We start from the raw sequence: 72,089 nt of genomic DNA on the forward strand, positions 1-72,089 counted from the left end.
ATAAAATTTTTAAAAATGTAAAAAAAAAGAATAAAGGCATGGATAAAACCATATGTTGTAATAAAATAAGTAAAATTATTCCAAGAGTATATATCAGTTCTATTTTTCTTCCTTATGGAGAAAGCACTGTTAATGAAGTCCAATAGTACTATTCAGTTTCAGGAGTGTAGAAAGTATAAAATTCATGCAGAACCTAACACAATATTATCTAATCAATAGATATTTAGAATATTATTCCTACAAGCAGTGTATGAGAATTCAGTTTTTTCTTTTTCTTTTTTTTTTTTAGATTTTATTTATTTATTTGAGAGAGAGAGAACACACAAGCAGGGCAGTGGGGCAGAGCGAGAAGGTGACTCCCCACTGAGCAGGGAGCCCGATGCAGAGCTTGATCCCAAGATCCTGAGATCATGACCTGAGCTGAATGAAGAGGCTTAATCAATTGAGCCACCCAGGTGCCCCAAGAGTTTCAGTTTTTTTCTTAACACTTGATATGGTCAGTCTCTAAGTTAAGCCATTCTTATAGATATCTAGTAGTAGCTCATGGTTTTAATTTGCATTTCCCTAATGACTAATGATATTGGCTATCTTTTCACACGCATTTTTACCATCTTTATATTTTCTTTGATGAAGTGTCTGAAGATTTCACCCATTTTACTTTTGGGTGCTGCTTATTATTGAATCTTGGGAGTTCTTTATATATTCAATATATAGGTTATTTATATGATATGAAAATATCTTCTTCTAGTCTGTGGGTTATCTATTTACATTCTTAATGTCTTTTGAAGAACAGAATTTTAAATTTTAATGAAATGCAATTTATTATTTTTTAAACTGTACAGATTATTGTTTTGGTCATGTATCTAAGAAATATTTGCCTATCTTGTTAGCGATAATATAAAATGGTACAATTACTTTGGAAAACTAATTTGGCAATGTCTTTAAAATTTAAACACATCTACCATATGCTCTAGCCATTCCAATTCTAGGTGTTTACCTAAGAGAAATGAAAGTATACGTCTGCACAAAGACTTACACATAAATATTCATAACAACTTTATTTGTAATAATCAAAACTGGAAATAACCCAAATATCCATCAACAGTTGAATAAATAAATTGTGGCATATCCATGCAATGGAGTATTACCCACCAATAAAAAGTAACAAGTTATTTTAATACAACTTTGATATCCAACTGGATGGGGGGAGAATAATTACAAGAGGCATGAGGAAATTTTGGGGGATGACTGAATATGTTCATTATCTTGATTGTGGTGATGTTTTCATGGGTGTATTTTGGGTCAAAATTGTACATGTGCAGTTTATTGTTTGTTGATTAAACCCCAACAAGGTTGTAAATATTATTTCTACACTCCAACATCACAAATATACCAACTCAAATGAAAAAAAATTCCTGCTTGTTCTTGTGATTTGATCAGATAATTTGCTCCAAATCAAGGTATCATCAGTTTCATGAATTTGTTCAGTAGTTTTTCACTCAGAATGTGAGAACTCTGAGAACTGATAATGAAGCCCAGAGAATGTGGTAACAAGTTGCAAAATGTGTCCCCTTTTGCCTTGAACTTTCACACACTAAGTTGGAATCACTGCATTCAACAGAAAATACCTCTCCCTAGTTTCTAAATAAAATTCCAGGAAATGATATTAAATATATTTTTTTTGGTCTCTTTGTAAAGATCTGTTTTTCATGGATTTGGAAAATAGATTTTTTTTTACAATGTTTTGTTTTCTAATAAAATTTTCCCAGAAGCAGATGTCTTAACAAAATTATATATTGGAAACACTGAAAAATGACTTCACATTTGCAATTTTTAAAACATGTTTTAATATTTCACAAGTCTTTCGAGTCCTTTGGTTTCTTGTATGTAGTTTTTTTAAAAGAAACTTCATCTCAATTTTCTTCATCTTAAACATTTGTTGTAACCTTAGCACTTCTAATGCCATTTTTAAAAAGATTTTTCACACTTTTGCCTTTTGTTGTGGGACATTTAATTTAAAAACATTCAATTAGCAAAGTAAAGTTCACACGATGGGCTTAAAGTTATGTTATCTTTAACTAAAAAATAATCATTTCTTTGATTGAAACTTTTTAATACTTCAGGATAAAGTAAACAATTCTCTCTCTGGTCCTGAGGGATTGTGATCAGAAGTAAAAGAAAGAAAAATCAGTCCCTCAGTCTTCTAACAGTTCTATATACCAAGGAAGTATTGGGATGGAGGCAGGATGAGCACACATTCCTGTTTGCCTGGGATGGTCTTGGTTTATAGTTGTTGGGGGGGGGGTTTGTTGTTGTTGTTATTGTTGTTGGCATAATTATCTGTAGCTGTCTCTTTAATTTCAAGATTATCCTTGTTTGAATGATGGAGTGGATTGGATCTCCTTCACTGGGTTGGGGTGCCTACCCCACAGTGTTCATAAGGGCTGCTTGCTGAAAACTCACAGCTGGTCTTTCCCAGGACCAGAGAGAAATGACCTCAGCTGAATCAGGTTTAACATCATGGGGAGGTTATGCTCCACTTTCCTAGACTCCACCCCCAAGCAGCCAGAGTCTGAAAACTGACTAATGAAGCCAGGTTACTCCCTTGCTCAAGGTAGGACCAACTCTATGATTCCAACTCTGCATTGAATCAGACTAAAACTAGTCTCTAGCTGAGACCACATCCCTGTTTGTGTTTGTTTGTTTTCTACTTTCTACTGCTTCCCTTATTCCCTTTCTCCTGAGATTTCTTGACTGTAAAGATGGAACTCGGGAGTTAGATAACTTGGTGGCTGGATGGCAATGAGAGCCCAGTCACTGGTGGAAGGCAGAGTTGGTAGTCTGTGGCTTGCTTTGGCTTTGTGATTGCTTTAAGAGCTTATCAAATAAATGGAAACTTAAACATAATAATCTATTTGATAACTTTAATTATACTTTTATCAGTATCTCCTAAAATGAAAAGGAAATTATAGTTAAATGTCATTTTATTTCTGAGTATATTCTCTCAATATCCTATTATCAATATTCTGAAATGATTTTAATTATATCAAATTTGAAAAAAACTTAGTTTTCTAAGATCCCTGAAGGTAATGACTATATGACCAGATTTTCATAAACTCTGTCTACCTGATAAAGAAAATAATTTAATATATTTTTAATTTGATTAAAAAAGTATTGCAGCTGAATGCCAAACATATAATCCCTATATGTGTTTCTACAGAGTGGTTCTAGATGATCATTTTATGGGAAAATCAAAAAATACATTGTTTGATTAAAACCACCCCGTTTGGGCTAGAAATTCTGGACAGAAAAAATAATGAGATTGATACATTAATGCCAAGAAATAGAAAAAGAGAACCAGCATATATGCCATTATTGTGAGCCTTTCCACTTAAAAATTCGATGTTCTCTGAGAACATCTTCAGACTGCGCTATAGTCGTGATTTTCCATCTATGATCTTTGAGTACTACAGCTTCCTCACTGGATTATCAGTTGCAAACACAGGACAAGAAGCGGGGCCCTAGGCTTTCCACTCTGTATTGAATGAGAGCAGATTCATTTTTATTTACCCAAAACACTGAACTTCTAAATAGGATTACATTTGAGGAAAGAAATAATTACACTTGAAAACCATTACCTTAGTTTATAGCTAGTCAAGAGGAAAATGATTATAGACTTTTGTCTCAATTGATTTTATCTGCTAAACTGGGTCTTTTGCTTAGAGTAACAAGTTAACTACCTCATCATTACACCTTTATGTCACTTGCAAGGATCCTCATGTTGCGTCTCCCTTTGCTGTATCTCCTACTACTTTCCATTACAAGTCTTCTGCTCTTTGTCAGGTTAGTGTCCTGACTACCCCCTGCTGCACCTGTGTTTACGGCCAGCCCTGTAATCCTGCCCGCACTGATGTTCTCATCTGGAGCCTTTTCCAGGTCACTCAGGTCACTTTCTTCTTGATGGCCTATTGTATATATTGCCCATGTTACATATAACCACTAATCCACCATTTGCATAATTTCAAGAACCATTAGGACAGAGTTGTTAACACTATTGATGCTATGTGAGGTAAGTCTATGTATATTTCCATTTATTTAGATTTTCTCTAGTGACATTCCATAAATTTATATGCATCTTTCTATGAAGGATTGCCCTTTTTCAGTAGAGTTATTCCTTTTTTTTAATTTAGTAATTCATCACTTACATGTAACACCCAGTGCTCATCACAATGAGTGCTCTCCTTAATACCCATCACCCATCTAGCCCATCCCCCATTCATCTCCCTCCATCACCCCTCAGTTTGTTCTCTATTGTTAAGAATCACTTATGGTATGCCTCCCTCTCTCTCTCTCTCTCTCTTTTTTTCTTCCCATATGTTCATCTGTTTTGTTTCTTTTCTTTTTTTTTTAAGATTTTATTTATTTACTTGACAGAGAGAGACAGCGAGAGAGGGAACACGAACAGGGGCAGAGGGAGAGGGAGAAGCAGGCTCCCTACTGAGCAGGGACCCCGATGCGGGACTCGATCCCAGGACCCTGGGATCATGACCTGAGCCGAAGGCAGACGCTTAACGACTGAGCCACCCAGGCGCCCATCTGTTTTGTTTCTTAAATTCCATGTATGAGTGAAATCATACGGTGTTTGTCTTTCTCCATGACTGACATATTTCACTTAGCATAATACACTCTAGCTCCGTCCACCTTGTTGCAAATGGCAACATTTCATTCTTGCTGATGGCTGAGTAATATTCCGTTGTCTGTGTGTGTGTGTGTGTGTGTGTGTGTGTGTGTGTGTGTGTATACATATCACATCTTCTTTATCTGTTCATCAGTTGATGGACATTTGGGCTCTTTCTATACTTTGGCTATGGTTGATAATGCTGCTATAAACATTGGAGGGCAATCACCCCTTCGAATTGGTGTTTCTGTATACTTTGGGTAAATACATAGTAGCACAATTGGTGGATCATAGGGTAGTTCTATTTTTAACTATTTGAGGAACCTCCATACTATTTTCCAGAGTGGCTGCACCAGTTTGCATTCCCACCAACAGTGTAAGAAGGTTCCCCTTTCTCTGCATCCTAGCCAATTCCTGTTGTTTCCTGTGTTGTTAATTTTAGCCATTCTGACTGGTGTGAGGTGGTAACTCATCATGGTTTTGATTTGTATTTCTCTGATGATGAGTGATGTTGAGCATCTTTTCATGCCTGTTAGCTATCTGGATGTCTTCTTTGGAAAAATCTCTACTCATGTCTTCTGCCCATGTCTTAACTGCATTTTTTTTTAAAGATTTTATTTATTTATTTGACAGAGAGAGACAAAGCGAGAGAAGGAACACAAGAAGGGGGAGTGGAGAGGGAGAAGCAGGCTTCCCGCTGAGCCGGGAGCCCGATGAGGGCTCAATCCCAGGACCCTGGGATCATGACCTGAGCCGAAGGCAGATGCTTAACGACTGAGCCACCCAGGTGCCCCTGCATTATTTGTTTTTGGGGTGTTGAGTTTGATAAGGTCTTTATAATAGATTTTTGGATACTAACCCTTTGTCCCTTTGCAAATATCTTCTCACATTCTGTAGGTTGTCTTTTAGTTTTGTTGATTGTTGCCTTCGCTGTGCAGAAGCTTTTTATCTTCCTAGTGTGTATTTCTTACAGAGTTTCTCTCACATAATTATAACACAACCATCAATCTTAGGAAATTAACGCTAATATATTTCTACCATTTAAATCTTAGACCCCATTCCAGCTTTGCCAAGTGTCTCAATATTGTCCTTTATAACAAAGGTTTTGGTTCAGAATTATGTGCTATACTTTGTTTTTGCGTCTCTTTAGTCTCTATGATACTTTCAAAGATTATAGTTCTATTACTTTGCAAACTGCCCATAAATTCAGGTTTGTCTGATGTTTCCTCATGATTTAATTCAAGTTATGCATCTTTGGGAGGAATATCACAGAAGTGATGCCGTGTTCTACTCATTGCATTCTATTATGTGTCACATGATTTTAATGTTCCCTAACATTATTGGTATATACTTAGATCACTTGATTAAGGATGGTATCTGCCAAGCTTTTTCACTATAAAGTTATTCGTTTTCTCTCTTTAGTAAGCGTATCATGGGGAGATTATTTTTCAGATTTATTTATTTATTTGAGAGAGAGAGAGCACGAGCAGGAGGGGCAGGGGGAGAGAAAATCTCAAGCCGACTCTACCCTGAGTGTAGAGCCCAATGTGGGGCTTGATCTCAGGACCCTGAGATCACAACCCGAGCTGAAACCAAGAGTCAGCCACTTAACGTGTGCCACCTAGGCACTCCTCATGGAGAGATATTTTTAACTTTGTAAACATCCAATTCCTTATGATAGTTTTCATTTGTTACTTTACATATATCAATATGAACTCATGGTTTCCTATTTTATTCAATGGGTCATAAGACATTACTATCATTATTTATTTTGATTCTCGGTTTGTCTCAGATTTGTCCACTGAAGATGCTTCAAACTAGCTTCTGTAAATTCTTGAATATCCCTATCATTCTTTGAGTACTTGTTGTCTGGCATAAAATGATGTTCCAGGTACACCTTCTATGCTCCTTGCCCAAGCCCTGGGCTTAGCCATTTCTCCAAGGAACCCTAGTTCTTGCAAGTGGAGAATGATAGTTAGAAGCCAGATTTAAGTGGAAGGTGTCCTCTTGTTACTGGGCTGTTGTTGCTTGCAGGCCATTCTGGAGGATAGAACTTAGAGTATATGTCCTCTATATTGATGGTTGTGTTATAATTATGTGAGAGAAACTCTTCGTAAGAAATACACACTAGGAAAACAAAAAGCTTATATATATATACCCATGCACATTTTATATCTTATATTCGAATCTGTCAACATATATTGAAAACCACACATTTCTTATCATCTTCACTTCCACCCAAGCCGCAAGATTCATCCTACCTTTCTCTAGTTTAATACTTGTAATTCTTTTCTCTGGCAATACCAATCTGGTCTCCATTATCCTTAATATATTTAATTTGCTCAGTACCCCTGTATGTAACCAGTTTTCCATTACTGCTTGCACCCCATTCCCTATTAACACTGCTTTGCCTGAATTCTTACACTTGCCCTCCTTCCCCCTGTGGACTTTCTCTTTACTGGGCTCAGGCTCTAACTCCTCCCCAGTCCAGGCTACCTCCATAAGAGCACCCACTTTCTCACTGTTTCGTCCACACTACTTATATCTTCTCTACACAGTTGTCCTCTGACCCTCACAGTTGGCTTCCTCTCCGCATGGGATACCTCCCTTACTATGTGGGCTCTGTCACCCCACATCAAACTTTCCCCATGTGTGGTTAGCCTCATCACTCCCACTGGACTCTGACGCCTAATGACAAGCTGTCCCTTTACAAAGATACCCTCCTCATCCTGCTCAGCCTCTAAAACCCTAAGCCAGGTCACCTCTTCACATGGATTATTTCCCTCTCACCTTGTTTAGACTCTGACTCCCCACTCCAAACTTTCCCTTTCTCCCCCTGTTGGGCTTTGATAGCCTACACTGCTCACTCATGACGCGTAGCTGCCTTCCTCACCCGCTTGGTCCTCAGCATTCCACACCAGGCTCTGCCTCCACCTAGATTCCTAGCTTGCCCTGCCTGGCTCCGGAGCATTAGGACTGAATTATTCAGGAAGGAAATAGGAGGAGAGAGCAAAAGGAAGAAGAGAGATCTTTGATCTTTTTGTTTGCTTATAGTCACCCCAAATTTCCTCTTTCTGTTGTTTTTGTTTCTCTGCCCAAGGAGTCACTTCCAATTTACTTTGGTACTTTAATCTCAGTGAAGCTTTTGTCTTCCTAAGCAATGATCTCAACCTTAGCTTCTCTATTATGTATTATTCTTATATGAAAGTCATTGTCAGATGAAACTTGACATCCTGGGTGTTTAATATATACTATTTAATTTTAATTCATACCAATGTAAGAAATTATCGGCTTAGCATAATGTGCTCTGATTTGCATACTCTTATTTAGAAGTAGAACCCTGTAGGAATTGGTAGTATGTATCCTTATTTTATTCATTTTATTTCTTCAGGATGTTTTTATATTACACTGCAGCAATACTTTAAAAGAGAGAAAAATTCAGTCCATCAACCAGTAAATGATTTTAATGAACATGTGACTTTTACCCCCACTGAATTGACTAAAGTCATCTATTATTTGGCATTATCTACTTATATCCTTATAGCAGTGAAATGCTCAAATCACTGTGAGAGCTAAAATAAATATACAATAAAAATGTAAATACAAAGAGGTAATTTTCTCAGGTAGGCAATATTTCTAAAAATGCTTTTTACTATGTTTATTCTTCATATAATTACAGTGGGAAAAATATATACACATAAAATGAAGGTTTATAATATAGTTTTAATGATGTTTAAGGAAGTATTTGGGATTCTGATATAAACATATGTTCTAACCAGTCCAATATTTATTCATGTCCAAAGTAACAAAGACACCACATTCTAGATAGTTTCCCATTGTCGGGCACAGTTACCCTGCAGATAGAGCAGATTTCTAATGTGATAAATCAAGAAAATAAAGGATGTTTGAATAGATATGCTGCTTTAAGTAAGAGTGATATGATTACCTAAATGCATATTATCTTTTTCATGGAAAGACAACCTTTGTTGGTTTCCTCTACTATGAGTGAACAGAATTTCTTTCTCACTAATTTTAATCAAAAATAGTCCAGTGACTGGCTGAGCTCCAATGGCTGAAACAAACCAAAGATTCCAAGTTATTTGAATTGCATCTGATGGCAAAAGTCATAAGATTTGCTCCACAGATGCAGGCAATGCATAGGACTGAGGGGAGAGGAAAGGAGATAGTTTTGAGGTACATTGTTCGTGTCAAGTGCCATGATAACTATTTTATATGTTATTTCATTTACTTCTCAGGCAACCCTGATAGTTACCTTTAATCTCAAATAACAGCAAATTCATAGAGAAATTAAGTTACTTGCTTGATCAGTGTATTTAATAATAGATAACATCTGGGGCAAACAAATAAAGCAATGTAAATGGCAGCTCCTGGAGATTGCATATGGTGGCCCCTCGTAAGCATCAAGCACAACTTAGTCTCTTCCTCAACTTTTCAAGACATCAGTTTCCTTCCTAAACAAGCTTCTTATAATCGTGCAGGAGGTTTGTAGAGCTTTATGAATGATAAGTAAAATCAAAATCAGAAATTATATTTCTAGTTGAGTTTGCATATAAGATTTTCTTCAATCAGGAAATTGGCTAAAAATAAGAAATGATATTATATGGAATAGCAGAAATTCACTCAAAAGTTATTTATTAAATTTTCTAATCTTACATTAACAGAAGAAAATCCCCTTTTCCTTGAACATCTTCAGCTGTAGAACAGTGATGACTTTTCTTTAAAGGTTGCAATAGTGAATGTAAAAATTGTTTGATTTTATAGTCTTTTACAGTCTGATCCTACATTAGTGTTGGTGATGGGCTTTGACAGGTGCCTAATACTGTCTTTTAAAATGTTACTAATGTTAAACTCAGCTGGACTTAAAGGTTGTGCTTCAAATTTCACTTTACTTCTCCCAAATTTTTCTTCTAAAATGACAACTCCTAAAGCTATCTGTAGCTTGGTTTTCTGGGATCAGTTTGTGAAATTAATGTCAGTTAAGAAGACATATCAAGTGCTTGAAAGAGAGGTAGAATTATTAGAGTGGTATTTAATCAAGAGATGGTCATTGTCACCTGTGTGTGATATTTTTATATTCCATCTACTTGTGATTGTGTCCCTATCACTCTTATGTACCAACATGTACTCACACATTATACATAATACATAGCCACACACACACACACACACACACACACACACACACACACACACACACACACACCTGCGTGCTTGGATTCTTGTTTTACAACCCCTAGGTCTTAGCAGTCAAGCAGCCTTGGGCAAATCACTTACACTTCCAGAATTTAGTTTTCCTCACTGAACAACAAGAAAAGGGCATACTTTTTTATTATGTAATTATAAGGATAAAGTGAGTTAATATATGGAGGCAGCTTAACATATAGTCAACAAAAACTTTAGTTATCAACACCGGATTTGTTAACTATCCTGTATGACCTGGCAATGGATTATATCAAATTTATTATGTTATAGTTTATAATTATTTAAATGTTTAATGTGTATTGGTTTTATCTACCTCATTATATTTTATGTCCCTGAAGGCAGTTGAGGTATAAAATTAATTTATGGGAAGAATCATTGAGATACTGAGTTTTGGAGCTAAGAAAGGGTTTTAATCTCTATAGCACTATTTAAAAAATTATTCAAGTCAATTAAATATTTGTTTATGTGAACTAAAAATGCGTGGTTAACAAAAGAATTCCAATTAATTCATATTTTGGTATTATAGGGATATCATTGGAGATATTTTGAAAGACTAAGATTTTGCTTACAGCTGAATCTGAACTTGAGTACAATTTAATAAAATCAGAATTTTCAAAATTTAGGGTAAATGTTTGCTGGGTTATGAACATTTATTTTAAGCATTATAGCTACAAATAAATTGGTTCAGACTTTTCTAAACACCATTATTTACCAGTTTCCAACCTTATTTGACCAAAGACCAAAGATATACTCTTAAGCTAAAAGGAAAGCTCTGTTTCAATTATTAAATTTGTATTATTAAAATTAAATTGTATTATTAAATTGTGTTATTAAAATATTAAGTTTTATGACTACCTTTTTCCTATTTGGGAAGAAATATCACGTGATTCTATAGCACAAAACAGTAAATTTATTTAATTATTTCTTAGATGCAAACTTCAAAATGAGTCCCAGATGATGTATCTTAATAAACAAGAACCCTATTACATAATTAAACAACTTCAAAGAGCACTTGTTGAATTGATTCTCCTTTTGGACTCCCTGTACTTGATGACAGCAATGAAAATATCATTTTAGCTCTTCTTTGAAAATTATCAACCCTCATGACATAAAAAAAGACATTGAAATGCAAGATAAATATGTATATACATATATAAAATCAGTATAGCTCTGTAAATATGCACACACATATAAACATACACAATTGGTTTTGCTATAATCATTTATGGGTAGCAAATATTCTTGGTGATAGGATCAGTGTTACTGATTTTTCCTTTTGCCTTAGGCTTCAGTTTGACTCGGCAGGTCATGATTACTGATTCAGTCTTTATTTAGCCTTTTGATATTTTGTTCACCATGGCTTATTTTGCATGTATTTTGATTTTTTAAAAAAAGTACATTGCATTAAAATATTATTTCTATTGTTTAGGAGATAACTTTCGTTTACTTCATCTCCACCCCTCATAATATAGATCCTTGGTACTGAATTCTGTTATTATTGGTCATCTGTTTACATTGAAGCACTTGATCCTCTTTATTATTGATAACTAACTTCCTGTTTCTCTGCAAGCATCTGAATTTGTGTGCCTGCTTTGTTCATTAAATTTAGGAAAGCTGCCCATTCCACAGCACTAGCAGCTAAATGGTGCTCATGATTAATCTCAGGGTTTCTTTGTTCTAAGTGCTATCAATGGTATCCACCAAGTTTACTGGATAAGCAAAACAAGTTTTCAGAAAATACTAAGTGTATCTTCTTAAGAAGAATTTACCGTGGGCCTTGTATACCCTACATTCCAACAAAAGATGATTATATATTTCCATGAAAATACAAATTTTACAAAGAATTATCTGTGTTACCTTTCCACTTGGACACTCAACTGTTGAAAATCATCCTTTCAGGAGTTTGATGATTTTGTTTCTTGGGGTTCTGAGTGACTAATTTTAATGGCGATTTTAGAAAACATTATTGGATAACTGTTTAATAAGCTGTGAAGTAGTAAAGCCACCAGCATTTCCATAACTTTTTGTTGTATTAGTTACTTGTTCTTTGACATTTTTGTCTTGAAATGACCTTGCTGTTAGATGAATCACCTTTGGAATAAGCAATGTGGCAATAAGGTGGTGTAAAAAATATGGGTAGATGCATTTGGCACCTTCTTATTTATGTTGCAATTGACGCCCTCACTTTCATTCCTTTTTAACGTTGATTATTATCACCTGCCACTACCACAGACTCACTCTACACAGGTGAGCAACATGGTCCAAATGTGTCATTTTTCACAGAAATTAGGAACAGACATGCTTAAATGGGGGATAATGGCAAAAGTATTAGAAATTTTAACTCTAAATGATTCTTTCCATTTAAATTTTATATACAATTTATATATAAATTTTATATACAGAGGAACACTGTTGCCTGTAGGCTTGTGAGAATTCATAAGAAAGGCTTAAAGGGTGCTTAACCTTAGATGCAGTCAAGGAAACCTAACTCCTGTTTAATAAAATGGTTCCAGGCACTGTGGAAAGTCTTAGCAATAAAATGAACTCTGTCTTCCTTTGGGATGTGCTGTATCACTTACCAATCAGCATGCCAAACAGGAGGCTTTCCAAAGATTACAAAATACATTGTTGCATTTTAAACCATTTATGTTAAAAGCTTTACCTCCTTTAACAATAAGAAAGTGGTAATTGTGCCTAGACATTGAATGTTACATTTAGAATATATACCACATATATTAATACTCTTTCTCTCATCACTACTAAGTATAAAAACCCCAGAATTGCCTCTGACAAGGCACCCAGTGGGGTTTTCTCAAATGTAATTTGTAAAAATATTAGACATTGTGGGTCACTTCTTCCTTCAACAAAGGCAATTTTTTATTGCTTCTGATTACTTCATACTATTAGTTTTCCTTTGACTTCCTGGGTTAAACTTGGTTGTTTTGTATGTGAGACTTCCTTAGATAATAGCATTATTCAGAATTTTATCTTCAGACTCTCCTCTCCTGCCCTTTCCTCTCCATCACTCCCCAGATTTCCCTGTCCTGTACCCTCTCTCTTGGCAATCTTACTCTCATGGGCTATATGCTCATGACTACCTAATCCATATCTCTAGCTCCGAATCTGCTCCCTAGATGCATCTCTCTGCAACTACATACAAAAAGTCTTCCCCTGGATGTGTTGCAAATACCCACATTCAATCCCAAAGGGCTCCTCCTCTGAATTCTTCCATTATAGTAAATGACACAATTCCTACGCCCACTTTCCCAAACCAAGAATCTGAAAGCTATGCTGAATTCTGTCCTGAATCATTCCATCAAATTCTGTCCATTGTGCCCCTTCTTAAGCTCTCAAATTGCTCTGCTTTTTGCAGTTACCATACCACCACCTTAATTTTGCTTTTATTGTTTCTCAGATTACTAGAACAGTCACCTAGCTCCAGATTCCCTGCCTTGAGTTTTGTCACTCCCCAAGCGCATGTCCACGCTGCCCAGAATCATGCTTCTGAAGTCTTCATGGAGGCCTTCTTGAACTGGCCTGTTCTCACTTCTCAGTGAGAAGTTTCTATCTACCCAGCATCTCACTATCCCCTCCTATCCATCAAAGTTATCATCAAACCTGTTATTTCCAATCATTTTCACCAGGCCTTTGGCCATGCTATTCCCTGGTTTATAACACATTGTTTATCCCTCTTCCCTGGGATAACCTCCACTTGTTGTGTAGGTTCAGCTTCAGAGTCCTACCTTCAGGGAAGAAACCTTGACTAGTAATCTATAAATGCCTTGGCTGGCCCTCCTCTCTGCACCCACAATACTTTGTGCTTCTCTTTGTTATTTTATTGTATCTACCAGATTCTTTGTCTGCTTTCCCAACAGAAGACTCAAGGGTAGTAGATAGGAGACCTTTGAGGAGCAACTCTGATCACATGTATAACTCCTGCCAGATTGCCAAAGGAAAGGATTTGGACAGAAGAGTCTCAGAAAGCAACTGAAATCGCCCCTAATCATTGTGGGGGCAAAAATGATCAAGTCTGGGGTTGGGAAATGAGACCCATTTGTGTTCACTAGTAGGTACAGCCAACTCACATATTGTGTTACATTGTACAGCACATTTTTTAGCATTTTGTTACTTGGAGATTGTTTTGAAATATTTGTTTTGTTCTCCTCATTCATTTTAAGCTCCCTGTGGTAGAAGACTTTAATCTCTACCAGATATAACATCAGAGGTCAGGCTCCAGAGTTGAAGAGTCAGGTTCCAGTCCCAGAAATTATAACAATCCCATGTGGTTGTATCAATAAAGTGATCATAGGATGGTGATCAGTGAAATATAAATGGACTGTAACTGAGAACTGAAGTTTGGGGTAGAGATTAAAAATGTAAAAATGTTTTAAGGAAAATTTTAAGAAAATGAATAAAAGAAAATGTTAAAGAAAATAAGTTTCAAGTTTTTATATTGGAAAACAATTGAAAAAGACATAATAATGTTAGTGTTGAATGTTAGTGTTAATTCATGATTTAAAAAATAAACTTTTTTTTAAAGATTTTATTTATTTATTTGACAGAGAGACACAGCGAGAAAGGGAACACAAGCAGGAGGAGTGGGAGAGGGAGAAGCAGGCTTCCCGCTGAGCAGGGAGCCCGATGCGGGGCTCGATCCCAGGACCCTGAGATCATGACCTGAGCCAAAGGCAGACTCTTAAAGACTGAGCCACCCAGGCGCCCCATAAAAAATAAACTATTTTTTTCAGTGTTATGACCCTGTGGCTACTTACAGTAGCATCCTGATCATCACTGGTATTCATTGGGAACAATCACATATAGATTCTTTGGCCTATATATTTGATCCCTTTTTTTCATATTTGATCTCTAATACTATTCATCCTTTATAAGAAACAAGTATCTTTGGAGAGTAGCTAATTTCATGTCTTAGCGTAGGAAAAAATCAATCTGGGTTTGAAAATCTTGTTTTTGCTACAAATTTTTCTTTCAGAAAATCTCAAAGAGTACAAAAAGGTAACACAGTCAGCATAAAGCATTCCCAGGTCAATTTGTGATGATCAAATACCCCAAATAAGATAATAATAATAATTATAATTAAATGGAAGGTTGAGGTTATTATATGAATCATAATGTTGCTTCAAAGAGAAAAATTTATAGAGCATGTTGCAGGCTTGTTGTAATATAAAGGAAGGGTAACTATAGTAGGATGTGCTTAATGTAAAATTTATTTTTAGTGAGCAAAAGAGTTTTAACATATAGACCTATTTTGTATCTTTTATTAAGTGTATGCCAACTTACAACATGTAGCTTGAATCTCTAGCTGTGTAAATAGGATTGTGAAAAGTTTTACTTCTCAGGTACTGTATAAAATGGCTGTAGAATTCCTGAGAATGCCCGGTATTTAAAGCTGTTTTGTTTTGTTTTCCTTCATTAACACTTTTGTGAGTTTCTTCAGTGCCCATGGTGAGAACATTAAGCTGTGTGTGTGTGTGTGTGTGTGTGTGTGTGTGTGTGTGTGTGTGATGTTGGTTACTCATCTTCCTCTAGCTGGCTACTTTCCTTATCCTTAGTCCTGCATTTCTGATGGTCCAATATGCAGAGACTCTCTCCTTTGAGGTCCCATTTTTACTACAGGTGCCCTCTTAGGCAGCATTTAAAATGGCTCCAGATCTGTTTATCCTCACCTATGTGGCTCCACATCTGGTTTATGGGAAATAGTTATTCAGCCTTCCTTTAAAAACTTTGGGAGTACAAACTGCCCAATGTAGATACTTCTTTGCTTCTGCTGCTAGAGCTTATAGCCACCAATTGTTCTCTTGTCACTTTTATGACAGGTTTAACAAAAGCTACAACACTCCTTAACTGCAGATGGCATATGGCAGCTTCTGTGAGAACTCCCATTGAAACCCTGGTCTTTTGACTTGCAACGAAGGGGGAGAGCACACTCAACCCCCTTCTTTACCGGTTTAGATAGAACTCAGAGCACAGCTGTTCCTCAGGAGCTCCCTCTCGCACAGCTCACCAATCTGTTTTCTGGCCTCAGTCTGAATAATGTTTCTGTCCTCAGTCAGGACAAGGTCTTTAACTTGTTCTTCGCCATCCTTTTTGAAATATCTGAATGCTAATCTCTCTCCCACATCATTTTCAGATCTGAAATCTATTGTTTTTGGGTCTCAGACACAATTTCATTTTTAATATCCAGTTAGACATGTTTCCCATAATGCTAATGCACTGGGACAATATAAGGAAATAGCAAGAGAATGAGTTTCATAACCCTGACCAAATAAAACTTTGAAAATGTCATTTTAAAGAAAGATACCAGGGTACAGACTCCTTATTAGTCACTCAAGGTTTGCATCATTGTGACCCCATGTGGTGACTTCCAATTGGTTGGTTGATAACACAAATCGAATACCCTTGGCATGTTTGAGATAATACAATTGTGTGTGTATTGGGGGCTGGGGGAAGTCTTGTAACATTGCTATAATCCAGAACGGTATTAAAATATTTATTATTGTGGGGCACCTGGGTGGCTCAGATGGTTAAGCGTCTGCCTTTGGCTCAGGTCATGATCTCCAGGTCCTGGGATTGAGCCCCACGTCAGGCTCCCAGCTCAGTGGGGAGTCTGCTTCTCCCTCTCCCTCTGCTTGTGCTCTCTCTGTCACTCTTTCTCTCAAATGAATAAATAAGGTCTTTAGAAAAATAAAATAAAATACTTATTATTGTAAGTAGCCTAAAAATTATAAGGCTAGAAATAATGAAGAGATAAGCCCACAGACTGATAGTTTTAAAAAGTAATGCATTTTAAATTATTGTATTTATGTATGTTTTGCCTGCTATTTTAAGTGTTTAAGAAAACTAAATTTTTAGGTTTTGTGGGTTTCTTTTTTGTTTCTATTTCTTTTTTCTTTTCTTTATTTTTTTAGGGACATGGTTAGTAGACACTGTCAGCTTTCTAAAGAGATTATACTCTGCCTCAATGGAATAAATAGTAAAGAATTTGCAACCATCTTTAATCTACCACATTAACTATATGAAATTTTTCCCCCAGAGATTCTTTCTAAAAATTTTAAATGTCTTAACAAATTATTTTTCTACATGAAAACTATTTTCTGTAGCAAAGTTTAACAGACTGATTATTAATTACATTGCAAGCAATGGTTAGTATGCCTCTTCACAACATAAAAGTACCATAGACATTAAATAATCTTAGCAACAGTTAAAGTGATTATACCAGAAGAAGAAAGTAAAATACAAAAACATAAAATTATATGAATGAAACATAAGGGAACCACTCTTAGAGCCATCTCACTGTTAGTTAACCTTTTTAAGAACTATGTGTAAGACACTGTAATAAGTGTTTTGTCCAGATTGTCTCACTTATTCTTCATAAAACCCAATGAGGTATGTTCTAGTATTGTTTGGACAGTTGCATAATTGTACAATTGTATATTTATAATTGTGGGGAAATGATAACTTGAATTAAGTAAATTGCCCAAAGTCAAAAGATCAAAAATGGCTGAATTCAATCCAGGATTCTGGGACTAAACCACAAGGCAAAACCTGGATACTCACAGCTCTGTGTTGAACAAGGATTGTCTTGTACACTCTCCCTTATGGTAGTAACAAGATTAAGGAAGTTTCTGCTTTGTGTGTGTGTGTGTGTGTGTGTGTGTGTTTTAATCATTGTTCTCAACCATTTAATTTATTGAAAGGAGATGCTGCTCTGGTTCTTGACTTAGCACCAACCATTCTTTTGTTTACATAGAGTTACAGTTTTATTTGTTGTTTTGCTCTGTACTGGAAACATAAATAAAGTTTTCTACATTATTTTCAATCAAGCGTTGTGGTATAGTTTCTTTGTGTGTTTGGAGTGATACATACATTGTCTTTCTGGGATTCATCTCCTCACCATGGAGTAAAGAGAGCTTTGGGTTCTTTTCAGCATGAGTGATAACGTTAAGAATTAGTATGCTGAGAAGGAGCCACTGGGCACAAAAAGAAGGTTGTAAATGAGATCCCAATACATAGGCACCAGGTGATTCTTTCTCCTGTTCACAGAAGCAATCCTCCACCGCTAAAATCCATCCTCTCAGGGGGCTCAATGAAGGCTAACCAGTCTGATGCATGTGTAGGCACCAGTCCCATTGACTGGCACTTATAAACAGCCAATGCCAAACCATGAGGTTTCCAATGAGATACATCAAACCCTGAAGAAACTTCTGGCTTGAACTTTCTAGCATCTTGAAAGTGGCTGAAATGGCCATAGGTGCTTGAATGGGCCGCCAAGCCATCATACACACCATCGTAGTAGGGAAGATGGAGATCGTATTGCCTGCCATGTACATGAAGAAGAGGCTCATGGGAATCTGCTTGAGGGGACCTAAGGCAATGTCCCAGCAGCGCTTCTCCACCAGGATCAGCTCTGTCTCTTGCATGCTGGTATCAGGCACTTGCTTGTCCAAGTAACTGACAGGGCACAGTGAGTCTCCCTGGCCACTGCCCTGGTCACTTCGGCTTCTGCTGCCTCCTCCAGGCCCGCTCAGCTCAATGGCCCACCTGAAGCACCGGCCTCGGTTGGCCACCAGGCTCCCCTGTGCCGTCATGGCCATGGCTGCCTACCAAAGCTGCGAAGCTCCTTACTCTAAAGCAGGACCTGGACCCAGGTCCACTGACACCCGCTACTTCTTGGTCTTACTCTGCTGTGTGTATGTTTTAATATTGATTTTTCCTATTAATATGTGGGTACTTTCTTCCAGTTCCTTCTTGAGTAAGAGACACACTTTTTTTTTAGTGCTTTCAATTATATCTTGTACTTTTTTAGCTTAATTTTATAAAATTTAGAAATAATTATGTAGAAAAATAATCACCCATTATTTCACTTTCAAGAGTAGGTTGTTATTTATATATTCAACTCTTTATGACCTTTCTTCTACACATTTTCTACATTGTTTACACTGCACTGGCCATTTTGTGGCCTGCTTTGTATTTTTGTTTACCATATCATAAACATGTTCTAATGTTACTGAAAACATTTTAAACATCATATTAAAATTTTTGTACTAAACATTTCAAATATACACAAAAATAGAGTAGTACAGTGAACTCCATGTATCTGTTATGCAGTATCAAAGTAGCTAATAATTCATCCAAAACTATTCCTACCCACCCCGCTCCAACTCCTACATCATTTCATCTAAACATTACTTTCAGTATTTGAATGTTATTCAATCTCATCTTGAACCACATTTTGCTTATATAAAAAATCTAGTTATCATTGAAATCTCATCACAATGTTCCTGACTAGATTAAACACACTCTTCTATGATTATATTAAGAATAAAAAATGTATTTGTGCTCTCATATGAACATCTGTGCCATATGAAAACTTTCTCTAACTTCCATGCTGCTGCTGAATTCTCTAGCATCTACATGACACATTGACATACCAAATCCATCAGGTTAATGAAAAAGCAAGGCTCTGGTATTAATCGCTTTTGACACCATAAAATCACAACTAGTAACTTTGAATACATGTGATAAATTGCAGACACAGTTGAGGGTTCTGAGGCAAGCATTAGAAAGTGAACACACCTTTCATCTTAAAATATTAACAGCTCTGCACGGTAAAATTTTTCTTTTCATTATAGACTCAATTTGTTTTAACACTTCATTGGCCCTCAACTTCGCTCCAAATAGTATTTACCAGCCTGATTTACGTTTCCTGTCCACATAATGAAGATAGTGAAAAATGCCTGCCCTCCATATACTGCCTCAGAGGCCTTGCTAAAATTCTCTCAATAATCTTTTACATCAGCAAAAAAATTTAGGAAAAAAAAGTCTCTGTGACAAGAACTAGGGATTGCTTATGAGGTAAAAGAACATCTTAGAGCCAAATGCAAGGACATCAGGTTATGCGACCATAGGCAAAATTTCATTTAAAACCCATTTCTGAAAGATTTACAGCTCTGCTGATGTGGTTACCATGGGTCCCACTCTAACTTAAAAAAAAAAAAATTGCGATCTTTTAAATTACATTTGCCAATCCATTTGGGCAGAGAACTTAAGAAAAAGGACAAAAGTAAAGTATTTTACTCTTTCTCAATTAATTACTTTTCTTGCAAATATGTGCTCATTCTAGAATTGAGATACATATTAGGAACTCTTTTTGCATTGTTCGCTCACTTTTCATTTAATTCTCATCCTTTCTCTCTCTCTGTAGTCCACTAAGTACGTGGATGTTAAAATTGCACTCCGGTCCCATATATTCACCAGTGTAATTTGGTTCCTATGATTTTTATTAACAAATATTTGCTTCCATTTATTGAATGCTTACCATGTGTCAGGCACTTTACAAACTTTACCTCAAAACTTCACCCCACAACCATGTAAGGTAGATGTTGCTACTCCTTATAACAGATAAGTGAATTGAACATCAGAACGATTAAGAAACCTGCCTGTGGACACTCAGGTGCTTGGGTTGTGGAAGAGCATAGCTTTGTTTGAATACAAAGCCTGTCTATTCTTGAATATTTTCTGAATAGATGATAGAAGGATCTTGCTCTACTAATGCTCATGTCCTTATGCCACTTTGTTGATATAATAAAATACTGTTAATTTCAGTTATATCATTGTCCTCTTTGGAAAATTTATAATTCAACTAAAGTATATTAAGCTGTCTGTATTTACAGATACATAAAAGTTAAATTTAGAAGAATCTTTAAAAACTAGTTTAGCCCAATACAAAAAAAAAGTTTTCTTATTCTTTCAATGTTTTGGTTTTAAATCTAAAATAATCTGTAGCTTTGACCTCTGCCAGAGACATGGAACTTAGGAACTACCATCTGAACTCTTCCCATCCCATCTGCCATGTCTAGAAAACTAATTCTAATTTTATAAAAGCAAAAAGAATTTTAGCATCATGGTAATTAATTATTGCTTTTAAAACACTATTAACAAGTGAGGAAATGACAGATGTTGGCAGGGATGCGGAGAAAGTGGAACCCTCCTACACTGTTGGTGGGAATGCAAGTGGTGCAGCCACTCTGGAAAACAGTATGGAGGTTCCTCAAAAAGTTGGAAATAGAGCTACCATACGATCCAGGAATTGCACTACTGGGTATTTACCCCAAAGATACAAATGTAGGGATCCGAAGGGGTATGTGCACCCCAACGTTTATAGCCAAACTACAGAAAGAGCCTAGATGTCCATCAATAAATAAATGGATAAAGAAGATATGGTATATATATACAATGGAATATTATGCAGCCATCAAAAAACAAAATCTTGCCATTTGTAACAACGTGGATGGAACTAGAGGGTATTATGCTAAGCGAAATAAGTCAATCAGAGAAAGACATGTATCATATGATCTCACTGATATGAGGAATTCTTAATCTCAGGAAACTGAGGGTTGCTGGAGTGGTGGGGGGTGGGAGGTGGGAGGGATGAGGTGGCTGGGTGATAGACATTGGGGAGGGTATGTGCTATGGTGAGCACTGTGAATTTTGTAAGACTGATGAATCACAGACCTGTACCTCTGAAACAAATAATACATTATATGTTAAAAAAAAAAGATAGCAGGAAGGGAAAAATGAAGGGGGGGAAATTGGAGGGGGAGATGAACCATGAGAGACTATGGACTCTGAGAAACAAACTGAGGGTTTTAGAGGGGAGCGGGGGAGGGGGATTGGTTAGCCTGGTGATGGGTATTAAAGAGGGCACGTATTGAATGGAGCACTGGGTGTTATACACAAACAATGAATCATGGAAGACTACATCAAAAACTAATGATGTAATGTATGATGATTAACATAACATAATAAAATTAAATAAAAAAATACTATTTCACTTAACCTTTGCTTCAGGCATTGCTCTGGGTTCATGGTTGTAGCTGAAATACTTCCTTTCTTGGTTCTTTTTAGTGGGGCTCTGTGGGCATCAAAACTCTTCAGTCTCTTTATGTCTGATTATGTCTTGATTTTGTCATGAGAATTTGGATGGGTTGTAGAATTCTGGAGTGACAGCTATTTTCCCTCAACATTTACTGTTGCTTTTGAGAAGTCTGTTGTCAATCTAAGTGCTTTTCTTTAAAGGTAAAATGTCTTCGTTAGGAAATACGACTCCAGAGGTAACTTTTACTGTTTTTTCTTTGATGTTCTGAAATTTCACTATAATGTGTTTAGAGGTAAATTTATTCTATTTATGCTTCTTGGCATTTGATTTTCATGTTCTATCTGAGGAAACAAATTTTTAAAATTCTGAAAAACACTAAATAAATGTCTCTTTTAATACTGCCTTCATTCTTTTTTTGGCAAGGAGCGGCAGAGGGAGAGAGAGAGATTGAACCACAAGCAGACTCCATGCCCAGCACAGAGCCTGACTCGGGAATTCCATCTCATGACCCTGAGATCATGACCTGAGCCGAAACCAAGAATTGGACGCTTAACCAACTGAGCCACCCAGGTACCCCTTAATATGGCCTTCTTATCAACTCATCTTTTTTTTCACTTCTCATTCTGGCCTCTATGTCTCTCTCTTAACTCTGCTTTCAAGTATTAAACAAGCATTTTTATCCCTCTGTATTACTTTCATTGCTACCATTCAGTTTACTAATTATCTATTTATCTCTTTTTGTCCATTGACTTTTTTTATTTCTGTCAAAATATTTTTTTATTCCTGGGATTTCAAATTGGTCCTTTTATTATTATTGTTGTTATTATTATTATTCATAGCCACCTGCTTTTTTCCCTGAAAACTTTTCTTCTTCTTCTTCTTCTTCTTCTTCTTCTTTTTGTAAATATGGATATGGTACATTTTTAAATCTCTGCTAATACATCACGTATGTATAGTTTTTAGACTGCCATGGTGTTTCTAATTTCTCAGGAGTAAATTTCTTATTTATAAAATATGTAAGTGATTTTTCATGACCTTGATTTTCCTCATGTAGTATGGAATTTTAGTTTGTAAGATTGTTCCAGGTCTTTCTTTTTAACCCTTTTTTCTGTACCTGTTTCTCCAGATCTACTGAATTTTCAGGTGTTTCTACTTGGCTACCTTCAGGCGCAGGTGTTAGGTGGGTGGTTTGGTTGTGAATCTTTGTTTCCTCCTCCACCATATCCTTCTCCATCTCTTCTTCTAACAATGGTCTGCTGAGATAGTGATTTTGATTTTGAGTCTGACTATATCTTTCAAAAATCTAAACAAGAGAAAAATATATTTAATATTTTTTAAAGATTTCACCTATTAGATTATATTTCATAAACTGAAACAAAAATTCACGAGCCATCTTGAGCAGAAATTTTACAATGACATATTAGTTAGAATCGTAAGATCACATAAGGTCACAAGAAATTTTTCATTCTATAAAAAAATAAAGTTCAAATTCAGAAAGGACAAGGAACCTACGTGCTGCCACACATTTGGTGAATGGAATATAGAAAACTATAAACCAATTCTCCAGACTTCTCACTTCTCTACCCCACATAATTAATCCTCCTTGTGCAAAATGCTCATTGACTTCTGAGAAGAAAGACTGATGTTACTTTCATTCAAAGAAATAGTTGTCTTAAAATATCTCCAATTATAGATTAGTCTTGGTCCATAAGGCTGATTTGGCCTGTACATACATGTGTTTAGTTCACTTAAGAGTTGATAGTTTACATGATTTCTATTACTAAAAGTGAGAGATAAAAAAAAAAATTCAGACGGGAACACTTGGCAGCTATAGGCAATAGTCTAGCCTGACAGTAATTACACAGGGATGAGTAACTACTGTGTCCATTTCATTGGAACATCGTCGTTCCTTCACTGCTCCCCATCCAGCTGCCTTACTCATTTATACCCCTTGCCTCTCCTCTGAGTTAGGGATCGCTGGTCTCAAAACTCACAGTGCTGTAACGCATCATTGAATTTCCATGTTTCTGCTACAGTGGTGCCTTACAAAGATTTACCATAAACACCTCATTACACATTAGTTTTACCAGATTAACTATTTTCTAGTAAAGCAAAATACTTTTTAGTAGACATTATTTTCTAGCACCCGGCGAGTAGTGACAGGTGAGGGACTTCTGCAAAGTTAGACAGCAGGGAAGATGGCTTGGGCACCTGGGGAACAGATGCCAAAGAATTCAGGAGCCAGACCAAGGGAGAGAACAGAGGGTGCTGATGGTGTGTTTCACTTTCTTTCTAATGGTGCTGGGCACTTGCCCTAAAGGCTTTACACTACTACTAGGCAGCATGAGGTCTCTGTCATTTCCTTGCCCCTTTCCCGTGAGGGCACAATTACTTGTGGGACTGAGGGTCTCTCTAAAATTGAGTTCTAGGGCTAAGAGAAACTACCCTGAGCCAGAAGGTCCTCCTCATTTGCCTTCTGTACCAATAGCGGGGCCTCCTTATTTCACTGGGGGTAAATTGAGGGTTAAGTGTCAGAGGAATTAGAATGCACATCGGGCAGCAGCCAGAAAAATACCCCTCCAGCAGCAGCTGTTGTAAGAACTACCCTGTTTGGTATAGAACTGATCAACAAAAAAACCTCAAAATGATTGTTGTACCTCTGTGTGTGTGTGTAACTTTTATTAAGACCTTACAGTTACTAATCTAGTCTCTCCATTGGCAATCCTGGCCATACATTCAGACTCTAAATGCCATTAGCCAAACTTAATAGTCATTTGGGTTTTCTGCCTCCTGGCTATCTTTAGCTCATTACATTGGAAATCACCAGTCTGAATTACTGTATATTTGTGTATTTGTACACATACATAGAGATAAATTTCCACTGACATCCAGTAATATTCTCAGAGAGTGCACAGATAATATGGAGTACAATGTGGAGGAAGTTTTCTTCGTGGCTGCAAACTATGTATAGACCCCCTTCTGTTTGCTCTTACGGCATCTTATGCTGACATCCATGTGGAGCTCACCAAATGTATGTGTTTCCTAGGGCTGCTTGACCAAATACCATAGATGTGGTGTCTAAACAACAGAAATTTATTTGCTAACAGTTCCGGAGACTGGAAGACCAAGATCAAGGTGTTAGGAGGTTTGGTTTCCGTTCTTCCCTTAGCTTGTCAATGGCCATCTTGCTGTGTCCTCACATAGCCTCTTCTCTGTGTGTCCAGATTTTCTCCTTTTATAATGATACAAATCAGGTTGGACCAGGGCTCACCCTAACAACCTTATTTTAGCTTAATCACTTTTTAAAGACCCAATCTCCAAATACAGTCATAGTCTGAGGTATTAGGGGTTAGGACTTCAATATATGAATTTGGGCTGGGGCACACAATTCAGCCATAACACCAGGCATATTGCATTTGGTCACTTGATCTCTCTCTCACTAAAAATGAACCACTTGAAGGCAGGAGTCATGACATACTTATCTTTGTGTTCCTTATATCCATCATTTTTGATTAAAAAATATTTACAGAACTGAACAAGCTCACAAATATAACTATGATGTTTTGTGGCTTTTTTAAAAAAGATTTTATTTATTCATTTGAGAGAAAGAGAGAGAGCGCACAAGCAAGGGGAGAGACAGAGGGAGAGGGAGAAGCAGACTCCCTGCTGACCTGGGAGCCCGACTTGGGGCTCGATCCCAGGACCTGGAGATCATGACCTGAGCTGAAGGCAGATGCTTAACCATCTGAGCCACCTAGGCACCCCTGTTGTATGGCTTTTAAAGAAGTTTTATCTGGTCCTGACATATTTGGTTGGGAATGAGAGGTGTCCAAGGGACTTAGCTGCAACTAAATTACTCTTTAAAAAAAAAGATTTTATTTATTTATTTGACAGCGAGAGCACGGGCAGGGGGTGGGGGCAGAGGGAGAAACAGATTCCCCACTGAGCAGGGAGCCCAGCGCAGGGCTCAATCCCAGGACCCTGGGATCATGACCTGAGCCGAAGGCAGAGGCTTAACTGACTGAGCCACCCAGGTGCCCCCTAAATTACTCTTATAAAGAAATTCCCAGATCTAGGCCATATATTCAGAGATAGGTGAGGAGTGTAATATCCTATTTAAAATGAGTGGCAGCAGAAAAATAACACAAGGAAAGAAATAATAAGAGAACATGAAAGGATAAATATATATTGGGAGAGGCTGGTTCCCATATCAGATAAAATAAGCCATTGTTTATACCTTCAAAGGACTCATAACTAACTTAGAAACAAATATATTCAAATGCTTAGGAATCCGTAGGAATAAAATATGGACAAAATTGTATCAGTGGGTAGGAGTTAGAAAGCGCTGCAGTATTAACAGAGACCAAATTCCATTGTGGTCTAAAAAAATGGCTGTGGGTTTTGGTGAGCAAAAGTTGTGACTGCATTGAGGACAGTAGGTTAGAGTTGGACTTTTAAGGATAAAGGGGGGAAAGCAGCACAATTTAAATTGTGCTTGGTTCCAGAATTTGGAAATCAGGGATGGTGAAATTATCAGGAGGCAGTTGAAAAAGAAAAACCAGCATAGTTTTCATAGCACAAATCTTGTAATTATTTTATTGACTAACATATTGCCTTTTTAAAAATGTTCTTTCAACTCTGAACAATGAACTGTCATGACCATTTCAATCATAACATAAATTAAGTCTACCCGGCATAAGCTTAATATTTTCAAAGGATAAATAGCTAATTAGTCATAACAAAATGACTTATCCTTCTGTCTAGCTGGCAATGGAGTTAAAGTTCTGAGATTTAGGTCATGAATCGCGAGGTGATGGGTTCCCCCCACCCCAATCATAAGCAGGGAAGAAAAAGAAAATATAGAAAAACCCATAAGATGTTTGGATGTCAGTAATCTACTACTCTCAGCTCATAGGAAAATTCCTGTTCGCTTTAAAACATAACAATTGGCAAGTACTTTATGTCACTTTATCCTATACACATGCCATGGCATTACTTAATTTTTTTCTTATCTATTTAGCTCTAGGTGTTGTTTCCAAATCTTCATGGTCAAATGACAGTTTATATTGTCTTCAACAGAAAAATCAGCCCACACTTTAGGTATATCTCTTGGAAAATACGTGTCTGTCCATTGATGTTGGCTGAGTTCCTTTCTTTCTTTTTTTTTTTCCTGACCTGGCGTGGTTTACACTTCTCTCATGTTTATTTTAGGAGATATATGTCCTAGCATGGAATGCAAATTAGGAGTACAGAGCGTTCTAAACTAGTTTCCGTTTGACATTATTCAATAACAGATTATTATGATTGCTTCAAATAGTGTATGAGGTATTCCTTGGAACTCAGGTTTTACATTCATTTATTATAGTTTTTTCAACCTTTGTTATAGATATAATAATTAAGATTATTTTAAATGTTTTACTAAAGGTGTATTACAAACCAATTAAGAGACAATTAGATTCTAGGAATTTACTGTATGCTTTTATATAAGGAGTTGAAATCCCTTTCTTCTGCATGCTGTTCCTTGGAGTGTTTGAACTCAGAGTCATTCCTTATTCTACCTCCTCTCTGATCCCCCCAACCCTATGCTGAACTCCATGTATTTTAGGGGGGGTCCAAAATGATCTTCCTCAATCATGTGTCAGATAGCTTCTGAGTGGATTTGGCTAGCAGTGGGCACTATCAGGAGATTGGAGATGAGAGAAGGGAGAGTCCAAGGCCCTCTCTTCTTCCCTTCCTTCCTTCCTTCCTTCCTTCCTTCCTTCCTTCCCTCCCTCCCTCCCTCCCTCCTTCCCTCCCTCCCTCCCTCCTTCCCTCCTTCCTTCCTGTCCATCTGTCTTTTTTCAGTATTATTTTTGTGTGTGTATGTATATGTTTTTAATTTTTGTTATTAAAGTATAGTTGACATACAATGTTATCCAAGACATTTCTTCACCCCTTTCTTTGCATCAGACAACATATCCATCTGCACCTGTGCACTCCCTGCTTCCAGCTCCCACATAACAGGCCCTCCTAGCTTCCTCCAGGTGAGCCAAGCTCTTTTGGTTTCCAATAACCCCATCAATTCCTTTGTCCCAGCCTAGGTGTAGTGGCAGCTTCTGCTCTTTCTAATCTCAGGGTTACCACATTTTCCTCTCACTTGGAGTCCCAGGTCTGTCTATTAAACCAATGTCACTCCTATTTTAAATACTTGGAATGATTATCTTTTTCTGGTTGGTTCTTGATTGATTCATTCCATTTCTTCTTTCTTTATCTGATGATTGCTAAAATCACGCTCACAAATCTCTGTTATTATTGTAATCATCATTGACAATGAAATGTGTGTATTGCTATCTGCAGGGCACGGTGATCAGTGCTGTAGATAGTATAAGGGGTAAGACTGGGCCCGAGTAGTGGAAATGGTAAGAAGGAAGGCAGAAATGCTGACATACATATTGGGCTTCTGAGTTCATAGATGACTCAACATATGGACCTTGTTGAATGAAGATACTAGTGAGGAGTATTGGAGCCTCTGATTTGACAAAACTTCGGGATAGAATTTCTTTATTCATCCACAGATAATTATAGGCTCTAACCAAATAGCAGGGTCTTTGCTAGGCGCTAGGATGAGGTACTAGGCAAGACTAGGAACATACAAGATGCAGGGGGACTGCATTCCTTCTAGAGGCTCTAGGAGAGAGTCCATTCTTTGCCTTTTTCAGCTTCTAGAAGCTGCCTGCATTCCTTGGCTTATAACTCCCTTCCATCTTCAAATCCAATTCAATTTTATCACTCCAAGACCTCTGCTTCTCTGACTCTGACTTTCCCTGCCCCTTTCCTCTTTTACTTTTAAGGACCCTTATGATTATAGGGGGCCCATCCGAATAATCCAGAATAATCTCTCCGTTTCAAAAAACCTCAACTTAATCACATCTGCAAAGTCTCTTGCTATGTAAGGTGACATATGCAGAGGTTTCAGGGATTAGGATGTGGCCATCTTCTGGGGACCATTATTCTGCCTACCACCCCCTGAAGCATTGGGATAGTGACAATCAGACTTTGCAAAGGAGATGCTAAAAGCAATAGGTAAACCCAGCTGGGTACCACATGCCTTTCCTTCCCTCCCTTCTCCCCTCCCCTCTACTGCTCCCCCACCCCCTTCAGCAGTTCTGCTTTCTGGTGAACTCTGCACAGAGTCCAGAGAAAGACTTGCTGGTTGTCACCTCCTCTGTTCAGGCCTTGACCTTCAGGAGCCTGCTCCCTTTCTCTCCTGGGTCTTCCTGTCCTTCAGTTTTGAAGTTGGTGGCATGGTGGCTGCCCTGGCAGGCTCTCTGAGAAATGTGGCAGAGAAGCCAGTCAGCAGCTACCTAGCAGCCTGAGCTGGGCAGCGTGGGCTCCAGACTCACCCTGGTCCAGTTCACCATGTGAGGGGGCAGCATTCAGTTCTACAAGTAAACAAGTATCCACAGGCAGTTTTCTTGGAAGTAGATGTGCCTTAGTGTCAGGGAACAGCTGCTACCAACAGTCTATCAGCAACACTAATATTTGTTTTTTCAAAACAAAGTGAGACTTGACCAATATCAAGGAGCGATGCTGTGGGATTAGAAGACAGAAAACGTTAAGCAGTGCTTAGAAAATGACCCTGGAAGCTGTAGGGACACAGACATTCCAAAGGGCTGTGTGGATTTAATGTCTCCTATTAACATGCTGCTCATGTCTTAATGAAAGCAAAGAGCATGGGTTTGACAACTGATTCCAAAAAAGCATGACCTTGGAATGATTGTGATGAACAGCTACTTATTACTGTAGCACTTCATCAACTGCTAAGCTCTATTCAATGAGATTGCAAGGGACAGCTAATAGGCGCCTAAATATGTAAAAAATCTTACCAATCTACCCCAGTCTATGGGTTTTGAAGAAGCAGAAAGAAGTGACCAACTCAACCTCTGGAAATAATGGAGGATAATATTAAAGAAGGTGGCATTGTCCCACTTCATTATTATTAATCTTAACAGTGTAACTATAGTTGTTTGGTCTAATCAAGGTGAGGAAATCATAATTTCATATGTTACCGTTATTGGTACTGCAGTCCAAGCAACAAATATGAATGACTTTAAGCCAGTAGTTGGCAAAAAAGGAGAAAGCCACAAAAGACACCAGAAAACCACACTGAAATCAGGTTTATAGCTCCTGGATAATTGCTTGATTCTCTTCAGAGACTGTCAATATTCCGTTCATTGTTACTACCAATAAATCATTGCTTTTGTTCAGATGGTATCACTAGTATTTTTATTGTAATCTAGATACATGCAATGGCAAATAAAAAGTCACTCATTTTTGCCAAGCTTAAAAAAAAAAGCAATAGCTAAACCCCAAACTCTAAGATAAACTGGCAAATTTGCATTGTTTCCCAATACCCCTCTTTTTAAGAAAGAGTTTTCAAAAATCAGAGAGGTGGCAAGACTCTTAGCAGAACTGATGAAACCACCCAGTTCCTGGATAGTCAATTGAAAACTTTTATTGGAGAACAGTTTTGCAGTATTTTTTTTTTTTTTGGAAGATTTCTCTGAAATTCCAATTTAGGTCACAGCAAACAAGTAGGCAATGACGAGTGGTGGTAACAGTTTTTTCTCAGCAACTGGAAATAGGTGTGTGCTTTGTGTGAAATGAGGGCTCAGTAGTATGCACCTGTGGGATCTCCCAGCAGTGGCTGGACCCACACATTCTGTGACCTTGCATCCATACTGATAGCCGTAAGTAGTGCCCCTTCATATACTCAAAGGACAACACCAAATGCATGAAAATCCCATGTGAAAGGATATTTCTAGACTATGGATTCATGTATTATAAAGGGACTCTTCCCAATTTTCTGCTGAATATTTTGAGCAGAAAGGTGGAATTTGTAAGAGATAGAATGTAATCAAAAGAATTAAGGGATCAGAAAGGTGTTCCTAACCAGAAACAGGGGAGAGGAATGGATGCCTACTGTGATCTTGTTCCATTTAGGGCCTAGGGTGTGTGAAGTGAGCCCTAGGACTTCTATGGGGACACATCCTGGAAGAGCAGAAGCACTTCTCTGGGGAAGGATACTCTTCTACAAACTTGAGGGTACCCTACATTTCTCAGCTCTGTTCAGGAAAATTAAAGGACAGTTTCAGTTTTATTTTGTTCATAAATGTCTATCACCCTCCCCTCCCTCCATGAGATTTCAGGAATAACGCTAAATTGTACATCTGAGAAGTTTGACTCAAATCAATGATCTAAATGTGGGATTGATAAAAACGACTATTTAAGTAGCACTGATAACTGATGAAAAGGATTGTATTGCTCCCCTACCTGCCCCCTGGCTGAAGTAACCTTTTAATTGTCAAAGTATCATGATGAGCTATTTCACAAGAAGATTAAAGATTTCACATCTAGTTCCCAATCCTAAATTTATGCATGTTGAGAGTAGAGATCCTTCTCTTTCAGCCAGGAAACAAATTTCACAATAAACAACTTATTACTTTTTAAAGTATGGTGTAAGTAATAAGGTAGAGCATAAGGTTGATATTTCTCAGTAGTTTAATTCACAGGGCCTGGTCTATTTGGAAAGGAAAAAAAAAAACTGTTTTCTTTTGTTTGCTAAACCCTCTTTTTTCCAAAATCCTTCTTGTCTGGGAATGGGGAGGTTTAGATCACTAGCAGGTATGGGGGGAGACACAGTAGTCAATGCTAAATAGGCAATGATTATTACACAGGATATGTTTGTATCCTTTCACTCTCATTTTCAAATTTACCATTACTCAATTGAAGTAGATTTCTGTTCAACATTTTCCAGGACCATGTTAAGTAAGACCAACGATATTAGATACCATTTGTCTACCATGTGGCAGGCATTTTATTGTTATTATTTTTGTTTTTATTAACATATAATGTATTATTTGTTTCAGGGGTTCATCAGTCTTGTACAATTCACAGCTCTCACCATAGCACATACCCTCCCCAATGTCCATCACCCAGCCACCCCATCCCTCCCACCCCCCTCCACTCCAGCAACCCTCAGTTTGTTTCCTGAGATTAAGCATCTCTTGTGGTTTGTCTCCCTCTCTGGTTTCTCTTGTTTCATTTTTCCCTCCCTTCCTCTATGATCCTCTGTCTTGATTCTCAAATTCTTCATAACAGTGAGATCATATGATACTTATCTTTCTCTGATTGACTTATTTCGCTTAACATAATACCTTCTAGTTCCATCCATGTCGTTGAAAATGGCAAATTTCTTTTTTTGATGGCTGCATAATATTCCATTGTATATATACCACATCTTCTTTATCCATTCATCTGTTGGTGGACATCTAGGCTCTTTACATAGTTTGGCTATTGTGGACATTTTGCTATAAACATTGGGGTGCATGTGCCCCTTTGGATCACTACATTTGTATTTTTGGAGTAAATACCTAGTACTGCAATTGTTGGGTCATATGGTAGCTCTATTTTCAACCTTTTTTTTTTTTAAGATTTTATTTATTTATTTGACAGAGACAGAGATAGCAGGAGCAGGAACACAAGCAGAGGGAGTGGGAGAGGGAGAAGCAGGCTTCCCACTGAGCAGGGAGCCTGATGTGGGACTCGATCCTAGGACCCTGGGATCATGACCTGAGCCAAAGGCAGATGCTTAATGACTGAGCCACCCAGGCACCCTCTATTTTCAATTTTTTGAGGAACTTCCATCCTGTTTTCCAGAGTGGCTGTACCAGTTTGCCTTCTCACCAACAGTGTAGGAGGTTTCCCCTTTCTCCACATCCCTGCCAACATCTCTCATTTCCTGACTTGTTAATTTTAGCCATTCTGACTGGTGTGAGGTGGTATCTCATTGAAGTTTTGATCTGGATTTCCCTGATGCTGAGTGATGTTGAGCACTTTTTCATGTGGCTGTTGGCCATTCGGATGTCTTCTTTGGAAAAATGTCTGTTCATGTCTTCTGCCCATTTCTTGATTGGATTATTTGTTCTTTGGGTGTTGAGTTTGATAAGTTCTTTATAGATCTTGGATACTAGCCCTTTATCTGATATGTCATTTGCAAATATCTTCTCCCATTCTGTCAGTTGTCTTTTGGTTTTGTTGCTGTTTCCTTTACTGTGCAAAAGCTTTTTGTCTTGATGAAGTCCCAATAGTTCATTTTTGCCCTTGCTTCCCTTGCCTTTGGTGATGTTTCTAGGAAGGATTTGCTACGGCTGAGGTTGAAGAGGTTGCTGCCTGTGTTCTCCTCGAGGATTTTGATAGATTCCTATCTCACGTTGAGATCTTTCATCCATTTTGAGTCTATTTTTGTGTGTGGTATAGGGAAATGGTCCAGTTTCATTCTTCTGCATGTGGCTGTCCAATTTCCCAATACCATTTATTGAAGAGACTGTCTTTTTTCCATTGGACATTCTTTCCTGCTTTGTCAAAGATGAGTTGACCATAGAGTTGAGGGTCCATTTCTGGGCTCTCTATTCTGTTCCATTGATCTATGTGTCTGTTTTTGTGCCAGTACCATACTGTCTTGATGATGACAGCTTTGTAATAGAGCTTGAAGTCTGGAATTGTGATGCTGCCAGCTTTGCTTTTCTTTTTCAACATTCCTCTGGCTATTCGGGGTCTTTTCTGGTTCCATACAAATTTTAGGATTATTTGTTCCGTTCCTTTGAAAAAAGTTGTTGTTGATAGGGATTGCATTAAATGTGTAGATTGCTCTAGGTAGCATAGACATTTTCACAATATTTGTTCTTCCAATCCATGAGCATGAAACATTTTTCTATTTCTTTGTGTCTTCCTCAATTTCTTTCATGAATATTCTATAGTTTTCTGAGTACAGATTCTTTGTCTCTTTGGTTAGATTTATTCCTAGGTATCTTATGGTTTTGGGTGCAATTGTAAATGGGATCGACTCCTTAATTTCTCTTTCTTCTGTCTTGTTGTTAGTGTATAAGAATGCCACTGATTTCTGTGCATTGATTTTATATCCTGCCACTTTACTGAATTCCTGTGTGAGTTCTAGCAGTTTTGGGGTGGAGTCTTTTGGGTTTTCCACATAAAGTATCATATCATCTGCAAAAAGTGAGAGTTTCACTTCTTCTTTGCCGATTCGGATGGCAGGAATTTTTCTTGTGGTATTTTTTATATTCTCAACAACCCAACTAGATAGTTGATACACTCATCGTTTTATTATGAAGGAATCAAGAATGAGTACGTTTGTAGTAAATAACTGAGTTGGAATTTCAACCCAGAGAATTTAATCCCAAAGTCTGTCATCTTTCTATAATGATTTGTTGTCTCGTTCAAGGTATATCACTGAAAATATTCTCCCTGAGAGAAGTGCAGTCATGAATGAATTATCCAGTTACTGGGACTGAGTTACACAGCTGATGCTCTAAACCCCACTTTTTTTTCTTCTTCTGGTCTCTAGACCATCCCTTTGGTCTCTAATATTGGACTTCTTTCTCCTACCATTTAATCAGATTTCTTTTTTTTTACAGATTTCATTTATTTATTTGAGAGAGAGAGAGAGCACGAGAGAGCACAGCCGGGGGAGGGGCAGAGGGAGAGGGAGAGGCAGACTCCCCACTGAGCAGTGCGCCCTCCACGAGGGCTCCATCCCAGAACCCTAGGATCATGACCTGAGCTGAAGGCAGATGCTTAGCAGACTGAGCCACCCAGGTGCCCCTAATCAGATTTCATTAAGCAGAACTATTTTCTCCTTTCAGGGAAAATGAGAACAATTAGAACTTCATCATCCAAAGTCATGAGTTTTCATAACTATACTTTTGCTAATAGAACAGAATAGAAAAGTATTCAGTTATAATTTTGCAATATTATTGTCACCACATTTTCCTATTTATGGGAATTTTTAAATATTATATGTACAAGTGACTATGCTGGGATTACAAATGTGTAATTGTGTGCACAGATGTAATAACTTCAACTTGTAGATGCATAGAAGATTCAATAAATTTATCATAGTGTTTTCATTACTTTTTGCCCAGTGGTATCATGTACTAACTAGTAATAGAAAGAATTAGCACTTGAATTATTTATTATTTATTTTTTTTTTGCAGGGGTGGGGGAATGAGCAGGGGAGGGGCAGAGGGAAAGGAGAGAGAGAACCTTAAGTAGGTTCCATGCTCAGCACAGAGCCCAACACTGGACTTGATCTCAAGATCCTGAGATCATGACCTGAGTGAAAATCAAGAGTCCCATGCTTAACTGACTGAGTCACCCAGGCCTCCCTTAGCACTTGAATTAAAAGTTCTTGCCATGCCTGATGTATGTGTGGTCTTCTTACTAAAGTTCATTTATTTGCTAATATATTGGCTAATACATTTGAGCCATGCAAAGGTAATTTCCATACCTAGAAGATACTGAAGAGTGCTCAAGGTTGAGAGGTTTCCAAACTGTGGTCATCAGTAATCTGTTGGGAGCTTGAGAGGAAAGAGGAGCAGGTAGGCTTAACACCTGCAACTCGGCTTTAGACAAAGCAATTCTGCATCTATATAAAAATAGAAAATGAAAAACATACATATATATGAAATTTTAAAAGATATCTATATAATACATTTTAAATATTTATAGACATCCCTGTAGGATTTTATTTAAAAAATGGTTTTAGCAGTAAAATGGTTATTTTTGTCCATCCCACTGAAAATTCAGATGATCACTCTGATGCTCCAGACACACAGCTACTAAACCTAAACCAGAATACACATTTTTTAAATCCTGCTCTTCCCTAGATTGTTATTTGTGAAAATGTTTTATGAAATTTTATTGGTTGAAGTTTATCATTTTCCTAAACACTTAATTTAGTTTGAACTGCAAAGATACTCTTTTTTTCTTCTTTTTGGGGGGAACACATTCCTCTCTGTGGAATTGTGCTTGGAAGTTTAGATTATAAAATCGAAATCCTTTCAGAGGATTTCTGAATAGATAGTTTTTTCTAGAAGAGGTTTTTTTTTCATATAAATTTAAAAAAAAAGATAACTGTGGGTGTAAGTCTTGCTGACTTGTTCTTTTATGCAGCTCAGATGTGATAAGATAGATTTTTTCCAACCTAAAACTAGAAGTTCACATTTGTAAAGTATGCTTTTGCTCTTGAGTTGTAATATTTTTGCTTCCTTCAGGATGACATCTAGAAAAATCAGTAAGTTGTGCTCAGAGGGAAATTCTGTGTATAAGTTTTCTTTTATTTTTTAGAACACATAGCCTGTTTAAGTAAGTTTGCTTATTCTTTCAAGTAAGCAAAGTGTTGAGATGAAATATTTGTTTGACTGAAGGATTTAAATAGGTGTCTGTTTTTAGAATCCTTTCCAGATATTACATTGATGTGTACTTTAAACAGCATTTATCCTAGGGGAGCACCGAGGACCTCTTGTTTATAACTAGGCCATTCTGATGCCTGCTATTTCTTGCCACATTCTTAGGCTTCCAACCAATTTTTGTGTTTCTCCCCAGAGATGCAAGTACAGAACAGGGAATGGAATATAGAAAAGAAAATAAATACTTGGTTTCAATATTTTCTCCTTTCTTTCCCTTGACTTCCTTCCACTAACATTTATAAACACATTGGGATATCAAAATGGGAGACAGTAGCAAATAATAATAATAATAATAACAAAAATGGACCTGGGTCAGGATTTGGATTTGAATATCAGTTTCACTATTTATCAACTGTGTGGTGTAGGGCAGATTATTACCTCTCTTCAAAGCTTTTTTTTCCCCTCTTGTAAAATGAGGATTGCAATACATATGTGGAATGGGCATGAAAATTCTATGTCTGATACATAAGGGGTGTTCAGAAAAATGTTAACTGAATATGAATGTGATGTTATAAATAACAAAGGATCAGTTAACTACAAAATATTCTTTTTTACCATTATGGATAGAATAAGTCATTTTTTTTTGCAATACATGAAAATTACAATATGCATTAAGTTATAATTATCTAGGGAATGAAGTAATGAACATGCAGGACCAAACATACCTTTTATAGGTTGGCTGATTTACCACATAAGATAGGAGAGCATAATCCCTGAAAAAATGGACACTAGGACATGTAACTTTTGCCAGAGAAGTGAAAGGTCAAGAACAATGTGGCTTGGAACTGAGCATCTCAGTGGCTAGATTCATGGCTTGGTAACTAAGTCAAAGAACATTAGTTATTTGGAAAGAGCTTACCAAAATGACGAACAGGGTCACTGAAAGGAAAAATTAACAAGATCTTTAAGATAAATTATATTAGCTACTTGATTTTTCCCAGGTTCTACCTATGCATTGATGTTTTCGGAAACCATGTAGTAGAGAAACAGAGCACTTGAACTATGTGTTTCAAAAATTGTGTTAAGTATGTTTTGCACGTAAAAATAAAATCATTCTGTAAATCGTCTTCTGATCGGTAACAGAAAAAACAACAAACAACAAAACAAAACAACCCAATCCTCTCATGCTACCAGAAGGATGCTATAAGAAATACAAGCTGTTTCATTATATGTGTATTTAAAATGCTAAGTAGCCTAAATTTTATTTATTTTCATTTCATATCCATGGATATAGAAATAAATGTAAGATCTTAGTGAATGAGAATCATGAGTGAAGTGGTATTACTTTGCTAGGGCTGCCATAACGAAGTACCACAGACTGCGTGGCTTAAACAACAGAAATTTATTTTCTCACAGTTCTGAAAGCTAGACATCCAAGATCAAGATGTCAGCAAGTTTGGCTTCTTCTGAAAGTCATGAAAGGTGGATCTATTCTAGGCCTCCTTTTTAAACTTGTAGATGGACATTTTTCCCCTATGTTTTCATATTATCTTCCCTCTGTATGTGTCTATGTCCAAATCTTCTGTGTCCAAATCTTATGAGAACACCGGTCATACTGAATTAGAGCCCACGCTAGTGGTCTCGTTTTAACTTACTTAACCTCTGCAAAGACCCTATTTCCAAACCATAATCACATTCTGAGGTATAGGGGCTCAGTTAAGACCTTAACATATTATTTCTGGAGGTGAGGGGACACAACTCAGCCAATAAGAACTACATTCCTTATTTCTCTTCACAATTCCTAGCAGGAATTGACTTGGTTGTATGAGATGCTCCATAAATATTCACTAACGATAATTCAAGGACTCTTTGCATCAAATATGCAAAATAAAACTTTGTTGTCCTAAAGATACCATAAATATATAGTTTTATAAGTTAAAACAGAAGCCATCCACATTAGAATACTTTGGGCATTTGAACCAGGCCAGACCACAAAAGCTAATTTAGGTTTGAGGACTGGATGGAATGATCACTCAGATATAGGGTCATTTCCTCTTTGGTTTACAACCAAACCAGAAACATACAATTAAAGATATATGCCAAATCAAGGCTACAAATGAATGAACATAGTTCTCTGTCACCTCCTTTTATTCCTACCAAAAACATGCCCAAAGTTTGGTGAGCTTATCAGGTAGACTGAAAATTTCTGAGTTCAGAGGATTCCCAACTGTAGTTTACCTACACTCTTTTGGAACTGAAGATCATGGGGATGGATGAGAAGGATGGAGGTGTAAAACTTCATTATTCAAAGATCCACCCTATTTCCAAGGAATTTCCAAGGAAATTCTTGCTGAGCCACAATTCATACTTCCAAGTTCTATTTCTTATTGTATAATTGAGTCTCTTGAAGTTTCAGGGAATAGGCGTGCTCTATAGCAATTTTTCAATGAAGTGTAAATTTGAGTATGTATGAAAAGCACTTTGTAAAATGTAAAGTACTATGTCAGTCCTCCACTTTGAATGTTATAAATAAATAAGCTACAATTTTTATATATGTATATTTATATTTGTGTATGTGTACACACACACACATTGGTACTGACTATGTTCTAGGTACTTGCTAAGGATTAGAGATACAGAAATCAAAAAAACATATTATTCCTTTTGCACACAATATATAGTATAGCAATTTTGACATAATTTTCATAATGCTAGTCTTATCAAGGCTACATACTACCAAAACAGTTGCAAAAAAGGCTCAGTAAGCCTCCAGAATTTGGCAACACTTTAGTGGGTTGACTTCCATAATTTCCAGGATGCTAAATCGAAATATATTTAGTGGTATTCTATACTTCTGTCTTCTTTATATACCGAGTACACACTCTCTGCAAGTTCAAAAAGAGAGAAGATTTTCTTTGCCATTTTCTGCATTCTTTCCCATGGCTGTAGATTCTGGCACTTTTCAATCTCTTTTTCACAGAAATAGGCAATTTGTAGGACTAGTCATTTGAGAAGAACATAATGTCCCTGGGTCTTGGCCTAAGAAGTACCAACTAGAGAATGCAAGAGTAGGGACCTTGTATCAGGCTGTACCCAGCAGGCAAGAGTGGGGAATACTCAAATTCTCCATCCACTAATACAGCCACACAGGTTCAGGTGTTATGCATAAACTTTCTACTCATGGATTGAAAAACTGGGATTCTTACTGTTAAGGGTTATAATTGTGGGATTAGACAAAGTTATGACAGTGTCTCAGAAAACTACAACAAAGGATCAAGGGTAATTCATTGCATTAACTATTTTGATCAAATCCCCAACCTATCTAACATTTAGAAAACACGTCCTCCATGCTTTTGGCCAATCGTTTTCTAATTGAGATCCGATGAATTCTCTTTTTGTATATCTTCTGTCAGGACAAACTTGTTATAGCTGCAAAGGCTGTGTACCAATGTCATTAACCCTCCTACCTTGCCAGCTAATTAAAGCTAAAAAACAAAGTCATAATTCCTCAGACACTGAAGGATGGGCTTTAAGTAGAATTGTGTGGGCTGTGAATTATCTTCAGCAGTAAATTATTGTACAAATAGCCCATTAAAGTCCACTAAAATTGGAAAGGTTAGGGTTAGTACAGTTCTTATCCTAGCCTTGAGTGTTAGTGATAGCCCACTGCCCTGTGATAGCCTGAAGGGTACATCATGTGCCTCATGAGAAAAGGAAAGCTCTTGTGGTTTTTCTCTTTTCCATTGCACTGTAGGCTGATCTAAGCATTGAGTTAAAAATCCTTGTCAAGAATAAGTACTGAGAGTTCAAGAGTTCATCTCTAAAGACCCAACAAAGAATATCCTGTTTTATTGCTCTTATTTGGGCATGTATTAGAGCTGTTGGAGATTCTGGTTAAGTCTCTTGAGTCCTTTGACTTCTGACAAACACTCTCTGTAAAGAGAAATTTTAGCTTACTGTATTCTAATATGTTATATTGGAATTAACACCTCTCTTCTCACATGGACCTCTATAAGAAAGAAGTTACTATTATATCCCTGGTAGTCTAGATTATATTTAAATGGGTAAACAGGTAGTTACATTTGTTGTGTGAGAAGTTGGTAAGAGAAAGAGCTAGTGCAGTTGTGAATAATAGTCTTCATGCAAAACAATTTCCCCCCAAATTTCCAAATATTGATATATCACCCCAAGAATTTTCCAGACAAATACCTACAGTTACAGGCTATTGTTCAGTTATTCAGCCACCGATCCTACCTTGAACTCCTTCCCCATTTCCCTGTAGTGTCTACCTCTGTCAGGATTTGTCCTTCCCATGGACAACAACTCACTCCAACCAGCTTTAGAGCTTTCTAGCTGAGTCAGGGTTGCTCCAATTTCAAGTTCCCCTTGTCACTTATGTCCCTATGGCTATTTGGATTTCTTTTCCCCTTTCTGACCCAATTGTTTCTCCCTATTCTCCTGAGTATTTCTGAATTTTGAGTGCTTGCCTAATCTAAGGACCCTCTAGCTTCCTAATTTTTGTCCTGTGAATCTATTTTCCTGGCCTGTCTCCAAAGTCAATTGTCACATGCTGTTCCGACAAGTTAACTATCCGAACTTGAACAAGTCTCTTAATCTTTTTGGTCTCAATTTTCTCACTAAAAATAAGAAGCTCAGTGGTACTTTGAAGCCTTTCATTTTAGTGTGTCAGTGGTTTTGAGTTGCACTTGATGTATCAATTCACCAGTTTGGGCCCTGGTTATAGTGACTTTCAAATAAATGAATATCATATGCGAAAAGGGATTTAAACAACTTTTTGTTTTTTGTTTTTGTTTTGTTTTTTAAGAAAGTTGGTTTTAGAAAGTATCTCTAGGGTAGTATTTTATAAAGGGAAAAAGTCTAATAGATAACTATCTCAGTAGCTTTTAAATACTCTAAAGAATAAAAAAAAAGAATATATTTTATTTTGGCATTAATTATTTACAACTTATATGAGTCTTGATTTTACCTAATTATCTATCTTACACAGTATCAGATTAAAAAAATATATAAATGCAAATTACTAATATTGATTTGATTTCCTAATATATATTTTATCTCCTTATGTATAGATATTATATTAATGTGAGTTTTCAGAAAAACAAAATGTCTAGATGGAAGCCAGAGGGGTGTTCTGAATCTAAAGATTTCCATCTTTAGTTTACTTCTTGCTCTAGGAATTCCCTGGATGATGAAAATGAGGGAATATTTGGGCCTGTGTTATGGAGGCAATTGAATCAAAAAGCCAAAGAAGTAAAAAATTCTGGCCTCCATCTAGACATTTTGTTTTTCTGAAAACTCACAGTAACATTTCAAAAGAAAATGTCTGCTTTGAAAGAAATGTAAGTTATGATTTGATTCCACATGTATAAGTTTCTGGCTCACAAGATGAACTGAATTTCTCACTCTCCCCCTGACTGTTTAGGGGATAAGGAAACACAACCTAAGGAGGAAGAGATGGCCTAAGACAACTAACTGGTTTGTCTTAGAAGAAAAAGAAAATGGGGCGCCTGGGTGGCTCAGTCAGTTAAGTGTCTGCCTTTGGCTCAGGTCATGATCCCAGGGTCCTGGGATTGAGTCCCACATCGGGCTCCCGGCTCATCAGGGAAGCCTGCTTCTCCCTCTCCCTCTACCTGCCACTCCCCCTGCTTGTGCTCTCGCTCTGTCAAGTAAATAAATAAAATCTTTAAAAAAAAAAGAAAAAGAAAATGAAGAGACCTAGAAATTTGACATTAAATTTTAGAGCTGTAGAGCTTCACTATTTATAAAGGGCACATTTGAAATCAGTAGCATGACAAAACTTTCTTAAAAATGGTTTGTGAATCTTAGGTGGGCAATTAGCAAAGGACTTAAAAACCAAGTTATAATTTATAATCTCAAATTGACAATGTTAGTAATTGATTTTATTCTTTCAAAGCTTTAGAGAATGACTTAATCAGCACCTGCTCATATGTGAGTGTGTGAGCTCATGTTTGCTAATAAAGAAAAGAGTGATATGTCAAGCTGACTCACCACTGGTACAAGACATTTTCACTTCTGCCTGAGACAAGAATGAACCTCAGATGAGTTTGCTTCTGGACACACTGCTGATTAATCACTATGATAACATTTAAGTAGTCATTCTGCATCATGAATGTTTAAAACAAAGCTTTATTTTCTAGAGATGGAACTCAGTTTTTTTGTTTTTGTTTTATTTTATTTTCACATATTCACTGAACTTACAGAGCTTATTAGGAGTTTGACTATTGGGAATAAACTATTAGAGATGCAGGGAAAAAATTTCCAGGTCTAGGGATCTAAACATAATTGGTAGATTAGAAAAATATACATGAAAATCAAATACCAATAGAATAATCTAATTCAGTGATACTTTACAGTTCCTGGAAATTTTCTTATCTGGGTAGGTAAGATTGCTGTCTTGCTAAGAATAAACAAGAAAAAAAAAAAGCCAAATTAAATGCCAGCTATTAAGTACTTAAACACACATATTTTGTGTCTTAGATACCTCCTCAGATTTTCACTCAGAAACTAGTTCTTAGTTTACATACAACCTGAACAACTTTGGTCATATCTTACTCCAACTGTAAGAAAGTGGAGGGCCATCTACATGCAAGGACTTTAAGGATATGAAGGAATGAAAGTAGACTACTTATCAATGAGATAATAAGCAGAATAACTAAAGACTTAAATGCTCACAGGAGTCACATCGAGAATGCCCTCTCAGCCTCCCCTAGGCTACACAAAATCAATGTTTTAGAGCACAGTCCAGAAATGTGTGGGAGTAACAATGACTGGAATTATCAAGAAAAGATCTAATACATCCTCTATGTATGAATTTATTTGAATGGATTTTAATCGAAAATTGTTTAACTATTGATATTTATTTAGTTAAATCTTACTAATCTCAAAGATTGCATTCTCCAAAATGGCTTTTTCATAAAGTCCATTTAAGGTGAAAATACAAGAACATCACAGGACACTGTGTAAGTTAAGAATCAAGTATGTGGTGGTCATAATATTCTTGTTAGAGTCAGAACTGTCTCTAGCAGATGCCGTATTTGGGGTGTATATTTAAAACTAAACACAATTTTTCCAGGTTCCACAGTAGCACTTTCAGTCAACTTTGTCCAGAAATACCATAAATCACATACACACACGCGTGCACACGCACACACACAAACTAAATAGGGGAGGGTCTAAGATGAACCTCTTAGGATCAGTTGGGCAATATAAGGCTGCAGAAGTTCTGATGCTCCCATCATTCTCCTTAGTGGAGAAGGGGCACATTATCTAGAAACATGAAGACCAGAGCATATTTAAAAGGTGTGAGCTTTAAACTTTCATAGCTTCCAGAACCGTGTCTCTAATCCTGAATAGTTATTTCAGTGACTACCAGAAGGAATATCTACAATCTGTACCCTTGCCCAAGATGTCAAAGATGATTCATTCTCCTACAACAGAGAGAGCCAGAGAATTCTAAGCAATAATGGCTCTTTGGCCAGACTACCACCTGCTGCTCCTAAGGGAGGCTCATGAACAATCATTTCCAGCATCGCCTCTCTGAAGTTTCTGGTATTTATTTTTCCCATAGGACTTTGGGGCCTTGGCAGCTGGATAGCTGTATGAGTCTGTTTCGATCATCTCAATTAACAGCTTTTATCAGAGGAGCTGTTCAACTTTGTTTTGGCAGCACTGATGGTACACCATTCTTTTTGAGACATACCACTAAAGGAAGTTACATTGAAAACTACTTTGAGGCAATAAGCTTCTGTCACGCCACACAAATTGTATCCTGCCCATCTCTTTTTCAAGGGAAGTTCAGAGATTAAAGGAATTGCACATTCATGCACTATTTGGTAGTTTTGGTAGCTATCACAGGACATTGTAAAGTTAACTTCTGTGTCACTGACTCAATTTAGTTAATTTGTTTCTGTTTGTCTGGATATGAATATGGTGCTCCATTTTTCCCTATCAGAAATTCATTTTTGAGGAAGAAATCAAAGAGTTTATGAAAAGAACAAACAGAAGAAAAATCTTAAGCTATTAGCTTTTATAAAAATACTGGAGATTTTAGTAAACTTCCAAAACTTTTCAGGTTTAATATGAATTTTGGAGAGTGCTTATAATGATTTTACTTGATATTATTACCTTAATCATAGCTATAAAATTATTCTCATATGAAAAGTGCATCAATTACTAGTTCTCAAATTATTTTCATGTTATTCTTATTTATTTCCCATTTGGGTAATATGGTTTACAGGATTAAAGAAAATTTTTTACCTATTTAAATTCATATTTGGTGACAATTAGAATGGTATAATTAATATTTTAATAGACAATTATTTTCCTTTTATATTTTCTCAAGAGAATATTCTATATTCCTAATTTTTATAATAGTATATTTGAGAACCAAGTTTATTGTCTAAAATAACACAGTTTTGCTTACATAATAAAAGTAGGGAGCCTGAGCAGGGAGCCTGATGCAGGGCTCGATCTCAGCAATTCCAGGACCCTGGGATCATGATCTGATCTGAAGGTAGATGCTTAACCAACTGAGCCACTTAGGTACCCCTCTAGGATTTTCAACAAGCAACTCAAACTCTTTGAAGGCTGAGAAATGCCTTTTATTTCTCTGGAATCCAATACCAAGTATAGTACTTGATAGATTATATGAACCTAGTAAGATGGCTGTATTTCCAATGGATATAATTGCCAAGGTAATTTAAAAATAAATAGATTCAGAGTCCACAGTCTCTCATGGTTCCTCTCCACCTCTGATTTCCCCCCCTTCATTCTTCCCCTCCTGCTATCTTCTTCCTTTTTTTTTTTTTAACATATAATGTATTATTTGTTTCAGAGGTACAGGTCTGTGATTCATCAGTTACACAATTCACAGTGCTCACCATAGCACATACCCTCCCCAATGTCTATCACCCAGCCACCCCGTCCCTCCCACCCCCCACCACTCCAGCAACCCTCAGTTTGTTTCCTGAGATTAAGAATTCCTCATATCAGTGAAGTCATATGATACATGTCTTTCTCTGATTGACTTATTTCACTCAGCATAATACCCTCCAGTTCCATCCACGTCATTGCAAATGGCAAGATTTCATTCCTTTTGATGGCTGCATAATATTCCATTGTGTATATATATATTATATATATATATATAATATATATATACCACATCTTCTTTATTCATCTGTCGATGGACATCTGGGCTCTTTCCACAGTTTGGCTATTGTGGACATTGCTGCTATAAACATCGGGGTGCACATACCCCTTCAGATCCTTACATTTATATCTTTGGGGTAAATACCCAGTAGTGCAATTGCTGGATCATATGGTAGCTCTATTTTCAACTTTTTGAGGAACCTCCATACTGTTTTCCAGAGTGGCTGAGGGTTCTAGAGGGGAGGGGGTGGGGAGATGGGTTGGCCCCATCATGGGTATTAAAGAGGGCACGTTCTGCATGGAGCACTGGGTATTACACACAAACAATGAATCATGGAACACTACATCAAAAACTAATGATGTAATGTATGGTGATTAACATAACATAATAAAAAAAATTTTTAAAAATAATTAAAAATAGATAGATTCATTTATTCGTTCACTCGTCCATTCTTTTATCCATGAACATACATTTCTTGAATATTTACTCTATGCCAGTTATTGTATTTTATGTTAGAGGAGAAAGATCAATAAGGATGCATCCAATGTTTAAACTGCTCAGAATTCTTAATAATGATAACAAAAAAAGGGTCTGTTTTTCTAAGCCATTCTAACAGTCTAGCATAATTCTGATACAAAAACAAGGTAATAGTATAAACAAAAGGGAAATTATAAATCTACCTCATTCAATATATATATTTATATGTATAACTAAACAATAATGTATTGAATGAAAAATTTATCATGGACACAGTGAGTTCATCCCAAAAATGCAAGCATGGTTCAACATTAGAAAATCTATTACTGCAACTTACTAACTTATGACAGAAAAAAAATTGATATAATACAGTCTGGGTAGATTAAAGATCTGTATTTATTTATTTTTATTTTTTTATTTTTAAAGATTTTATTTATTCATTTGAGACACAGAGATACAGAAAGAGAGAGAGAGAGAGCATGAGCATGGGGAGAGAAAGAAGCAGGCTCCCCGCTGAACCAGGAGCCCGATGTGGGGCTTGATCCCAGGACCCCAGGATCATGACCTGAGCCAAAGGCAGATGCTTAACCGACTGAGCCACCCAGGCACCCCAAGATCTGTATTTTTTAAATTTATGAGTAAATTAGAAAAAAAGAAAAGAGAAGGTGCTTAAAAATTGTGATGGAAAACATACACTAATACTATATTCTGAAGACATAAAGGAGAAGATAGAATTACTTGCTTAAGACTTACTTACTTAAAATTTAAAAACAAAAGATAGTTTTTATACAGAAAGATACCATAAGTAGAAAATACAAGTTATAGACTTTTGGTTCTGGACAAGATGGAGTCAGTGCCCCTTTATCTTCCATTGAACTCAATTATAAAACCTGGACAGAATGCATGGATGGCCAGCTATTTGAGAACTCTAAGAAGTAAATATAAGAAGGCAGATTGGGGAAGAACACCAGCATTCAAAGGACCACTGAGCCAGCTGTGCGTTTGCCATTGGTATGCCCTGGTATGCCCTAGCTGGAACTCAGCACATTGCACAATCCAGAATAAGCACTGTGAAGAAGACAAAGATCTCTCTAGTTCCAGCTCAAGAAATTGAAAAGGAAACTCCTAAAACTCAGAGACAGTTGGGGAGATTTCTTGGATTTTTTCCCCCTTTTTTCCCCTCCATTATCTTGGGAGGAATGGCAGTGGCAAGAGCTTTTTCACCCCCTATTTTTTTATTGCTATTAATTTTTCTTTGGAGAAAAACATTCTTTCCTTGAAGGAAAAAAAAAGGTTGCCTAAAATCTACTTTGTTCTAAATAACGCAACATATTTTAAGAAAAAAGAAAAAGAAGAAGATAGCAGGAGAGGAAGAATGAAGGGGAGTAAGTCAGAGGGGGAGACGAACCAGGAGAGACGATGGACTCTGAAAAACAAACTGAGGGTTCTGGAGGGGAGGAGGGGAGGGGGATGGGTTAGCCCGGTGATGGGTATTAAAGAGGGCACATTCTGCGTGGAGCACTGGGTGTTATGAACAAACAATGAATCATGGAACACTACACCAAAACAAATTATGTAATATATGGTGATTAACATAACAATAAAAAAAGTTTAAAAAAAAATCTACTTTGTTCTAGAAATATAAGTGGCCTTTCCAATACATAACACTTTAAATATCAAAGTATGTGGTAAACATACAAATAAGAAGGTAACATACTCCTATATACAGTATGCTATTTTAAATCATAAAATTAGCTCCAGAAAGTACAACTGGCAAGTCAGAAACCAGCCAAAACCTAGAAGGTCGTGAAGCGTCCCCTCCTTCAATCCAGCTGCGGCTTCAAGAATGTGTCACTGGACCTGCTATGTTTATGTTTTCATTCTCTCCCTTCCTGCTGTGTATAACCCTGAACTGGGTGGGAAGGGGCAGTTTCTGGTTGGAAGTCTGGAAAGGGCAGCCTGTGGAACTGGAAAGTTCTTGGCAGATAATAAAGAGGAGGCATTCAGGAAGGCCTTGCTGTAAAGCTGTTTATGAAATTCTGGGCTCATCCCCAATCTGTCCTATACCAGAAGGAAGTGGCAATGCCATCTTTAAAGTGCTGAAGAAATGAGCTGTCCCCTCGGAATCTGGTAGAGGTGACAATGTCCTTCAGCACTTGAGGGGAATGAGAGACATTCTCAGATGAAAGGAAGCTAGGAGTAGTTGTTGGCAGCAGACCTGCTTTAAAAGAATTGCTAAAGGAAGTTCTTCAGATTGAAGGGAAATGATACCAGAAGGAAACTTGGAACAGCGGGAGTGAAGAAAGGGGAACAAAGGGAAAATATCTAGGTGTATATAATACTTTTTCTCCTCTTGAATTTTGTAAAACATGTTCAGTGGTTGAAAGCACAAAATAGAACATTCTTTGATGGGAGTTTTCGTGTACATAGAGGAAATAAAAAAGCTGACACATAAAGGAGAGAAGTTATAGTGGTAACATTTCCACATTCCAATTAGGTGGTAAAATACTGATTCTAAACAAACTGGGAAAAATCAGTATGTATTTTGTAATTCCTAGAGTAATTATATATAGTCAAAAGGACTAGGAGGTATTTAGAACACTGAATAAGAAAAGTATCAAAAGAAAAGATAAAAACACCAATGGCCAAATGATGTTAAATTTAGAAAAAAGTATAGTCTTTCTTCAGAGTCCCTGTGGAAGTTTTCCATAATATATCCTTGATATTTAAAAAGAGGTTATCCGGGACTCCTGGGTGGCTCAGTTGGTTAAGTGTCTGCCTTTGGCTCAGGTCATGATCCCAAAGTCTTGGGATCGAGTCCCACAACGGGATTCCTGCTGAGCAGGGACCCTGCTTCTCCCTCCGCCTGCAGCTCCCCCTGCTCATGCTCTCTCTCTGTCAAATAAATGAATAAAATCTAAAAAAAAAACAAAAACAAGAGGTTATCCAATATATCTCACACACACACACACACACACACACACACACACACACACACACACACACAGCAAAGAGCAGTGAAACCAGTTGAATGAAATAGGTGTAGAATTTTTTAAAATTTTTCTATTACAGCATTTAATTTATGAAAAAAGACAACTGCTATCATTTTGCCATCAATCAGTCACATTAAATAATAAATAATCATTACTAGTTCCATTGAATGACCAATTGCTAAAATTTGAGCTGCACATGTTTTTGGCCTAATTTGAGAAGTGGATATTATAATTTATTAAAATCATCTTTGTTTTACATGAGAAATGCTACATTTCACTTTTAGTTTTATTTCATTAATGATTAATAGACACTAAATAGGCAAATTTCTACTGGGTGCTTTATATTCTGTGACTACACTAAAAGCAACATGTATTGATTTTTTTTTTTTAATTTACGTATTTGAGAGAGAGAGAGAGAGGAGTGTGAGGGAGAAGCAGACTCCCGACTGAGCAGAGAGCCCAACAAAAGGCTTGATCCCAGGACCCTGAGATCATGACCCAAACTGAAAGCAGACACTTAACCGACTGAGCCACCCAGGCGCCCCAACATGTGTTGATTTTATAGAGCACCTAGAACTCTCATACACTGCTGGTGAGAATATAAACTGGTATTCTGAAGAACTGTTAGCAGCATCTACTAAAACAAATACATGCAAACTCTATGCATTAGTTTTTTATTGCTGAGTAACACATTACCCCAAATTTAGTGGCTTAAAACAAAACCATCATTAGCTAATAGTTCTGTGGGTCAGAAGCCCCACACAGTATGGCTGGGTTATCTGCTCAGGGTTTCACAAGGCTGAAATCAAGCTGTTGGGAGGACCGAGACCTCATCTGGAGGCGCTGGAGAGAAATCCACATCCTAGATTATTCAGGTTGAGGGCAAAACTTCAGTTGTCGAGGCTGTAGGACTAAGGTCCTGTTTCCTTGCTGTCAGCTTGAGGCCACCATCAGCTATTACAAGCCACTCTTCAGTCCTTGCGTGTGGACCCCTGTATTATCAAGCCAGCCATGATGCAGCAAGTCTGCCCTGTGCTTCAGATTTCTCTGACTTCATCTTCTGTTCCCAGCAAGAGAAAAATCTCTTGCTTTTAAAGTGGCTGGTGTGATTAGATTAGGCCCATCTGGAGATCTGTCTGTGATAAAACCCATCTGGATATCTCCCTTTCATTAGGCATTGGATCCAGGAGGCCATTTTTAGTATTCTGCCTACCTCCTCCCATGACTGAGCCATTCCTGTCCTAGATAATACCCAACAGAAATGCATATATAAGTTCACCAAAATACACACATAAGAATGTTAATAGAAGGAGCACTCATATTAGCCAAAATTGGAGAAATTACTCAACAACAATAAGATAAATTGTGGTATATTCTTATAATTGATATATAGAAACAAGAATGAGCAAACTCCAAGTACTTACAACATCATGAATAATCTCACAGACATAATGAGGAGTAAGTAAATAACTGTTTATGGCAGCAAATGGAGGGGTACCTAACCCAGCCCAGAAAGTCATAGAAAGCTTCCTGGGGTGAGTACAGCTTTCACTGCCAAGAATTAGAATATGACATGAGGGAATGGGAAGTAAGGACTGAATTTTAAATTGAGATAATATGAACTGAAGTAAAAATCTGTAAAAATTATAAGCAGATGGGTGTTATGAATGGATGGCAAAATTGTGGGAAAAAAGGGTGTGCCTAGAGATTTGACAGAGGTCAGAACATAGCAAACCTTCCAAGCTATATTTAAATTGACCTTAATCCTTTGGGTCAGGAGGACATGAGAGATCCTTGCAAAAGGAAAGATATGGACATATTTATGTTTGGGATAACTGACACTGCAAAGTGGAAGACAAAGAGAAAAATGTCAAGGAAATTAGACTCGTTCAGAAGCTATCCAAGGAGTACAGGTGAGAGATGGTGGGAGCCCCAGTTAGCTGGAATGAAGAGCAAAAGTGAACAAAGTAAGAAGAATGGATGCCTTTTATCTGCCTCCCTTTCAAAAATCTCTTCTTAAAGTCTTAATTCATGTCAAAGTACAATTGACTAGTAATACGGTTGCTGAATATTTCCATGTCTCCCAAGAGAAGGTGAAATTACCAATTAAATAGGGATCAAGGCTTTAAGTTGAAAAGACGACTTCTAGCTGTGCAATGTCAAATATTTTCCTGAATAACTTTTTAATTCTTTGCTTGTTTCTTCGTTTCTAAGTCATCAGGACTTCTCCAAATGCACCACATCTATGAATAAAGGAACCAGGCTGAGGTGACTCAGCAAAATCTATGCTTTAATTCTGTGACTTTCACCAAGTCAACAACAACAGAGATCTGGGACAGAAATTCTTCAGGACTTTCCATACTACTATGACCTGGGTTGGCGGGGCACGTTGTGCAAAGGAAATTTCCCAAGTCATAGATTTACTATGTCTGCCAGAAAAGCCCACAAAGTCAATTCCTATAGACTCATAGTAGGCCAACAGAGAGGCCAAGGACATCTGCATAAATGTGTGCTTTTTGACTTGTATATACAACTTGTATATACAAGTAGAAATGTCCTTTTCTTTTTAAGTTTCTATTGTGATTGTGTTTTATAAAGGCTTCCCCAAGGTTTTAACCCTAATTAGCTTACAAAGAGAATGGACTTGACTTTTAAAATAAAGCGTATGTGCTGATATGATTAATTTCACTCAAATTCTGTATAAATTTAATTGTAACTTTTCAATAGAAAAATAAAGAACTAATTTTCTGTTACTTTAATTGTACTAAAATTAGTCTAGAATTAGTATTTAGGTTATTTCTTTGGATTTCTGCTTCCCTTCCTATCAGACATACACACACACACACACACACACACACACACACACACACTCACATACACATATGTACACATATTTTGCCATGAATTATTTGACAACTGACCCTTTCATCAGGCAAATATTCCAAACTTTATTTGTAAATAATTTCCCTACTCACAACAGGACTTCTACATTTTTTAAAGAGAAAAAGATAGCAATGTCTTTTAGCAGAAAATTACTCTTTTGAAAGTTTTAATTTTTCTCACATTTTTCATCATGGTTTAATTAAGTTATCTTAATAAATCTTTTGGTCTAGGTTTAGACTTTTATATAAGAAGGCAAAAAATAACTTAAAAATTGATTACAGTATTCCAGATATTCCATATTTCTGAACTCCTTTTGGAGGTAGTAAATGTGACTAAAAAGTGACTTGAAGGCTGGGGCTTTTCTAATTATCATTTTTTCCTTATTGGCAGGTACTGATTTGGTGCTCAATAAAGGTCAAATTTAGCTCATTACTGCACCCTGTTAAGAATTGTGAAATTCTGAGTCTGTCATCCCAGCTCTTGAGATCCCGCCAAGCTTCATACCCCTTCATTCTTAAAGATGTCTTCTATTCTTCTAAGTCATTAGTGGATTTGTTGAACTTCGAAAGATTAAGAACTGAATACTGTGATATAACACTTGAAACCTCTCTTCAGGCTTGTAAGAGGATTTCTTTATGTTTAAAAGTAATCATTTAGCAAGGTGCTAATACACATAATTCTACTAACATCCTCTGCAACTTATTATCATATGGGGCTATAATAATACATTGAGAGCTCTTTCCAAATGCCTCACTAAAGTCTATGTTCTCTATGTGAACGAAATTTTTGTGAATTATTAATCTAATATTATTAATAAAGATGTGTTTGCTCTTAAGTTGAAAGATTCCTGGCTCTTAGTAGACATTAGGAGTCAGAATAACGTCTTTTCTCTTTGCTGCTTACCAACCATCTATGTGTTCTGTAGCAGATAATATTTTGAAATATTAGCACTTTTATATCTATCTGGAAATTACTTTTTACCCTAGGACATGTTCTTCATTTAAAACCGGACCTTGAAGCTAAGAAATCCATTGCCTTAGTACTCGGTTGTGCAGGAATTAAAAGAAAAGGCAAGGAAGTTAATTTTTGCTTTGATTTTCAAAATATGTGGCTAAAGCACATTTATAAGACAAATCCTAGAATGGTTTGAGGGTTTAAGGATAGCAAGGACCGTTCTGAAATGGTCATAACTAGATACAGATCTTAAAAGTAGACACAAGGCGACAAAATAGTACATGGAGACACAGATGCCATATTATCTTTGGATAGAGCTGATGAAGTGGAGGTGGTGGTGGTGATGGATTCTTTTCTTTGGGACCTAGAACATGCAGAGAAACATGATAATGGAAATATTTCAGAGTTTGCAAATTTGGGTAAATCTTTATGATATAGAACCAGATGAATTTTTTTCATTGATGCCCTACTTCTGTAAAAACAGGTGCCCTGAACTTGGATGTCACCTTAGTGAAAAATGGGAATGAAGCAAATTATCAATAGGAAAATTCTGGAATTATCAAGGATAAAGATTGAAATAAAATTTGTCACTTATTTTTGGACTACTGTGTTTTTATTTTTTAATTGAAATATAGTTGACACACAATGTTACATTCATTTCAGGTGTACAACATAATGATTTGACAAGTCTGTATGTTATGCTATGCTCACAGCCAGTGTAGCTCCCGTCTGTCACCAGACAATGCTATAACTATATTATTGACTATATCCCCTATGTTGTACCTTTTATTCCCATGACTTATTCATTCTGTAACTGGAGCCCGTATCTCCCATTCCCCTTCACCTATTTTGTTTATCTCCTCCCCACCCTTTGGCAACCATAAGTTTGTTCTCTGTATTTATGGGTCTGTTTCTGCTGTTTGACTGTTTATTTGTTTTACTTTTTTATATTCCACATATAAGAGAAATCATATGGTATTTGTCTTTCTCTATTTATTTTATTTCTTTCTCTCTTTATTTCACTTAGCATAATACCCTATAGGTCCATCCATATTGTTGTCACAAATGGCAAGATCTCATCCATTTTTATGGTTGAGGACACTTATAGATATTTTTACACATCCAATTTTATTAATCTATGACCTGTGAAATTTGAAATTTGCACCAAGCATTCTAGAATCAAGCCTGAAACCACTCGTATTTCTCACCACTTGTTGATTCCAAAACTGTGTTTACCCACCTCCAGTCTTCTAATACTTCTTCCATTCTCTAAAATTCTTTAAAGTTTACCAAAAATAACTCTATCTTGATAGTTAAAATTTCCTAGGAAATTCAAACTTACTTGGAGCAGGCAAGATTCTTTCCTATATGCTTAAAAAAAGCTTGTTATGAGAATAGTTGAAAGAATAGTTGAAAGGGTTTCACAGTGAACACCCATATATTCACTACCTAGATTCTACAATTAACATCTTATATTTGCTTTATGCTCTATTCTTTCCCCCACCTCTCCATCAATCTATATTATTTTTGATGCTTTAAAAAATATATATTAGTATATTTATATATATTAGTATATTCTCCTTTAAATACTTTAGCACCATACTATTAACTTGAGTAAAAACTTTTTTTTTATTAAAGATTTTTATTTATTTATTTGACACAGAGAGAGAGACAGCGAGAGCAGGAGCACAAGCAGGGGGAGTGGGAGAGGGAGAAGCAGGCTTCCCGCTGAGCAGGGAGCCCGATGTGGGGCTTGATCCCAGGACCCTGGGATCATGACCTGAGCCGAAGTCAGACGCTTAACGACTGAGCCACCCAGGCGCCCCCAGTAAAAACTTTTTTATGGTTACTTTTTTCTGTTGGTGTAAAATCTATATACAATGAAATGTGACTTTTAAGTATAACATTAGATAAATTTGATAGATATTTATATTCTGATAAATAAACAGAATATTTGGTTGTCTCAGAAAATTCTCCCATGCCCCTTTCCAGTGAATTTTTACCTACACCACTCAGAGGCAACCACTGTTCTGATTTTTTTTTTTTTTAAAGTATTTTCTCTATTTTAGTTGGAGTCATGCCGCATGTCCTCTGTGGATCAGGCTCTTTTTCACTTGGGATGGCTTCAGATTTATCCATTTGTTGTGCATTAGTAGTCTGTTCCTTTTTATTGATGTATTCCATTGTATTAATATACCATTTATGTATCTATTTTTTTGATAGACATGTAGGCTGTTTCAATTTTTGACTTATTAATAAAGCAGCTGCTTTATTCTTGCCCACATCTTTTTGTGGACATTTATTTTAATTTTTTGAGTAACTTTCTAGAAGTAGAATTACTGGTTCATAGGAACAATGTAAGTTTACTTTTGCAGTGAACTGCCAGACCTTTTCTAAAGTGGTATCTTATTGTGGTTTTTACAAGCTTTTAAACTATACTGGGCTTTGTGTTTGTGTAAACACCATTCCTTTCACTAGAGAAGTTGAAAAAAATAGAAAATAAAATTTTTCTGCTTAATAACAAGGATATTTGTTCCTCTTTGTCTAAATACAACATTTAAAACCTATCCCCCTTAATAATTGTTCTTCATATTGTATCTAAATTTTGTTTCAGTTTTGAACTCTGCTTAGGGGCATTTTATGTCATTAATTTTAAGTTCAAAAAGCATTTGTGAGTATCTAACAAAGTCTAGAAAAATTCCTAAACTTGTTGGTTAAATAAATAAGTCATAATTTCTGCCTTCAGTGGCCTTAACAAGAGGTAAATCTGTAAATAGCTATGTTTAAGGATTATAGATACTATTTTGCTTGCATATATATATATATATATATATATATATATATATATATGAGATACAGGAGGGCAAGAAGAAAGAAGTATTAGAAGACAGGTAAAATTTGCCTGGTGAAATGAGAGAAAAGTCATCTTTGAGGGGGGAGATGCTGGTACTTAATTTTTTATACAGGCCTTTGAAGATACTATGTGGTTTAAATCCTTCATTACTTGAAGGATTGTTGTTTTTATAGTTTTGTGACTGTATTGGCTTTCTTCCTCTGCAGTCAATGTTGTAGGAAAGTGAGCTGGACCAAAGATACTCATTCTGGCCCCATCTCTGTCTCTTGGCCTGTGATTTTCAAAGTTCTTGGTTCCTAATTTGTTTCCCTGACAACCTCAACAACATTGGGGTGGAGGGAAGTATGGCAACTTTCTTTCTTGAAACCTAAGCAAATGTGAGGCATTGTGAAGGTACACTGTCAGTTATAATACTCTTTTTCTTTGCACTTTTCTCAGATGCTCTTCAAAACACTTCCATGTTCAGTGTCTTGATCCACACAAGTGCATATCTACATGAAATAATGCACAATTGCCTCTTAATATGTCTGTTTCCTTGATCCAGAACTCTTCCATCACTTTATTTCTGTTATTAGTCTTATCTCTTCAGGTTTGCATCATATCCATAGAGTTAGAGTTACCAAAGTGTGTTCTAATCTCAAATGTCCCTTGTTTATTATTCCTACTCTGTTTATTAGTGTATGGAGATATTCAGAAAACCAGTTGTTTTAGTTTCTTATTGCTGTTGTAATAAATTACCACAAACTGAGTGGCTTAAAACAATACACATTTGTAATCTTTTAGTTCTGGAGGTTAAAAGTCTGAAATGGGTCTCACTGGGTCAAAATCAAGGTTTCTGCAGGGCTGTTTTCCTTCCTAAAGTCTTTAGAGAATTCTTTTCCTTGTCTCTTCTAGCTTCTACAGGCCATCTGTAATTCATGGTTCACATTCTCTTCCTCTGTCTTTAAAGCCAACAGGGTAGCATCTTCAGATCTCTCTTTGACTCTGCTCTTTTGCCTCCCTCATCCACATTCAAAGGACCCTTTGATTACATTGGGCCCACTGGATACTTCAGGATAATGTCTTTATCTTAAGGTCAGCTGATTAGCAATCTTAATTTCATCTGCAACTTTAATTCTTTCTTGCCATATAACATAACTTAAACATAGGTTCTGGAAATTAGAACAGGGACATCTTTGGGAGTCAATTATTTTGCCTACCATACTGGTATTAATTTTTTTGTTTATTTTTTTGTTTTGTTTTTACCTAACAAAATTCTTATTAGAAACCCTGGACATCTCCCTCACTGTTGGCCCTTTGTTCCTGTCACAACATGTTCTTCCTGGTCACTTGCTGCCCAACATTGTTTGGAATCTTCTCTCTCCCTTGCATTTAAGCATCCTTTGGACAAATGACTTGCTCCCAGAGCTTGAGAGATCTCAGTCCTAAGAAGGGCCCTGGGCTTCAGTCTTGCATTTGGCCATCCATTTATTTCTCTTGTGATCCATTCTCCTTTCTTGTTAAACTGCTAATGGTTAGTGAAAAATAAAAATAACATCCTTATTATTCCTTGCCTTTTTCCATTTCTTTTTCAAGAGTTTGGAAGCTCTTAATAACTTCATGATTAAATGATTTATTTTTGGTAGGTGTCAGTCATGAGTCTACAAATAAGAAGTAATGGGACAAGTTTTAGTTAACTGACAATCTACTTACTGTCATGTTCTATTTTTTCCTTCCGAGTGGATTCTGTATGTATGTTTGTATGGGGAGGGGGTGTATAATACTAACTTTTGTAATAAATAACCCTCAAAATTTTATTGTCTCAATATTAGAATTTTATATCTCACCAGCAGATAATCCAGTGTGATTGTTGCTGATTGGCAAATAACTTTTCTCCATTTGGTAATTCAGGGACTCACATTCCTTTCACATTCCTTCCCCATGGAGGTCTGTCAGTCTATAAGGCCCTGAAGTCGTCCGTAGAAAGCAACAACAGAGGAAACTGGTGATATGATACATGGGAGTTTTTAATGAACCTGGCCTAGGAGCAACACATTTAATTTCTAATCAGTTTCTGTTGGTATGGACTGGTCCTAAGACCACAGATAAAGTACTGAGAAATAGAGTCTGTGGATGGACAGCTGCTTGCCAGTGACTCCACACTGTGGAAGTGAGAGCAGGAACATGGACAGATCTCTAACTACATTATAGCCATAGCGTATTTCTTGATTGGCTCTGTTATCTCTCATACCTTCGCTTCCATATCCACTACTCACCATCAGGATCTTCCTTAGTTCTCCATGATTTTTCCCCAGAAATTCTGCATTCTCCTCATATGAGTGGAGAGAGGCTCTTGCCCATGAGGTGGTTTCAGATGTGTGGATTACATGTATCCCTCCTCCACGACATAGCCTATAACATATCATACAAAGTATCTAGCTTTCCTTCTTATCTCTCTCCCCAGTATCGCCCCATAGAATGTTAGGTTTCTGCTTTCTTTAAATTCAGAAGGCTGAACTGTTCCATTGCTCCAACTGCTTCATGCCTATCTTGTAACTCCAACAAAGTTACCTTTCCTTCTCTTCTTTCTCCTACCGTTGCTCACCTTAACATAGGTTTCAATCTTCACCAGATTCTTCAAACTCTCATGCCTCTTAATTTTTTTGTATTGCTTTATATTTTATACCTAATATCAGTTCATCCACTCGGACAAATCAGGTAGTAAAAGCATTTTCTTAAGACCTTACCTCTCCTCCCTATAAAGAACAGCAGCCAATTTGAATAAACACACAAAGGTTCAAGATTGCCTCGGTAGGAGACTTTGGAATAATTCCCTGGGCTTCTATGTGGTCAAGTCTGATTTCTCAACTATTTCCTACAGGATAACTCTTTTGGTCAGTGACATGCTGCATGTAATTGCTAAAAATGCATGTGGGTGGTCAACCCCAGAGTTGGCCATTCTCTGGATTAAAATAAATGAGCTGAGAAAACAACAGTTACAAAATAGTTTAGGTTTCCATTTTCTGGGATAAAAAGCACAAAGTAGAGTTGGTTATTATATTGTTTACCTGATTGAAGATAAGTGAACTCTTTATTAGGGACTATAAACTTTATTGTTCTAGATTTTTCTATAAAACTGATCAAAGCTATGGCTCATCACTATAAAATCCCAACCTCACTCCAATCAAATATTTATAGGTAGAGTTGTCCAAGATTCTTTGTACAAATTCAGGGGGTTTTAAGACTTTTGAAAGCACATGAAACTTATTTTATACTTATCTCGAGGAAGAATAGCACAGGGATCAAGAGCATGGCCTCTGGAGTAAGACTGTCAGCACACAGGCTTTCTGATGGTGAGTAAGTTTCTTAACTCTTAGATGCCTCAATATTGTCTTCTTTTAAATTAGGTAAAAATACTAGACCCTATCTAATAGGGTTGTTACAAGGTTTAAATTAGTTAATATTTCTAAAATAATGCCTGCTATATGGTAGACACTATAATTACTAATTAAATAAATTTATAGTAAATTAATTTATCAGTTATTTATCTTCAGTTCAAGGGCTCCAAAATAGAACAGGTCATCACTATGTTCTTCTTCATCCAAATTTCTGATTACTAAACTCTTAATGAAGCCATTAAAAAATCTCTTCAGGTTATTATACTGGCTAATACGGACTTTCCTATTTTTTAAAGTGTTATATTCTTACACTGATTAAGAATCAATGTGTGAATTCTGTAATAAAAAAAATCACTTAATATTGGAGTATAATCTTATTTTTAGAATAAATGAACTAAAAAAAATCTAAGAGAAAATCTACTTTAATAATTTACATATGCTTTCCCAAGAGATGGATTAATTAGGCCCTGGTTGTGAAAGGTAGAGGAGAGGAGACTATTCCAAAAGAATTAGAAATACGGATGCCTGGGTGGTTTAGTCAGTTAGCCATCTGCCTTCAGCTCAGGTCATGATCCCAGGGTTCTGAGATCAAGCCCCTCATTGGGCTCCCTGCTCAGCGGGGAGCCTTCTTCTCCTCCCTCTGCCCCTCTACTGCTGAGGAGCTCTCTCTCAAATAAATAAATAATTATTTTTTAAAAAAGAATTAGAATTAAAAAAGAGAAAAACAGATTGTGCTATATTTTATTTTCCCTCTAGTTCCAGTCTTGTCTTTCTCTTTAGTATCTTTTATTCCCACCTGGTTTTTAATAATAAAAACATAAACGCTATGTCTGTAAACCTGTAAGCAAACCATACTTGCTAATGGATCTGATTTTCTCAATTTTTTCTTTTCTTATCTTTCTCTCTCTTTTCTACAATTGATGTGTTTTTGGAGTAGTGTTGTTGGGGTCCAGAGCTGATGGCCAAGAAAGAATTCTTGAGACATCTTAGGTGCAAAAAAGGTTTTATTAAAGCACAGGGATAGGACCCCAGGGCAGAAAGAGCTGCTGCCTCCAGATCCTGAGGAGGAACCGATTACATACTTTGGGGTTGGGGGAAGTAAAGAGGAAGGGACGTTCCAAAAGGACTTTTGTATGCTCAAGAAGACTCACAGGGTACTGGAGACCAGGCTACTGTCAAGCTAAGGTAGTTTTTCCCTCTAGCAGGGCATTAACATGAAGACAGTTGGGAGTTTCCTGGAGGAAGGTTATGCTCTGCCGGCCTCAAGTATTTGTCAATGGGCTGCAGGTTATAAGGACATTTAATATTATCTACATTTCTTTCTGCCTTTGTTTCCCACATCACTATTACTTTTTCATTTAGCCTTTAACCTCAAATGCACTAAAACTTAAAGTTTTGGGGGTTTTTCCTTGCAAGTAGAAGGAGTATGTTTGCTTGTGTGTCTGTATGTGTGTTGGCTCCAGGGAGGTCTCAAAACACAATTTATAATCAGAAGGTGAAAGAAAACTTTGACATAGAGTGCAGTGAATTAGCTGTGGTTAGCACTAAAGAAATAAGTTGTTAAACTTATGGGGCTAAAAGAGAAGCAGTTCACAGGTGAAACTTAGAAAATTCTAATTCCTCTAAGAGGAAAAAACTTTCCTGATGTCCAAGTATTTTTGTTTATGGAAACAAAACAAAACAAAAACCTGTATCCTGAATGCTAAATGGCCATTTTAATACTCCACTTCTTAATTCAAATTATCACAGTTCTGCTGAAAAAACCAAAACAGAACAAAACAAAAAACACAGTTCACCTTTTTGCATCAGTCATTTAAGCAAGCTAGTTCCCTCTACAATTAGGAAAAGGAATCAAGTTTGGACATGGCACTTGTGTTCCTTCTTGAATGTTTCTGTGGGTCTTACTTAGTGACTTCTATTTTGTAAGTGATTTCCAGACCCTCATCTGTTCCTGTCCTGATTTTAGCCTCCCTAAATTGCTATCACATTTGCTGTGAAAAGAGTTTAAACCAGAATCTTGAGAAAAACACATTTTATCCACATTGACATTCAACAAAATTAATTAAACTAGAAGCACATTTTTGGCTGTAATAATGCCAGCCCAACAGATTAAATAGACATTAATTTAGCATTAAATTCATGCTCTTTTAAAATAGTGGTTTGACAATATTTTGTTTGGTTTCTACTTTTTTAAGGATCTGAAAGTCTGTTTTAAACATTGTATTATCATTTCCCATAGAAAAACTGGAGTCATCTGATAGGCTCTATAAAGAACAGAGCATTGGGTGTGGCATTAGAGATCCAGGTCCTCCTTCCCCATAAATCTTGTCTCTATTGACAGATGTCAAAAGATAATCCACTTATCCCTCTACCAACAAGGGTCAAAAGCAAGGCACCTTTAAGACTTAGAGCATGCCTTCCCCAGGGTATAGCACTGTACATGGAGGAGGGCTCAGTATCCCCTTTGCTCCTCATAAGCATTTTTTGGCTATTCTCCCTTCATTTTCACAGTATCCGTGAAAGCAAATACAAAACAAAAAAATATAAAACCCACCAACCAAAAATGCAGCTTGAATCTCTTTAGGAATTAGACTAAATTCCTCTCAGTCCTGTAATATTGTCTTACATTCTATTTTAGCCAATACCTCCGCTGTACTCTAAGCCTAGTCATGACCAGTGAGTGCCACACATTATAATTTCAATTTTGACAAGTACCTCCTAAATTTTCAACTTATGACCTCAAACTGTCAGCCCTTCACATGCTTCATTGATATTATCACTGCTTCAATATTCTTCATCCACTTGATACACTCTCTTCGCTTTCTTTAGCAAGCTTCAGTTCCATGGTCAATCATCATAATTTTTCTCTTGCACATACTTTTGACTCCAGGGTAACTCTTTTCCTTTGCCTTACTTGGCAACACCACAACCCTGGTTCAATCCAACTCCTAACCCCTGTGTAGCTTGACCTTGTGGAGAAATTCACAACCATGCTAAGCTTGTTTCACTTCATATTCACGAGCATGAAACTCACAGTGGGCCCTTAATATTTTCAGGAAATCATTTTAGTGTCCTCTGATCTTTACAGTGTCTTATTCTCTTCAGGGACTATTTTGTATCTTCTCATTTCTGTAGAAACTCCCAAGACCTCATCCCCTATTCTTACTCTCAGCTGATTATCTTCTTACCTAACTGAGAAAATTGAAGCAAATCATATCTACCCTCTAACTGCCGTCTGCTCCCACAGGCTCAGCCTTCCCATCGATAGACTATCCCTAAGCCTACCTAAAGCTACTTCTCACCAACTCCCTTGCTGCCATCATCAGTTATCCGAGCCATCATCATTGTATGGATTCTAGCCTGACCTCCCTCATCTCCCTGCTTTTACCCTTGCCTGCTACACTTATCTGGTCTCATTACAAACTAATACTTTCAATACATAAGTCAGATCATGGAACTCTCCTGCTCAGATCCTTTCAATGGTTCCCCATTCTACTCAGATTAAAACCAATTATAATGGTCCACAAACTACTGTATTCTCTGAGCCCCTATTACAAGTCACCCCACTATCTTTCTCCTTTGCTCACTCCTCTCCAGCCACCCTTTCTTTCTTTTTGTTTCTGGAATACTAGAGGAACACTCCAACATTAGGGCTTTGTATGTGCTTTGCCCTCTGTCCAGACCAACCTTCCTTCATATAAGCACAGGGCTCACTCTCTCACCTTCTTCAAGTGTTTTGCAAATGTCCTCTTCTCAGTGAGACCTTCCTTGACCATGTTATTCAAATTACATTTTCAATCTTTTCAACATTCTTCACACTCTTAACTTGCTCTAGCTTTATAGAACTCATTGACTTCTAGCATACTTTTTGTGTATCATGTTCATTGCTTATTTATGATTTCTGCCCACCAGAATATGAGTTCCATAAGGAAGATGTCATTGGTTTTCTTTGGAGATGGATTTCAACTGCTAGGAGTATTGTGCTGACACATAGATATATTGTCATATCATGTAGATATGTTGGATAAATGATAACTATTCATGAAGATTTGATACTAGCATTTATGAATGAAATTCAATATCAAATTTCTAGATGTGTATATTTGATGGAAATATTTAGAAGCATTTAAATTAGCCATCTAAGACGGAAAATATAAATTATATGCAAGATTTCATACACAGATACTCATAAACACAATAACCAAAAAAATTTAGTGGAGAACTTCTTTCATTTCCACATATTAATGGGCTATTAAGCCTGAGAAAGAGGACAGCCCTCTCATGTAAGCCCTCTGAATAATATCTTGTTCTTTAACTAAATTGTTCTTTTGTGGAACTTGCCATAAGGACACTTGCTTTGGAGGAATGAAACAACTTATATAATTTTGCATCTATTACACTGTGCTTCCAGGTGTCAGGTGTGGTTAAAAGACATACCAATATATTACGACATGATAAATCTCATGCTGAAGTAGTGCAGTTAGTAAAATAATAGCCTTAAATAAAAGTCACCAATCTCCTATTTTAGTCTCTTGGTACATGTGTAGCATTAAAATTATAAATTAGAAAATATATGATAACACTGTAGAAAAGAATTTGGAAAAAAATGTCAACTCTCATAAAAATGAGAACTTCTTAAACTGTCCCTCATGAATAGGTTGGGCAATGCGACAAAGAATAAAAATTCAATCCCAAAAATGCTATTTTGAAATCAAATTTGGTCTACATTTTGATATTTGTAGGAATGTTGCATATCTTTTTCCCTATGATTATGTGGTTGGGTTAGATCTTAAAATTAAGTGAAGTATTTAATGTTGATGTACCAATGGAGAAAGATGCTCCAGAAAAAAAAAAATTGTGCCATAAGAAAACATACTTTTCTACCTTTAGAAATTTTGACTTAAAGATTTGGGACCACAGATCTTACTATGATGTAGATCTAGTCAGACTGAAGTAGAATTTCAGAAACTCTAGTCAGACTGAAGTAGAATTTTTAAAGGAATTGAATTCTTTTTAACTCTACTACTTGACTCAGTTTACAACCATGAATTCCAGAACCATGCCCAGGGCCTGAGCCAGAGTCTAAGCTTTCTTCTCTGTTTTAAGCAAACCAACCAGCCTAGCCCTGAGTGTTGGCAATAGAACAAAGTGCAGGATAAACTGATTTTAAATAATGGGGCTTTATTGAAGTCTCAAACTGTCCTTGGACCCTTCTTTAGTGCAATTTATAATTATAGAAGTTCATGAGGTCCAAGCACCACTAGATTCAAAGGAATCCAAACATAGTGATTGCACCACAGCACTATTAGCAGGTTCCAAGAGAGGCAGGTCCATGTTTTAATCCCTGGGCCTCTGCCTGGGATTCTGGCCCCACCCTCCATGCATAAGCCCAGGCCAGCACAGGGAAGAGGAAGGGGCCAAAGTTCACAGCTGAAAGTCTCACCCTTCTCCATACATTCTTTAATCAAGGAGGAGAGGTAAAGATGAAGGCAGAAAGTTGAAAGCAAGAGACAGGAAACAATAGGATGGGGGGAAAAGTGAAGAAACAATAAATGTGTATCATCTGCACAGAAGTAAGTTAAAATTTTCCAGAAAGAAACAACATGCCTCTTCAAGCCACTTCATCCATCCCAGTCTTCTTAAGGCAGCCATTTGAACCTAATGGAAAGTGGGTAACCATATAAATATACACATCTATTTGCCAAGTATTTGTGTATGAAAGACTTACCTACCCTTCAAGGTGCTTCCCAGATCTCTGGCTGATCCTAGGTATGTCAGGATTTGGAAAGGAGAGTCACAATGAATAATGCAAAAATAAAAAGTGACAAAGACTTATAGGTTGAGGTTGTATAGGGGTGCAGTAATAGGGTCAAAGTCAAATATTAAAATGTTTTCTCAAGTTTGGGGCATTTGGAAAAAAAAATTTAGTTAAGAGTTGTTCCTCTGAAGAGACACTTTTTTTTTTTTTTGACATTGAGGAATATTTTACTTGTATTCTCTTCTGTATATAGTAAGACTTGTTTTCCTTTTTTGTTATAGATTGACTATTAACCCTCAAATTATAGATTATACCACTGAGATAATAAAATTTAATCACATCTTTTCTTTGGAATTTAGTAACAATATAAAAAAACAAACATAAAACTCATGAAATCTAATTAATCGTTAGATATGCTAATATACCTACAACTTCCTTGGAAAATTAGGCCAAGGTAAACTCAAGTTACTCTTAAGATGTTTATTTCCTTTAGGTTTCCCAAAGTTCAGGTGCTCCAAAGTAAAGTTACATTGCAGACTTGGAAACACAAATTATTTTAGATTTGTGCTGCATAAAGCAGCCAAAGGAGCCTTTAGCAGTACTAATAATGAGAAGCAAAATTAAACTAAAATTTAAGGAACAGTAATATGATATTATTAAAAAAATATTACAGGGCACCTGGGTGGCTCAGTCATTAAGTGTCTGCCTTCCGCCCAGGTCATGATCTCAGGGTCCTGAGATGGAGCCCTGCATTGGGCTCCCTGCTGGGCGGGGGGAGCCTGCTCCTCCCTCTCCCATTCCCCCCGCTTGTGTTCCTCTCTCACTATCTCTCTCTGTCAAATAAATAAACAAAATCTTTAAAAAAAAATTACAATAAAAATAATGATTCTGATTTTTTAAAAAGATTTTATTTATTTATTTGTCAGAGAGAGAGAGCACAAGCAAGGGGAGTGGCAGGCAGAGGGAGAAGCAGGCTCCCCGCTGAGCAGGGAACCCAATGCAGAACTCGATCCCAGGACCCTGGGATCATGACCTGAAGCTGAAGGCAGACACTTAACTGACTGAGCCACCCAGGCGCCCCTGATTCTGATTTTTATCCAAGAAAGTGTTCATAAATGTCATTAATGTTATTTAAATAATGCTGAGAATAAAACATGATAGAGGGAAAAATCTTTTGTCTCCAAATATTTCCTACTAGAGGAGAAATGGTGCATTGAGCCTGACTCTGGGACCAAGCAGTATCTAGGACAAATAGGGTGAAAGGGAAATCAAAACACCTCTTTATTAGCTATTTTTACATAAATTATTTCACTTCTCAAGGTCCTTGTTTTCTATTGTATAAAACAAGAAGGTTGGAAGATAAACTTTGGGATCCTTTACCCCTTTGAGTTTCTGTTAAGTTTAAGGAAGGACTGGAAGTGGGGCTAGGAAGTTATCTTCTTTTTTTTTAATCTTTAAATTTTTTATTGTTATGTTAATCACCATACATTACATCATTAGTTTTTGATGTAGTGTTCCATGATTCATTGTATGTGTATAACACCCAGTGCTCCATGCAGAACGTGCCCTCTTTAATACCCATCACCAGGCCAACCCATCCCCCCACCCCCTCCCCTCTAGAGCCCTCAGTTTGTTTCTCAGAGTCCATCATCTTTCATGGTTTGTCTCCCCCTCTGACTTACTCCCCTTCATTCTTCCCCTCCTGCTACCTTCTTCTTTTTTTTTTTTTCTTAACCTATATTGGTGTCTCTTTTGAAGGAAAGTGAAGCTCAGAGAGTTGAGTTTAATCACAGTGAATATGGTTTGGACCTTGTATTCAAGTCCAGATGAGTTATTGTATGGAATCCCATTTCTATGTCCCTTCTCTTGTTTTAAATCAGTGTTAATATCTTACTACATTTTATTCTTCTCACAGAGACGAATAGTCAACTGATAAAGAAGTTAAGGAGCCTTGTATTGTAAGTTGCTCTTTGACAAGGATTCCTTGTCAAGCTCCTCTTCCTCCATCCTTGATACCTAATCAAGTTCCTTTTACTAATTTCCCATCTTCTCTTTCACCCTGCCCCCTGGTTATGAATCTGCACTTGTCCCTGCTATATTCAGAGTTTAATTAAATCCCTATCCTGTATTACAAGTTTTGAGCTTTCTTGTCATTGTCTTGAGCAGTGTCTTCCTTGACATTTTTAACAAGTGTCTGGTACATAATTTTTCTTTAACATTATTAAACAAAGAATAACACAGTAAAGTTCAGGCAATGCCAGAGTGTCTCTCCCCTGTCTCTTCTAGAAAAGTAGGGGCACTAGGAAAAATGAACCTGAGTCTATTCCTTCCCATGCAGAGGGAAGGAGTGGAATAGAGAAATGAAGATCAAGAACTCTGGAGCCAGACACATCAGAAATCAAGTTCCATTAACCAGTGCTTAGTGGCTGTGTGACTTTGAGCAAACCTTCATTTCCTCACCTATAAAATGGGCACAATAATAGCACCTACTTCAAAGATTATTATGGGGATTGAGATAAATGTTAAACTCTTACTGTTAACTTTATACATTTTCAGTAAATGTTAATAAAAATCACAAAACTTTCCTCAGAGTAAGCTATCTCTCCTACTGACCACCAAGCCCTCATCCTAGCCCAGCTTTGACTTACAAGAACTGGACAGACCAAAAGAACCATGTGTGATTGGCAAAACTGAACTCTGGGTTTAGACTAACTTTGAAAGCTGCATTTATATTCTGACCCACTAAGGTTGGCACTGTCTCTAAGGTAGCAGACTTCTCAACGTGGTGCAGCTTAGTTGTAGAGATTATGATTAAATAAAATGGTAAAGAGGGATGTTCTGGATGCTCTGGGTACCCTGCATCCTTAGGGAAATGCTCTATCTCAGGAATAAATGAGGCATTTATAAAAATCTCTTAACAATAGAGGAATCTGAAGCACAAAGGCAAGAAGTTAGGTATGTAGCCGAAAAACAGAGACAAAATTTAAATTAGAGAAAGGGGCTAAGTTAATTTAGCATGCTTCAGGTACTGCCTAAGCTTTATGTGTTTCCACGGTATTTACCAGACAGCAAACATGGCCATTGTAGTGACAATTAGAGAAATGCTATTTTTGAACACTATATTTTCTGTGTCTATGTGGAAATGTTTTTCTCTCCAAGATCTGATACTTAATGAAATTCTCAAGATTTTTTCCATTATCTTTATGCCACAATAAAATTAGAGCCACAAATGTGGAAAGTGGTGGTACAACCAGCAAAGAAATATTGATAAGGCATTTTAAGTCCTGAAATATTGCATAAAACATTACTCCCTATTCTGTGAGCCTCTGTTTTTTTCTGTGTGTACGTGTAATCAAAAAGTCTATGAAAAAATCTATAACTTCTCACATACAATGATGTATCAATGTTCTCTTTTTAATAAGTACTCCTATCAGTTTTTATCAGAAGATATTTATTAAAAGTCTACTATATAAAGCATTATGTTAGGCAAAAGAATTCATAGGAAAGATTACCACCTTCAAGGAGTTTACAACCTAATTAAAAAGAAAAAACACTACAGGCTGTGAGTCACATGATTTTTGTCCTCTCCTCCCTTCCTTCAGTCTGGCACATGCTCATCCCCTTTGCCAGAGCCTGACATGCTCTGAGCCAAGGCCTCAACTGGGAATATGAGTTGATGATATTTAGAACATGGGGAGGGAAGATATTCTTTTAGAATAACACCCAGGAGCCATATAAAGAGAAGTATCAAGGTTTGTTTTTCTTATATTCTCTACATACAAAATCTAAGTAGTTTACTACCTCTAACCTCAGGCCTATCTGTGGCGAAGCAAGATGGAGATAATTAATTTACAATTGTCCCAGAGGCTGAGAAGAAGTGGCACCTGATGGGTCAAGCAGGGATATTCAAGTTACTTAAAAACCATGAAGAGAAAAGAGGAAGGAGAAAAAGTCTCAAAGGCAGAGGGCTGTTAGTTAATGACTACAAAGTAATGGTCATGGATATGATACCAAATCCCAGTTTGAAGAATTCAAACCCGGAACGAAGTGGAGATTATGTTGACTGGAGGAGGTATCCATCTCTCTGTATGGACTGGGACATATGAGGGAGGCAAAAGTCTTGAAGATTTTTCTGAATTAGATATGACTATCTAATCATAAAGTTGTTTAAAACAGTCCATACCAGGGGCGCCTGGGTGGCTCAGTTGGTGAAGCATCCGACTCTTGATTTCAGCTCAGGTCATGATCTCAGGGGTGTGAGATTGAGCCCCACATTGGGCTCCATGCTGGGCACGGAGCCTGCTTGGGATTCTCTCTCTCTCTCCTCTCTCTCTGCCCCTCCTCACCCCCTCTCTCCCTCTCTAAAACAAAAAACAAAACAAAACAAACCAGTCTGTACCAACCGTCCCTTTAAAGGACATACCACCGGTAATAAAATAATAGAAAAACAAAACTTAAAAGTATGCAGCCAATATATAAGCCAAAAATGTTCAGAGAAGGAAAAAACCTGTGTGTTATAGTCAGAAATATCATCAGGGAAAAAAATGTAACTGAGCCTTGAAAGATGAGAAAGATTTAGATAAATTGAATGGGATGGAGATAGAGGCATGGTGTATGTTAACAGTACAAATAAAAGACTTGGGAATGGAAATGAAGTTGGCATAGGTGGGGGATAGTGAGGAAACCAGCACAACTGAATGCCAAGATTTCTTTCTATATAAACAATATCAGAAATAAGACTGGCTGGGAAGTACCATGTTCTAAAGCCATGTAGACTTGGGTAGAGTACTTTACACTTGCAAAAATAATTGATAGAAAGCCTTTGGGAATTCTTGAACGTTGGAGAGTGATGACGGAAGTTATATTACAGAAGGATTGGTAATTATAGTTAGGACAAATTTGTGCAGGAAGACAAACATTGGAAAAGAGGCCACGGGGAGGCTTTTGTAGCAAATCAGGTATGAAAGGAGAGGAATAGACTACCCCGATAGACATTTTAAAGGAATAAGAGCCAGGGTTGGTGCCAGGTAATATATAAGAAATAGCAGAGAAAGTTCAAAGATGACTTCCAAACTGGTAGACTAGAAGAACAGTGTTGGGGTTGCATGTTGCCAGGGCTTAAATGGGAGGTAAGGGTATCAAGTTGGCGTTCTGTCTTTTCTACTAACCAAATATAGGACCTACTCAGGTAGCTTAATCTATTTAGTTAATTAAATTAAATCTATTTTCGCATTGGTAAAATGAGACCAGCTTAGTTGATCTCCGAAGCCTTGAAAACTTGCTGTTCTTATGGCTTCTACTTTAATTGTGTCAAATTAGTGCACATACTGAAAATCATAATATTGAGTGAGGCTTAGAAAACACCTTACCTCTAGCTGGTTGATACTTGTACTTTCTTTAATCTCTTGCTGTACATGATGGAGCGACTTATGATGGTATCAGCTGCTATGACCTTATAGGGCTGTCTAATATTCTAACCAAGCAACAAAATTAACGAGTTTAAATATGCAATTTGCTGAAAGTGTGTTCTGCCCTTGGCCATGGGGCCAAATGCAGGTCATCGAAAAGTGGTGCACAACCATACATTGCTCTTGTAGACTTTCCAATCTAGTGGCTGAGAAATGCATGAAATAAGAAAGCAGACAAAACATTATCTAATTGTATAGTACAGTAAGTGCTTGGAGAACAGAAAACAAGGAGTAATCCAAGAGACTAACAATGGAAGCTACATTACGTGGTCAGGGAAGACTTCAGTGAATAAGAGATGTGAAGACAAGAAGGTAGCTCAACAAGGAGAGGGAGCTACCGCACTGCAGGCAAGGGGAAAAATAAACAGGTGTAAAAAGTCCTGAGGAGAGAAAGTGCTGGAAGAAGGCCAGTATGGCTAAAATGCCCAGACCACAAAGAGCCAAACAAGGGATGAAGGGGGAGAGAAAGCTAAGACCAGGTCATGCAGGGTCTTGTAGACCACAGTGAGAATTCTGGATGAACTGAATGCAAGAGAATAGCAAAACCAAATTTATATTTTGGAAAGATCTTTCAATTTGCTATATGAAAAATGCACTGAACGGGAGTACCAGTTGGACGTAAGGGAAATGTTTGCAATGCTTTTGTAGAGGTCTAGCAAAGCAAAGGGGATAATGAGAGGAACAAGAGAAAAAAAATGAAAACTGATTTGAGATAGACTTGGTCAGGCTTGTCATTGTGTTTCATGTGGGAGGTGAGAAAAACAGAAGGTTTAAAAAGGTTCAGTAAAAACATAGGCGATCAGAACATCTGTAATGTTCTATATCTTGATGGTAGTTTGGGTTACACAGCATATGCATTAGACAAAACTCAGCCAAAGTACTCTTATGACTTATGAATTCTTATATTAAAAGAAAAAACTGTAAATAGACCTTGAACACTATTAATTATGTATGCTGAAGTATTTAGGAAAAAGTGTACTGATGTCTGCAATTTACTTTGAAATACTTAATAAAATAAGATGGATTTGATGTGAGAAACAAAGGCAGAAGGAAATGCAGATAAAATTAAATGTCCATATAACCTGCAGCCCATTGACAAATACTTGAGGCAGGCAAAGTATAACATTCTTTGTGGAAACTCCCAGCTTTCTTCATGTTAATGCCTTGCTAGAGGGAAAAACTACCTTAGTTTGACAATAGCAAGGCCTCCTGTATCCTGTGAGCATATGAAAACCTTTTGGAATTTCTCTTATCTCTACTTCCCCCTACCCCAAATTATATTATCTCTACTACCCATCATCTCGGGGCATCATCCGGGGACAGCTCCTTCTGCCCATGACTCCTATGTCCGAGCTTTAATAAAACCACCATTTTGCACCAAAGACATCTCAAGAATTCTTTCTTGGCCATAGGCTCTGGACCTCACCCCACCAAACCTCACCTATATTCAGAAACTACATCAGATTGATGGAAAAGTTAGAAGGATGAATAGATGAATAGATACAGTACATGATAAAATAAGCAGAGTAAATATCAATGAAATTGCTAAATTGTCATATAGTTGGTGATAATGGTACCTTTGGAGAGGTGTTTGGAAGTGTGTATCAAAAGCATTAAAAATGTAGATTTCTTTGACCTAGTTAGTTTAATTCTAGAAATATGTCTTGTGAAATAATCAGAAATGCACACAAAGATTTACTATGTAATGTTTATAAAGACAGTGAAAAATAGAGACTGATAAATAAGGACATGGGTTAAATATATTATATCTATATATGATTAAATTCTATATCCTTAGTATCATTCTGTGGGAGAAAATTTAAGCAGCCATGAAAAAAAAAGTAAATGTCCTAGAGAAAAAACTAAGTTTGTAATACATGATCCATATTTTATAAACAGTATTTGAAATGTTAGGTATTTTACCAAATTGTTAACAATTACATTATTTTATCTTTATATTTTCTCTATTTTCCACATTTTCTACAATATTGAATATATGTTTACTTAATAAAAACAAAAATGTAATTTTAAAAGAATTTTACCATGTTGTTTAAAATTAACTTAAATACCAAGATGAGCAATATTTATC

The 72,089-nt window shown here is 36.9% G+C and overlaps 2 pseudogenes; one reads left to right on the top strand and one right to left on the bottom strand.

Moving 5' to 3' along the window:
* Positions 1–17,769: 17,769 nt before the first annotated feature.
* Positions 17,770–18,507, bottom strand: LOC114204866 (ER membrane protein complex subunit 4 pseudogene; annotated as a pseudogene).
* Positions 18,506–29,960, top strand: LOC114204755 (thioredoxin-like protein 1 pseudogene; annotated as a pseudogene).
* Positions 29,961–72,089: the final 42,129 nt, after the last annotated feature.

The sequence above is a fragment of the Eumetopias jubatus genome, unplaced genomic scaffold, assembly GCF_037043125.1.
Source record: "Eumetopias jubatus isolate StellerSeaLion01/CBP00866 unplaced genomic scaffold, mEumJub1_p1.0 scaffold_5, whole genome shotgun sequence".
Lineage (NCBI taxonomy): Eukaryota > Metazoa > Chordata > Mammalia > Carnivora > Otariidae > Eumetopias > Eumetopias jubatus.